This window comes from Lactuca saligna, chromosome 9 (genome assembly GCF_052625555.1).
Source record: "Lactuca saligna cultivar CGN05327 chromosome 9, ASM5262555v1, whole genome shotgun sequence".
Lineage (NCBI taxonomy): Eukaryota > Viridiplantae > Streptophyta > Magnoliopsida > Asterales > Asteraceae > Lactuca > Lactuca saligna.
In genome coordinates, this window is record NC_136425.1 from 176,629,988 (window position 1) to 176,701,455 (window position 71,468).

General features: G+C 34.6%; 5 protein-coding genes, 2 non-coding genes and 1 pseudogene across 10 annotated transcripts; 6 read left to right on the forward strand and 2 right to left on the reverse strand.

The window, feature by feature from the left end:
* The first annotated feature begins 2,888 nt into the window (after positions 1-2,888).
* POK2 (phragmoplast orienting kinesin 2) lies at positions 2,889-14,850 on the forward strand. 2 transcript variants are annotated; one of them, XM_078972852.1, is made up of 37 exons: positions 2,889-3,131; positions 3,219-3,909; positions 3,999-4,154; positions 4,245-4,328; positions 4,415-4,534; positions 4,628-4,741; positions 4,813-4,905; positions 4,997-5,157; positions 5,241-5,315; positions 5,394-5,481; positions 5,575-5,633; positions 5,737-5,800; positions 5,877-5,942; positions 6,057-6,197; positions 6,369-6,473; positions 6,549-6,784; positions 6,886-6,955; positions 7,030-7,077; positions 7,158-7,202; positions 7,290-7,451; positions 7,551-8,693; positions 8,789-9,106; positions 9,208-11,562; positions 11,644-11,751; positions 11,835-11,956; positions 12,036-12,123; positions 12,223-12,297; positions 12,387-12,635; positions 12,703-12,801; positions 12,920-12,997; positions 13,091-13,149; positions 13,255-13,366; positions 13,446-13,556; positions 13,644-13,811; positions 14,101-14,166; positions 14,304-14,423; positions 14,529-14,850. In XM_078972852.1, exons 2-37 carry the CDS (start codon positions 3,220-3,222, stop codon positions 14,649-14,651), a joined length of 7,971 nt encoding a protein of 2,656 aa, XP_078828978.1. In that variant the 5' UTR covers positions 2,889-3,131; position 3,219; the 3' UTR covers positions 14,652-14,850. The 2 variants fall into 2 exon arrangements, with proteins under 2 accessions (XP_078828978.1, XP_078828979.1); XM_078972853.1 differs by having other exon boundaries at positions 8,792-9,106.
* Positions 14,851-16,166: 1,316 nt separating this feature from the next.
* On the forward strand, positions 16,167-19,350 carry LOC145018388 (Putative N-acetyl-gamma-glutamyl-phosphate reductase). Of its 3 annotated transcripts, none has more exons than XM_078976283.1 (13): positions 16,167-16,321; positions 16,565-16,670; positions 16,739-16,864; positions 16,936-17,043; positions 17,125-17,211; positions 17,303-17,353; positions 17,440-17,511; positions 17,626-17,806; positions 18,114-18,194; positions 18,354-18,433; positions 18,555-18,644; positions 18,829-18,957; positions 19,034-19,350. In XM_078976283.1, the coding sequence occupies exons 2-13, from the start codon at positions 16,608-16,610 to the stop codon at positions 19,139-19,141; spliced, it is 1,176 nt and encodes a 391-aa protein (XP_078832409.1). In that variant the 5' UTR covers positions 16,167-16,321; positions 16,565-16,607; the 3' UTR covers positions 19,142-19,350. The 3 variants fall into 3 exon arrangements, with proteins under 3 accessions (XP_078832409.1, XP_078832408.1, XP_078832410.1); XM_078976282.1 differs by having other exon boundaries at positions 16,591-16,670; XM_078976284.1 differs by having other exon boundaries at positions 16,167-16,301; positions 16,591-16,670.
* Positions 19,351-19,779: 429 nt separating this feature from the next.
* On the forward strand, positions 19,780-19,851 carry TRNAW-CCA (transfer RNA tryptophan (anticodon CCA)). Its single transcript has one exon. It is a non-coding gene; the product is annotated as a tRNA-Trp (tRNA).
* Positions 19,852-26,971: 7,120 nt separating this feature from the next.
* Positions 26,972-27,043, forward strand: TRNAW-CCA (transfer RNA tryptophan (anticodon CCA)). Its single transcript has one exon. It is a non-coding gene; the product is annotated as a tRNA-Trp (tRNA).
* Positions 27,044-28,228: 1,185 nt separating this feature from the next.
* Positions 28,229-29,157, forward strand: LOC145014262 (uncharacterized; annotated as a pseudogene).
* Positions 29,158-31,071: 1,914 nt separating this feature from the next.
* Positions 31,072-36,080, reverse strand: CSTF77 (Tetratricopeptide repeat (TPR)-like superfamily protein). The gene is made up of 21 exons (XM_078975272.1): positions 35,691-36,080; positions 35,539-35,601; positions 35,226-35,335; positions 35,038-35,138; positions 34,886-34,947; positions 34,661-34,801; positions 34,460-34,588; positions 34,305-34,351; positions 34,174-34,237; positions 33,968-34,088; positions 33,813-33,871; positions 33,653-33,721; positions 33,417-33,557; positions 33,274-33,338; positions 33,087-33,183; positions 32,909-32,968; positions 32,668-32,823; positions 32,420-32,576; positions 32,118-32,279; positions 31,707-31,844; positions 31,072-31,499 (listed from the first exon to the last, which is right to left on the reverse strand). Exons 1-21 carry the CDS (start codon positions 35,742-35,744, stop codon positions 31,294-31,296), a joined length of 2,202 nt encoding a protein of 733 aa, XP_078831398.1. The 5' UTR covers positions 35,745-36,080; the 3' UTR covers positions 31,072-31,293.
* A 4,731-nt stretch (positions 36,081-40,811) lies between these two features.
* Positions 40,812-43,424, reverse strand: LOC145018735 (serine/threonine-protein kinase SRK2E-like). Its single transcript, XM_078976590.1, has 9 exons — positions 42,811-43,424; positions 42,646-42,720; positions 42,462-42,563; positions 42,321-42,374; positions 42,133-42,225; positions 41,945-42,037; positions 41,745-41,849; positions 41,552-41,650; positions 40,812-41,353 (listed from the first exon to the last, which is right to left on the reverse strand). Exons 1-9 carry the CDS (start codon positions 42,985-42,987, stop codon positions 41,063-41,065), a joined length of 1,089 nt encoding a protein of 362 aa, XP_078832716.1. The 5' UTR covers positions 42,988-43,424; the 3' UTR covers positions 40,812-41,062.
* Positions 43,425-67,313: 23,889 nt separating this feature from the next.
* Positions 67,314-69,980, forward strand: LOC145018303 (myb family transcription factor EFM-like). Its single transcript, XM_078976202.1, has 5 exons — positions 67,314-67,817; positions 68,078-68,316; positions 68,411-68,744; positions 69,167-69,243; positions 69,352-69,980. The coding sequence occupies exons 1-5, from the start codon at positions 67,598-67,600 to the stop codon at positions 69,616-69,618; spliced, it is 1,137 nt and encodes a 378-aa protein (XP_078832328.1). The 5' UTR covers positions 67,314-67,597; the 3' UTR covers positions 69,619-69,980.
* The last annotated feature ends 1,488 nt before the right edge of the window (positions 69,981-71,468 follow it).

Genomic DNA, 71,468 nt, shown 5'->3' on the forward strand with positions numbered 1-71,468 from the left:
ATTCATTGCTATATTACCCTTTCTTGTTCGATACCTAGGTTTATCTGAGTCAAGGACATTACCTTCAATATACGTTCCATCAATTGCTCCTAAACAACCCTATAAATAAAATACTAACTCGTTCTTAGTTCAAACCTTATATTAATTTGTAATATATAATAATAATATTATAATGATTACCTGGAACCATTTCCATCGGTTGTTTGTACAATCATTTGCATCAGGCATTGGGTTAACAAACAATATCTCTTGCAAATGCATCAAAGCATCCAAAACTCGATGAACATAACGACTTACTGTTTCCCCTGACGATAGAATCTAACTTGAATAAATATGTTTTTTTTGTGGTGTGCTAATATGTTTAAGAAAATAGCACCTCGCTCCTCATTGGTTGCTAAACCATCGTTTAATAATCCACCACGAGTTTGTATTAATTCACAAAAACGTGCCAACGCATATTTGTCCATACGTAACTCATTTATACAATTTTCATCACTTTCACGTGTGATACGTTGTATTTCTATTGACCTTTTCGAAATTGTGTCTAATCTACTTTCTAATGTACTTTTACTTAGATCTCTCATTTGAGCTTCTTTTTTTCCTCACATTTAATTAACCATAGTCCAATTGTAGCTAGACACATCAACAACTGAATATAACTTTCCAATAATTTCACAAATAGGAGCAAATGATTACGATCCATATCTACAAAGTTTATAAAAAAACAAGTAAAAAAACAGCATATGCTTGACTATAATGAGAAGCATACACTTACCGGGGGGGGGGGGGGGGTACAATCAATTAACAAGTATTAAAATCTTAGTGATAGCTACAAACACGCAACTACAAGCACTCATGGGCATTTTCGTCCATAATCGAGTATCTAAAACATGCATCTGACATAAACAATATAAACTTGATATGAACAAACTTCTAGAACAAAATGTTTCTAAATTCAACAACTATTAATAAAAAAACAAACAATTTCAAAATTATTGGGTAAAACTATATTAGGCTTACAGGCTATCAAGATGTATTAGGCTGAGCATTGATTGTGGTAAATCTACACGGATATACCGGTCATTTATCAAAAATAAGGCGAGGATGAAAAAAAAATGATGCCTACAACTGTATTCATGTAGGGGTATAATGATCAATGTAAATTCAAGGGGTATAATTGTCAATGTAAGGTAATTTTTATTTTAAATATTTGAAGAACAATGATGGAAATCATATTATCGCACTAGATTTTTTTTTATGCATTAATCATTTTGTAGTTTGGGAGATTAAAAATTATTTCTATGTGTTCAAGCAATATCATAAAGGTAATCGAGTAAAATAGATTATTGGAATGTGGCATTGAATCTTGGTGCTTTATACACAAATTGTTAGATGATCGGGAGCACGAATTTGGTGAAGATATGATTCATGGATATACATGGGTGTATTGGTCATTTATCAAAAGTAAGTTAAGTATTACAACCAAATGACACCTGCAATTGTGTTCATTCAAGGGGTATAATGGTCAATGGTCACTATAACAATAAATTAAAGTCTTTCCTATGGACGTTCATGTGACCTCCTAAGGCTTGAGCGTTTGTGAACCCTCTTTTGTAGTAGGTACACTCATAAGAACGATCCAAACCATCTTTGGCTCTATCAGGTGACAACGAGCAACCACTAGTTTCCTGATCGCTCGAAGTTTCTGAATTCTGGTGCTTCTCATAATCTATAACTTTTAAAAGGGATGTCAATTAACACTTTACTGGATTTAAGGGTATATCAAGATAAAAAAATTAGGGTTAGAAAGAATAGAGGCAAATTTGGATTTAGAAAGATCAGGCGCATGTAAGTATAACGACAAACATAAAATCTTGAAATCAGTTGATACAAGTATGTAAAACTAGATAAACAAAATACAATGCAACTGATAACTAATAACATATCGTTGCAAGTGAATAAAAAGAGAAATAAGCTTGAAATTTGAAATCAATCAGGTAAGTATAGAAAGAAACATGTAAGTAGAGAAAGAAACATCGCACATTTGAAATTGAATTCATTGCAGATGAGATATCGTGAAATTGATTAGACTCAGAATTACTTGGTTGATTATGCGGAGAAGATAATCGACTACCAGCGTATGTATAGTGAGAAAGACGAGATGATGCTACGAGAAAAATGGAGACGAGGCTGCAGAAACGTTCCTAATAAGGGTATTTCTGTCCAAGTCTCCAAGAAATAGAAAATAAAAACGTGTTCCACCTATTTGGGTGAGACTATTTTTTTATATGAATAGTCCCATTGGACTTGGTCAAAATTTTTTTTGTTCTGGCTTTACTTGCGCCAAACACCTTCTGAAAAATAATAGTTCTGTTCTCTTCCACTTTCTTCCCCCACCAAACAGGGTCTAAAGAACATTGTATCTGTAATGATATTTTTAATTTAAGATGATTAGAATTTGATGTTCAAGATGAATTGTATAATTTATATAAATAACATCAAAGCATTTATGTTAAACGTAAATAAATAAAAGTAAAAAACTAAAATAAAATAAAAAATAAAAAAGTGATATCAAAATATAAAAAAAACTGATATTTAAAAAACAAAATAAAAAGAGAATAATAAACTGAAATAAAAAAAATAATAAGAAAAACGAAAAAAAAGCACTTAGTTTGATTTGATTATTTTGTTAATCGGTGGGGGTAGATATGATTCGTATTTTCTCCAAGTTTAAATTCAAAATTTAGAGGTCCCCTTGGATGCATAGCCGTTAAGTAGCCCTCTACAAGCAATACCCTTTATTTTTTAATTCTCCCCTTTATTTGTTTCTTTTTACAATACAAACCCTATTCCATATTTAAATAATTAAAAGCGCGATACATGTTTTCTACCCCATTTCAAATTTCTCCACAAATTCAAACTCAACTCCATCATTAATGGATTCTTGATGTGCGTGGGAGAGAGTGAGGGTGAGAGTGAGAGGGAGATTGAGAGATTTTGAATCAGCATTCATCGTTTTTCACGTAGAGCTAAGAACATATGTCATACTACAGTTTGTGTTGATTGTTTTAAAGAACAATTTCAGGGGTTGGCCGTAGATTTGGAATAATATTTCTCACTTCATCTTTCAGGTATGCATTCTATTATTGTTCTCGATCGTTTTTGTATTTATAATATTCCAATTCTCTTTTCAAATTCTTATTTCCTTTGTTAACCAGAATGTTGAGAGATCTCAAGTTCTTGCGTCGGAATTCTGGTAAAAGTACTGATTTCGATGAACCTGAAAATATGCCTGTAAATGGCAAGCTTCATGAATCATCAGCATCTCAGATGGGTACCGACTCGTCCTCCAGGCCACCATTGAATGCAATTCGAGACCCTGTGCAAAACCCTGGTAAGCGTGATCAGGAATTAGGGTTTAAAAGCTCGAAACTGGATAGAACGCCCACTAAGGTCAATGCCAGTAAGCATTCAGAATCGGGGATGCCAATGAAAACTCCAGAAAAACAAGGAGGTCTAGCTAGGAATAGATATGGATGGGGTTCGGATTCAAGGATGGAGGGGAAAAGCGGGACTATGAATATGAACATGAATACAAACACTCCTAGGTCATGCAGAACAGTTGGAAGAGCTTTAAGTTCAGGTTATTCAGAGTGTAATTCTACCCAGAATACACAGTCTAATTCTACACAGAATACACCTACAAAGAGTGTGAATAAACCTCCAAATCCAGGACTGTCTCAGGGAGGTAGTTCAAGGCCTCCAATCAGTGGAGGTGTGCGCAGCAATGTAAGCTTTGCAGCGTTATCTAGAGGACTTCAGAACACCTACACTACTGTAAATACTGTGGAGGTACCACATATTGACCTCAAAGAAGATCCATCATTCTGGATGGATCATAATGTACAAGTAAGTTCACTTTTTGACATAACATCCATACTAATCCCACAATTATTCAACTTCAAAAGGTTTAGCTTATGGGGTTTGCTTTTTTTAAGGTTTTGATACGAATTCGTCCACTCAACAACATGGAGCTTAGTGCTCAAGGTTACAACAGATGTTTAAAACAAGAAAGTGCACAATGCCTGACCTGGGTAGGGCATCCAGAAACACGATTTACTTTTGACCATGTTGCTTGTGAAACAATTGACCAGGTACCAAAAAGGAACAATACCGAGTTCTGTTTGTACATGAACTTGATTCTTTTATTTGCAATGTGTTACAAGAAGTACGAATTTGTGCAGGAAACTCTTTTTAGGATGGTTGGTCTGCCAATGGTGGAGAATTGTTTGTCTGGATATAATAGTTGTATCTTTGCATATGGGCAGGTAACATTATTATATGCATTTCTGCATTTCATCATCTTTAAAATAGTATTATACACATGTTTTAGTTTTCTTGTTTACTTATGTAGACTGGAAGTGGAAAGACACACACAATGCTTGGTGAGATAAATGAACTTGAATTAAAACCAAGTCCACAACGGGGAATGACTCCACGAATGTTTGAGTTTTTATTTGCTAGAATCATTGCGGTAAATACAGCATAATATATGTATCTTCATTTTCTAGCTCACACTCTTTTAGTTCTTCACCCTGAAAAATGCAAATTTCATTCCAATGTACAGGAAGAAGAGAGTCGAATGGATGAAAGATTGACATACAATTGCAAGTGTTCTTTTCTAGAAATCTACAATGAGCAAATTACTGATCTTCTTGACCCTTCATCTACAAATTTGCAAGTAAGTTTAGTAGTTTAATAACCTTAGTACCTTACAAGTACTACAGTCATCTAACTTTCTCTAGTTTTCAGCTAAGGGAGGATGTCAAGAAGGGAGTGTATGTGGAAAATCTTACAGAATGTGAAGTTCACACTGTGGGTGATATCCTTAGGCTTCTGAGTCGGGTAATTTAGTAATAACTATTAACTATCTCATGGTAAAATGGCATTACTTATTTTACCTTTTTTCTCATCACTGTTATGCTTCTTGACATAGGGTTCTGCAAATAGGAGAGTTGCTGCAACAAATATGAATAGAGAAAGCAGTCGTTCCCACAGTGTTTTCACATGTGTGATTGAAAGTAGGTGGGAGAAGGACTCAACATCTAACCTTAGATTTGCAAGGCTGAATCTTGTTGATCTAGCTGGTTCAGAAAGGTGCTGCATTTGATTACAATCTTTTTTTTTTTTATAGTTTCTTGTTTTGTTACTCATCAAATCTTTTCCTTTTGTATTAATAGACAAAAAACTTCGGGTGCTGAAGGTGAACGATTAAAGGAAGCTGCAAATATAAACAAATCATTATCTACCCTAGGGTATGAACAGCTTTATTTGCTGTATTTTTTCTTGTTTTGTGTTCCCATATTTTTGTAACACGGAATCTATCTTTCTAGTCATGTGATAATGGTCCTAGTAGATGGTGCTAATGCAAGGACACGTCATGTTCCTTATAGAGATTCAAGATTGACATTCCTTCTACAGGTGAATACCTTAAACTTTTAATTTTTTGTTTGCTGTGAAATTCAGCATGATTTTTCATTTTCTTATGATTACAAGTTACAACATGTTATGCAGGACTCGTTGGGTGGTAATTCGAAAACAATGATAATTGCTAATGTTAGTCCCTCGATATGGTATGTTTATATATTTTTACTTTTATTTAATAATCTAACTTTCTTGTTTTCTTCCTGTTTTTTAATGATAAACCAACCATCTTATCTTGTCTTTCCATGTCAGTTCTGCTACTGAAACGTTAAACACTCTCAAGTTTGCTCAGCGTGCAAAACTTATTCAGAACAATGTAAGCAAGTTACATAATTTTGATCTTATTCAAAGCACCATTTTTGAAACTTTTCATCTTGTTTTCTTTTTCCAAGGCTGTTGTAAATGAAGATGCCTCCGGAGATATCATGGTGCTTCAACAGCAGATACAACTTCTAAAGGTAATTCTTTTCTTTTCTATTGTTATTTTTCAAACCCAATAAAATTGTTTCCATATTCTATAATAAGCATGTACCTAAATTTATGGTAAAGTAACCATCTTTTTATTTAATCAGGAGGAGCTTGCTATCCTTAAGAGGAACAATATATCCAGATCTTTAGCATTTGGTCCAAAAGTCATTGAAGAGGTTACACAAGAACAAGACAATGATTGCAATGGACATGATAACAAAATCCTGAAGGTTTCCTCTAAACAGGTATTTAGGGGGTTTATTGTTTTACCTACTATTTCAGTGTGCTAATTCACAAGAAATTATAATGATTAGCTGCTATTTGTACTTGTTTTTCAACTGGATACTACAAAGCCTTATTTTTAGATGATTTTACCATTTTGGGTCTCATTTACTTGTATTCATTCTGTTTCTCAGCTGAAATCTTTGGAGACTTCATTGACTGGAGCCTTGAGGAGAGAGCAAATGTCGGAAGCTTCTATTAAACAACTTGAAGCAGAAATAGAACAGTTAAATCGACTGGTAAATTGTTATCCAATTTGGTATATAATATGACATTACTGGCATATTGTATTTAAAACTGAAATTTACTTTTAGGTTCGTCAAAGAGAGGATGACAATAAGTGCACAAAGATGATGTTGAAGTTTAGAGAAGACAAGATTCATCGAATGAAGTCTCTTCTTGCTGGATCAATGCCTGCAGACTCTTATATGCTTGAAGAGAATAACATGCTCATTGAAGAAATTCAGATGCTTCGTGCAAAAGTTGATAGGAACCCTGAAGTAACACGCTTTGCTTTGGAAAACATTAGGCTTCTTGAGCAACTTAGAAGGTATATTTCATCAAAAAGGATTTTATTAAGAATTGTTTAGGGTTTTATAATGTGAAAAACACTTTGATCTAGTCTTAATACTTGTTATGTTCATTTTCTAGATTTCAAGACTTTTATGAGGAAGGGGAGAGAGAAATGTTGTTGAAGGAAGTATCTGAAATGAGGAATCAGGTACTCATGAAAACCTAACTGGAACTTGGTTTCTTGCTGTAGAAACTTTTATAACCAAAATCTTTTTTTAACAGTTGGTTCTCTTTCTTGATGAGAACAAACAACATGATCAGATCCAAAAGGTAAGATATGCAAGTTTTGATATTTAACCCTTCCTATTTTACCCATCATCTACTAAGTAACTTCTTGAAAATGGCAATAGGAAGCTGCACAGGACAATAAAGAAAACAATTCTGTTAGATTAGAGGTTTGCACTTGGTCTTGGTCTTTTACCTTTTCTCAGTAAAATACAAAAACGTATTATCAGTCTAAGTTTAAATGTTACATTTTTCAGTTGCAAAAGAGCCAAGAAGAATTGGAGATGTGCAGAAATAACCTAAATTCTTGCTTAGAGAGAAATGAAAAACTATGCAGGGAGATTGCAGACCTTAATGCTTTACTGGAAAACCAGAAATCTATAGCACATGACCATGGTGCTGCTACTGAGGTCATAAAGGTAAACTTATGGTTATTATAAGAAATAATAATTGTACAAAGATAAATTATTATAATATACATTCCCAGCAGTTTAGGTTCATTATGATGCTCTTTTCAGGACCCCATAATAGAAGCTGCTTCTGTAGGCGATCAGTCTTTACATACAATCCAAAAGAGGGAGGAAACTCATGTGAATTACATTGAAGAAGTTATGAATCTTCAACTGGAAGTAGACATTTTAAAGACACTTCTCAAGGAAGAGAGTTCATCCCGTGGGGAAATAGTAGAAAATTTGAAGTCAACTGAAGAGAAGTATATGTTGATAACAAAACAATATACAGACTTAAAGGAGGAGCTTGAGGAAGCAAAATCTGTCATTGAGGCTCTTGAGATTCAACAACTTGTATCTATCAATGAGGTGGAAGCTCTTAGAAACAGTAATGATCGGTATGCTCAAATACTTCATGAAAAAGAGCTTAAAAAAGATACGATTCTCAGTCAAGAATCACAAGACAGGTTGAACAAGATGAAAGATTCTCTTGAAAAAGCTAGGAGAACGAATAACTGGTACAAAACTGATAAGGCATTTCAGGCATCAAATGAAGAAGAAATGGATGAAGTGAGGAAGCAAGTCGAGGCTGAAACTGCTGAAGTTATAGTTTGTTTGCAGGAAGAAGTTTGCAGCCTTCAACAGCAATTAGATGACAGTATCATGAAAGAAAGAGAGATCAAATCGAAGTATGAAGAGAAAGAGAGACAATTGAGCAGCTTATCTGAAGAGTGGCAATTATTAAGTGATGAGATACATGATGTTCTTACTACAGGCCATGAGACACTTGAGGACATCTCACATGATCTTGATGATGTTACGATTTTTGACCAATTACAGATGATCACAAGAAGCATATTTGAAAAGGAGTCACGAATAAAGGAACTTAATGCGTGTTTAGAAGATGCAAAAAACAGAGGGAATGAAATGGAGGGATTGCTGAGGTCACTAAGAGGGGCGACTATGGTAATGACAGAAGCCCATCAAGAAGACTGCAGTAAAAAGGACAGAATAATCAGTCAATTGATCAAACAAAATAAACAAAGGGAGGAGCAGATAAAGAAGGCATCTGCATTTGCAACGGTTGCATTTGTGATCGTAAACAGGTTCTCTGAGATGAAAGATAGTTGTCTTGAAGCACTGACACAGAAAGAAGCTGAGCTTGAGGAATTGAAAAGACGTCACATTGTGGACATTTGTGAAGCAAAAAAGGTAACTTTTGAAAATGGATTATACACTTTTGTTAAATTTCAGGATTTGGTTTTTGTTTTTAAAGCATTGTAATTCATTGATTATTGTTGTTTCAGAAGAAAGACTTGCATATGAGTCGCAGGGATGATACGATTTCACTTTTGAAGAAAGAGCTAGAGACTGCCCTTGGGAGTCTTAATGGAGTGAAAAGTGAGATGTCCAGACTACACTCTGAGAAAGAATTGGCACGACTTTCTGAAAAACAGAATCACAAAAGTATTGAAACCCTAATGCATCAGGTTATGGCTTTACAATCTGTTGTTGATTATTTTGAAAATCAAATTGGAGGAGCAATGGGTTCTTTGGATCACAAGATACAAACTGTTGAAGAACTTTTACAAGAATCATGCAAATCATGCTCTTACAAAAGAAAGGTATGCTATGCATCTCCTCTATGATTGAACATAAAAAGTTTTCCTTTTAGGAAATTGTCGAAAGGGTATCTTATAATTGACATTTTTCTTTAACTACACAGCTTTACGAGCTTGAACTTATGGATGCGAAGGTAAATGCAGCAGAACATGCAGCAGAATCTTCTTGTGTTCTTGCTAAGTTTGAAGAGGCTCATTACACAATCAAAGAAGCAGATGTTATGATCAATGAGCTCGTGATTGCAAATGAAACCATGAAGCTTGACATTGAAGCTTTGAAGAAAAAGGAGGCTGCTTTAGTCAATGAGAGTGACACCCTTAAGGAAAATTATGAAGAAGATATTATGGGAATGAAGAAAGAAGTAAGGGAGCTCGAGGGTATGATTATGGAAATCCAGTCTTTGGTAGACAAGGATTTGATGCCAACAGTGTCTGATTTGTTTTCCATGAAGTCTCACCTTCATGATTCAAGTAAGTTAATTCATTCATGGCTTGAAGACATATGGTCTGAGATTATTATGAAAGATTGTGCTGTGTCAGTGCTACATGTGTGTCACATGGGAATACTCTTGCAAACAGTAACTGGACTGAATGCAGAAAACGGTTTGCTTCAACATGGTTTATGTGAATCGAATTCTCTAGTGTCACAACTAAAGGACCATAACTTGAAATCAAGAAAAGAGCTGGAAATGTGTAGAGTGGTTCAAGGGAAGTTACTTGCTGACATCAAAAATAGTTTTGATCATGTCACTAAGAGTACAGAAGAAACTGGAGTGCTTTCCATGAAGCTAGCCAGTTTTGAAAAGAGGATACTAAGCTTACAGCTTCAAGAGGAAGCAATGGTGGAAAGATCGAATTACATGGGATCTGAGCTTTCTGCTTTAGTGAAGGAAATGAATGCCATGGATAAAGATGAAGAGCTGAGAGATCTTGAAGAGAAGTTCATGGTGAATTTGTTTGTAAAAGAAATTGAATTGCTTATTGTGTCATCAGCACTAAAACAAATGGATTCACAAAATATGGATCTTGAGCATGAGAATAACAATATGTTTATGGTTCTTGAGAAGTTTAAAGAAAACATGATTATGATTAATGTGGATATGCAATTCAAAGATGCAATCTTGTTGGACAAAGAAGCCGAGCTGCTTATCGTGTCATCAGGGATAAGCCAAATGGATTCAAAAAGAAAGGATCTTGAGAATGAGAATAACAAGATGTTAATGGTTCTTGAGAAGTTTAAAGAAAACATGGTTATGGCTAATGTGGATATGCAATCAAAAGATTCCATTTTGTTGGAAAAAGAAGCTGAGGTTGCCTTTTTGAACAAAGATGTGAAGGAAAAAGAAAATGAGCTGCTTATCGTGTCATCAAGACTAGAACAATTGGATTCACAAAGAAAGGATCTTGAGAATGAGAATAACAGCATGTTAATGGTTCTTGAAAAGTTTAAAGAAAATTTGATCATTGCCATTGTGGATATGCAACTGAAAGATTCCATCCTGTTGGAGAATGAAACCGAGGTGGCCAATTTGCACAAAGATGTCAAGGGAAAAGAAGCTGAGTTGCTTATTGTGTCATCAGGACTAAAGCAAATGGATTCACATAAAAAGAATCTTGAGAACGAGAATAACAATATGTTTATGGCTCTTGAAAAGTTTAAAGAAAACATGATTTATGCCAATATGGATATACAACTGAAAGATTCCATCTTGTTGGAGAAAGAAGCTGAAGTTACGTTTTTGCAAAAAGATGTTAAGGCAAAAGAAACTGAGCTGCTTAATGTGTCATCAAAACTAAAGCAAATCGATTCACGAAGAAAGATTCTTGAAACTGAGAATACAAGCATGTTTTTGGTTCTTGAGAAGTTTGAAGAAAACATGATTATAACTAATGTGGATATGCAATTGAAAGATTCCATCTTGAACGAGGTGATTTCTGAAAATATGTATGTACACAGTGAGTTGGAAAGAAAGGATGAAGTCGTTGAAGGATTAGTATTTGATTTACAGTTGTTACAGGAATCCTCCTCCAAAACTCAAGATCAGAAAGATGAAATTGAAGAATTAGAAGCTTCTCTGGAGGCTTTAGCGGAAGAGCTTGATGAAAACATTGTAAAAGGTCAAGTTCTTGAAGGTCAAGTGAAGGAGAAAGTTGCCATGATCAATGCACTTGAAGCAGATGTTTCAAGAGAGCGTGAGTTGGTAAAATCACTATTTTCTGAAATCCAAACACTGAAAGATGCCTTAAAAGCACATGAGACGACCGGAATGGAATTGGCAAAGGTCAAGGAGGCTAATGAGAGAATGGAAATGGAATTGGTTGAATTGGGAACTAATCTTGTTGAAATGGAAACATTGGTTGAATCAAGAACTTGTGAGCTTCTTGAAGTAAGAAAGGAGTTAGAGATGGCACAAGCTCTTGCTGAAGAAAATGAGGCAATTGCTACTGAATCCAAACAGGTAGTTGAGTGTTACTGTTTTTTGTATTTACTTAATGAAATCTTGTTTCTACAACGTTTTTAATTCTTTTTTTGAATATAGATTGCTGAAACAAGTAGACTGTATGCTGAAGAGAAAGAAGAGGAGGTGAAATTATATGAGAAATCTGTTGAAGAGCTGGATTGTATGGTGACTGTCCTTGAAAACCAGGTTTGCTTTTTATTTATTTATTGGAAGTTAGCATTTTATTGTAAAAATTTAGATAAAACTTACTTTTTTGTTGTATATTTAAGGTTGACATGGTCAAAGGAGATGCAGAAAGGCAACGATTGCAAAGGGAAGAGCTAGAACTAGAGTTTCATGCTTTTAAACAACAAATCAACCAAGTCAAAACTAGTGATTCAGACATAAAAAGGTTTGATAACCATAACTCATCAAAGAAACGTTGAAATAATTGTGCATTTTTGTTGACACATGACTCTTTTTTTCTACAGAGCTTTGAATGAAAAAGAGAAAAGTCTTCAAGAGTCCCTTCAGCGGGTTGAACTTCTTGAAAAAGAGATTGCAAACAAGGATAAAGAGGTGCAAGTTCTTCTCTTTTTTATTCTATCTGATTAAACCCATATGTAAGTTATAACTAATTTAACCTGTATTTTTATTCTTTTTTAATTTTTTTCTCAGATTGGCCAACATAAAGCCCACATTTCCGAGCTTAATCTGCATGCTGAAGCTCAAGCTAGAGAGTACAAACAAACGGTAAACAATAGTTAGATTTTTCTTTTTTTTTTATTAAGTTCTTGATATATATGTATATATTTTTTTACAATGTTAACTTCAAAAAACAGTTTAAAGCATTGGAGGCAATGGCTGTTTCTGAGCAAGTCAAATCAGATGTTTCTGTTTCCCACATCTCAAATTCACCATCAAAGAAACTAGAAAAGAATGGATCAAGAACAAGAGGATCTGGTTCCCCTTTTAAATGCATAGGAATAGGATTAGCACAACAAATGAAGTCTGAGAGAGATGAAGAGCTTACTACTGCAAGAAAGCGAATTGAAGAGCTTGAAGCATTGGCTGCAAGTCGCCAAAAAGAGGCATAAATTTCTAATCTTTATCTTTTTCTGAAAGAGTATCATGTCTTACATGAATTTTTATTTTCAGATATTTGCATTGAATGCAAAGTTAGCTATGTCAGGGAGCATGACTCATGATGTGTTGCGTGATTTGTTGGGCATAAAGATGGATATGACAACTTATTCGGTAAAAAGCTATTATAAACTTAGTTTCTTTTAGTGATTTTAATGTATTTTTAGAAGTTTGTAGGTTGATTTTTTTTTTTTTTAATCTTTAATAATCAATGTGTTTGTTTTAATTGCAGTCGTTGATTGATGGCAACCAAATTGAGGAAATAACCGAAAATGCTCGAATTCATAATAATACTGAAGTACATTTTCAGGTAATGTAAACAATTTCATCTTGTGGGACCCAACAAAATGTTATTATATAATAATACTATATATATAAAAATGATGTATGTTTCTTTTTGCAGGAAGAGGAGGTTATTAAGTTAAAGGAGCAACTGAATGAGTTAGTTATGGAGCGAAAGGGGTAAACAAATAAACATCCAAGTTTTAATTTTAGACTTGAACTAGTGTTTGGTATGAAATTCTTATTATACTTATTATTATGTTTTTTAATAATATTATTTATTAGGTGGCTGGAGGAAATAGAAAGAAAACAATCTGAATTGATCACAGCACAAGTTGCATTAGAACAACTTCGTCAAAGAGATCGTTTACTCAAAACCGAAAATGAAATGTTCAAGGTTTAAAATCCTAAATAACCTTTTTGCACTTTATTATTTTTTTTAAATTATTTTGTTAACTTGCCTTTGTGTTTTATAGACGGAAATTGCTAATCACAAGATGAAAGTCCTTGAGCTTGAAGCTGAAGTCAAGAAATTATCAGGCCAGCAAAATATTCAACAAAGAATTCATCACCATATGAAAATAAAGGCAAGATATAATTTTAATAATAATAATCCAAATCATTATATTGGTTGGACAAAATGTTGTTAAAGATGATTATTTTTTATATAACAGGAGGAGAATAATAGTTTAAAAAATCATAATGATGAATTAATTCGTAAGCTGAGAAGATCAGATGAAATACTTTGTCGTGTTAAGGAAGAACTTGCTAATTTACGTGCAAAAAGTGGGAACGACTTTTCTGATGTGGAAACTGAGCTACAAATTCATGAAAAACTTAAGGTGATTTTTGCAATTCTGGTCCCTCAGTAAAGCTGATTTTTGCAAATTTGGTCACAAAATATAGTCATTTTACTTGCAACAGTGATAAAAAACCTCAAATAAGAACCAAAATTTGATAAGAACAAATCTGAAAAATCAGTTTTCTTCAAGGACCAAAAATGTAATTTACTCTAATATTTTGTTTATTCAAAGATTTTTTGTAAACATCCAGACAAAACTTAATGAAAAAAAAGGTTGACCATGCTATGAAAGATTTGACTTTATATTTTGTTATCTACTTTATTCACAGGGAACAGAAGAAGAGAGGGATCTATTAGCACAGAAGTTGGCAGCCTTGTGCACCAGCATTTTAAAGGTTTGTGTCAACTGTCGAGTTTTATTATTATTATTATTATTATATAAAAACATCCATGCTTTTTTGGAAGTCTTTTGTTCATGAGGGCACTTATGTCTTTTGCACTAAACACAATACAACTGGTTTGTGCAAAACAGGTAGCTGGCATAACAAGGCCGACATCTGATGTCAGCATTTCCATGGCGGAAGAAGCATTAGAACAGTTGCAGGGACGTGTGGCCACCCTCGAAAGAGAATTACAAGATCTACAACATAAGGTATTAAAGATATACACATATTTTTTCTATTAAATCGTTTATTCTATCTACATTAAGTCAAAAGAAAAGAAAATAGTCATATGTATTTGAATGTTTTCTTAACAGAATAGGATCAGTAACGAAAGAATACGGTTGGCTGAAATGATGCCACAAACGGTTGAGGAAAACAGACCTATCAACAGTAGAAGAACATTCAGAAGTCCGTTTCTTACTACTTTAGATCGGTGAAAAAGATGGTTTCATTACTTTAAAAGTTTTAACATTTCAAGATTTCTTGAAATTGTTGTTGTATAGTTTTTAAAACCATAAGCACAAATTTGTATAGTTATAGCACGTGTGTAAAACCAAAAGCACAATTTTTGTCAACTTACTACTGCTACACATTTTATATAAGTTATATGTTGATGCAATTTATATGAGATGCAAATTAATTACTAGTATTTTTTTTATTTTTATTTTGAACATAAAAAAATATGTAGAGAAAACCCATTATTAAAAATAACAGAAAAGAACCATTTTAAAAATATTGTAGAGGCAATCCAACTTTATGGTTTATAATTAATTGTTAGGGCAAATTGATTCCCCTTGCCACCTTTATCTTTTTCATTTAAGATCTGCGCCTTTTTTTTTTTTAAGAATACAATCTTGTATAAATTTATGAAGATGTCCACATTTCACTCATATCTAATGTGTTTTTTCTGAGAAATTTTATATTTCAGTTCCAACCAAAAACGTAAATCCACGAATCATCACTTCAACCTTTGTCTTCGGGGAAGAAGGGGAAGCATTAGACCACATGCACATGTCGAGCATGGAAGGTCCTATGCTTATTTGCAAAAATAATTATTAAAAAATCGATACTTAGGAAATAACGACACATTTCATGTAAATATGAGAATTTTATGACAATAATCCTAATATAGGAGCTACAATAGTTATAAAAACATATATTAAATACAATTAATAAGATTTTTGTTGATTTGTCACAAAGAATGAGTTCTAGGCCAAATATATTATGGGGTTCTATTTAGGAATTGTATATAGATAATATCTTTATGATTATAGTAATGATATTTATTAAAGAGAATCACAAAAAAAAAATCCTAAAATCATATATAAATTATCATTATTGTGTTTTTTTAATAAAAAAACATAAGTTTTTTTAATAAAAGAGATGTAGATGATATCTGTATTTTATGTTTTTAATAAATAATATAAGTTTTCTTCAAATAAATTTAATATACATAAAAAAGAATATCTTTAGAAAACTTTAATATTGTTAACGAAAAAATCATCCATGGTTTTTTTTTTTTTTTTTTTTTTTTTTTTTTTTTTTCAGTTAAACTGATACTAATCGAGTATTTTAGTTATTTTAGAAATGTTAACCGGTTTCGATGGTTAAATTGTAAAAATTAAATAAATAAATAAATAAATTAAAGGATAGTTTACGAAGATTTTTTTTTGCATATATATATATATATATATATATATATATATATATATATATATATATATATATATATATATATATATAACACTTAACTTTTTATTTTATTAAAGATTCTCTAACATTTTATAAAATTTTTACGACAAAAAAATGTTAAAACGGTCAAACTAAAAAAATAAAAATAGAGAAACTATAAAGTTTTAGAAAAAAAAAAAAAGTTCGAATCCGAAAAGATGTGTCTTTTTCTGTATTTAACCCAAGAAATAAACTTAATAAACCCTTTGGGGGTTCATAACAGTTAATTGGAATTAATTAATAAACCCTTCCTCCGCCTCCTTTTGGTCCACCATTCTATCGTGTCTCGCATACTCAACTGAAGTTGGAAGCTGCTCTTCGAAATCCGGCAAAAACAAGATCAATTTCAGTATCAGGTATACTGTAATTCCCAAAGGTATGTCCAAATACACATTACATTGTTCTTAATTACTCATTTTTTCCGATTGCTTCAACATTCTCATCAGATAGACGGAGTAGGAGGATGGGTATTCTCGGTTATGCTTTCTGTTTAGGATATAATAATCATTAACCAATTTTCTTTCCATAATCGACCCACATTTTAGTAAATCAGGCAAATTTAAAACGTTTGTGCATGATTCCGATAATCTGTTTGTTGTTATTAACTGTTCAGCTTCAGTTCATCTTTTTGTTGCCATATTGTAGTGCTATTTGAGTAGAAAATGAGTTCCATGGCTGCTCTGCGTTCAATTTTCATGGATGGAGGGTGCTTTTCAAGGTTCCAGGTTCGTATCAATACTGGTCAAACCCTTAGTGAAAGGAACTACAAATACTAATTTGAATTGAATTATAGGAAGAATCCAAATCGCTAAAAATCAGGAAAATGCCCACGAGGTTTTCAGTGGTATCAGCTGCTCAGAAATCAGATAAGTCTATTAAAGTTGGTATTCTTGGAGCTAGTGGTTACACTGGTGTAGAGGTAAATCATTCTTTTACACATCTTCTCATCATTTTTCATAATTTAACTAAAAAATCCACCCTTTTTTACAGCTTATAAGATTCCTTGCAAACCATCCTTACTTTGACATTTCTCTAATGACTGCTGATAGAAAAGCTGGTCAATCAATCGGATCAGTATTTCCACATCTAATCACACAGGTATTCAATTGTTCAAATTCATTTACCATGTAGTTCAAATAAGCTTCATTTATCTTGCATTGTTGCTTCTATATTTTGCAGGATTTACCTGATTTGGTTGCTGTAAAAGATGCAGACTTTTCAACTGTAGATGCTGTATTTTGTTGTTTGCCACATGGCACCACTCAGGTTGTCTTCAATTCTACAATACCCTTTTATCAATTCCATCATTGATCACCTTTTTTTTATTTATGATATTTTATAAATAATTATATTGCAGGAAATCATCAAAGGCCTTCCATCCAACTTAAAGATTGTTGATCTTTCTGCTGTACATTCTATAAACTTCTAGTTTTTTCTTAATTTTTTTCAGCATTTTGAGTATTCAACAAAACATGTAACAAGCAATCTTTGCAGGATTTTCGATTAAGAGATATTAATGACTATGGAGAATGGTATGGTCAGCCTCATAAAGCAACAGAATTGCAGGTCTAAGTTCTTCATTATATTTGTATACCTAAACTCTTAACTACTAAATCAATCAATTTCTTAAAAAAAGAAGTTTCCTTTTGTTATAGAGTCTTTTTGTTGATATGTTTGCAGAAAGAAGCTGTTTATGGTTTGAGTGAGATATATAGAAAGAAGATTCAAAATGCACGTCTTGTTGCAAATCCTGGATGTTATCCTACTACTGTTTTGCTCCCTCTTGTTCCTTTGATGAATTCTAGTCTTATTGCATTGGATAATATTGTTATTGTCTCAAATTCTGGAGTTAGTGGAGCAGGTTACTTATATGACTGTTTCTTTTTTACTTAATGAGCTTTATGGGTTAAGCACGTAATCATGACAACTATATATGGTTGTTTCTTTTTGACTTAAATCTAGACAGAATGACTTAATAGGTTAAACCAAAAACCTGGCTTAATGTATTGTGAAATCTTAATCTTTATTTCTATGACTTCATCTATTAAGTCGTTCTTTATGTATCAAGGGAAAAAGAATCACCCATATGTAGAAAAATATCTGAAAGGAATATTTCTCTATTAAGTTGTTTGTAGAGTATTTATGTAAATGTTTGGTGAGCCTTGCAGGACGTAGTGCAAAAGAGGCAAATTTATACACAGAAATATCAGAAGGAATATTCTCTTATGGCATCACAAGGCATCGTCATGGTAGGGCTATTTTCAATGATGGAGGGCATTCATGTCTTTTTGCATAATTATTGTCCCAATCACGTCAACCACAGTCCAATGCATGCAAAACACAGTACAACCTGTTCTATCCTGTCTTATCGTATTTTAATATGTTTTATACTTGTGGTTTAATTTTAGTGCCTGAAATTGAACAAGAGCTATCGAATGCTGCAAATTCAAATGTGACCATCAGCTTTACTCCTACTTTAATGCCAATGGTAATTATTACTCTCGCTTCTTCATTAAATTATATATAAAATTGGCTAATCTTATCTTATTTTTTTATTCTATTTAATCAAAATTGTTAAATCAAACACCTAATTTTCCATCAAATTCTAGAGCCGAGGCATGCAATCAACTATAAACATACAAATGGCTCCTGGAGTTTCAGTTGAAGATCTGAAACAACAGTTGTCGCGCTTCTATGAGGTAATTTTTTTTTATTTTTAATTTACACTGGTTATTCTTCCAACAACCTCTAAGCGGGCCCACAACACTGTCAGATGTAAATCAAATACACAATAGTCTGCTAGCAGTGTCCGCAAGGAGCCTCTGCAAAACTATTATACCGCTTAATTTTACTAAAAGTAATTTATTTTTTATTATTTTGTAGAATGAAGAATTTGTAGCTGTGTTGCCTGATAATCAAGCTCCACACACCAAATATGTTCAAGGTTCTAATGCCTGTCATATAAATGTCTTCCCTGATCGCATCCCTGGAAGAGCAATAATCATATCTGTGGTATGTGTTTATTATACTTTCATTTTTTTTTTTGATGTGGTGATTTTATATATAAAATAAATAAATTATGTTGCAGATTGATAATCTTGTAAAGGGAGCTTCTGGTCAAGCTTTACAGAATCTTAACTTGATGATGGGAATTCCAGAAAACACTGGCCTCAAATGCATGCCTTTATTTCCTTAATCTTCATTTTATGTGTAATCTGTATTATTACTTTTTTTTTTTTTTGGGTAGATTTATATTTATTTAGATTGGAATTTGAATCATTCAGGTAAATTTACAGATTCTTTTTTGTTATTTTGTTTGATGGAATCTTTGTATAACGTGTAATCTGTTTATGTTATTTCTTTAAACCTATCATTCAAGATTGAATCCAGAAAACTTTCAATTTATCAGTTTAACAATACTCATACTGACAAATTTTCTTGGCAGTGGTAACAGTTTCTACTATTTTTTTTTTCTTTTAATGGATGGATTTAAGTCATATTTTCTCTCAGATGAGTAAAATATAAAAACTTAGCTAAGAGTGTAACAAGTCAAAAACCCAATGTGTATTTAAATGCTTATAACATACTAAATCTTTTATTCGACACTTTAAGATTTTGTTATTCTAACAATATAGTTTTTGTAATCATTTATAATACATAATTATTCTATAAAAAATAAACCAAAAATGTTGGTATGCTTCAAAGTGAACGCTGAACAGACCAGTAAAACCAAATAGATGCTATCAATTTGTCTTGAAACAGTTTCAGTATAATCTCAAAAGTCGTTCTACAAATTCATGATAAATTAAATTAAAATACAAGAATAACACAAATGGATCTGTGGCGCAATGGTAGCGCGTCTGACTCCAGATCAGAAGGTTGCGTGTTCGATTCACGTCAGGTTCATATTTTTGTTTTTCTTATATGACGATGATATGAAGATCTGACATTTTTTGAAATTGAATGTTGAAAATGAAAATAAAAATAGATTTTTGTCGTGTAGTTTGTTCAATAATTTAATTCAAAATACGAATCGGTCCAAGTCGTCGGCACTTAAACTTTTCAATCACGGGCCGTTTTGATTACTTCACCGGTATTGGTGGTTTCGTAGAAAATTTCATTCGGAATAATCACATTTTCGTAATGATATATTTTTAATATATATCCCAGATGATATATATATTTTTAATATATATCCATGGACGAAATAAAATGATTTCACACATTATTTAAAATATATTTTTTTGTTAAAAGTTCATGAAATTATGAAAAATTTCATTTAAATAGGTAAAATTTGCGATAATAATTTTAAGTGAAAATTACAAATTTAATCAAATACATTATTTATATTTTTTAATTTTTTTTATGAAATCACAAAAGTTAGTAATTTACTATACATAACATAAAAATTAGAAGAATTTAGAAAGACAATTCTTTTTCTTAATCTCATGAACAAGATTTAAGAATCTATTTAGTTGATGGAAGAAGAAGAGGGGGGGGGGGGGGGGGGGGGGGGGGGATAGACTTGAGGATCAACCGATAGTGGGCGAGGAGGTTGCTTTTCCTTGAACGGTTCTTTTAAAAAACGAATCTATCTATTGATGAGTCATAAGAAGACAATCCATGATTCAAATGCTTAATAGTAAGAATGAATAATCAAATTGAATTCTTTGATTTACTAACAACCTGTGATTTCCGCTATCAAAATTTCTTTTTGTATTTTTTTTTGTTGCTGCGTACCAACTTATTCAATATAGAGTGGTATTTATATTTTTAAAGGGGATTTTGGTTGATTCATATTTTCAGAAAATGACATTGTCATCCATTAGTTAGTTACTATTGTTTTTATAGAATAATATTTTTGGGTAATTTCCCCCGATTTCCTGGGATATTACTTTTGTACCAAGAGAGTATTTTATTCGAGCATATATTATCGGGTACTTTTGTAGGCAGTAATGATATTGCTTGTATAGTTTTCCTCGTGTATTTTTTGAATCCATGGGTTGGATAATGCCTCTTTTGCCAACCCTAGTAGGTGTAGATGGGTTGATGTCATACCCCATTAAGCATCCTATACCAATTATTGAAGACGAGTTGCAATCGGGCTTCAATAATTGAGTTTAATTTGCTCGAATGGTAACAAAACATCATCTGGGATACACACGTCTGGTTTAAAGCGTATGATGTAGGTAGTTATGCATGTTGTCAATGTATCATATCATCGTCTCCCGCTCTTTCACTTCATATTTAATAACCGTCCCATCCCTCCTTCTTCCTCTTTCTTCCTTCGTTCCGTTTTCTTATAGTTTCTTGCAAATTGCTTCTTCTCCGATGAAAATGTATCGATTAGCCATGCCCATCATCCATTCTACTATTTCACCCACTCGTTTTGAAAAAATCATTGAGACATACCACTTGGTGGATGAAGATGGTGATGAGATCCCTTCCCTTTTATCTATTGTTGATAAGACCGTCGATGGGAAAGGAAGGGTTTTATGTCTATTTCTTCGAGGTTGGACTACATGTTTCTGATGGGTTTTGAGCATAACAAATAAAAGTCTATGTGTGCATGCAACCCTAATTTGAAGATCTATGTTTTCTCTAGTTGAACATACCACATTTGAACATCAATTAGGAAACCCTAATCCAACTAGTATATTTTCAAAATGATAATTAAATTTAAGAAAAACATACCTTAATTGTTATATAGCAATAACAATTCAAATCCTTAGTGTTGTTGAAGCTTAGAGAGCAAGCACCACAAGTGCCGTGCCTCTAATGATTCACACCCAACACTAGCGACCAAGGAGCTTGGAGAGAAAGAGAGAGAGAGAGCGAGAGAGAGAGAGAGAGAGGAGAGAGACAGAATTTCAGCCCTAGATACTATAAGAATGCTTGGACGAAAATATGAGGCTTAGGGGTCTTTATATAGTGTACCCAGAAACCCTAGATAAGTCACAAAACAATAAAATAACATTATCTTACTTTTAGTATTTATCTGGTTTCCTAATTATCCTCCAAGGATAATTCTGGATATTATAGATATTCTAGATCCTCTAGAACCATAGAAAAATGTCCACGACTCTAGGATGGTTCTAGAATGCCTCTTGTTCAACTATTAAACAATTATACTTCAACCCTTGTACTTTTAATTAATCCATTTATTCCCAAAATTAATTCCAATTAATTTATGATTAATTCTTAATTAAATATTACTATTTCTAATTAATATATTATTCTCATAATATATTTACAAATCATTTATTTCATTTCTAATTAATTTATTAACCAAGTAATAAATTAATAAACCAGTCTCTTTCTAAAAGCTATCTTATTTAATTGCTAATTTTGAGGGCAACCCAAAAGGATTGTGGTACTATCAATTCAAGTTTATACTAATTATAATCATGAGCTTAGACACCTAATTCAACAATCTCCCACTTGGATAATTCTAATAACTATAGTTTCTAGTATTACTTCCAAAATTGATTAGCAACTTGTAGCTCTCAAAAGTTGTTGTCTAACTCTGACCCAGTCAGTTATGTGTCATAAGATAAGCGATCAAATATTTCTCCGTTATACAAGATATCTTAAGGACGTGAAAGATGGATTATAATCAATCTCATTGTCCAAGCTTTGTTTCCCGATTGTCTAACTCCAATAATTTTCATTTTTAAATAGGGTAAAAACATTATTTCCGTAAAAACCAAGTCAAGAAAACCATAAGTATGCAAATACAATCATCCTAAAAGTTAGAGTATCATGAAAATGTGAAATCACAAAAGTTGTTGATGAATGTGAAGTACCTGAAACAAAATTAAATCCACAACAATAAGCGCAAAGCTCTTAATCCTTCAAGTTGTACACTCAGATTTTCCAAAAGGCTTTACGACACCCAATGCATCATAAAAATCATTGCTTTATAGACATGCATGTCCAATGCATGTCTTGAGCTCAAGTTAATTTAAAATGGTGAAAAGGAGGTTAAAAACTCCATTCAAGGAACCAACACTCTATAACTCTTCAGACTTGGGACAAGAGACCACAAAGGAACCTCAAGGATCCATATAGTTGCCAACTTTATGGAATCCATTCACTCAAACCACCCCAAACTTAGAGAAAAGAGAGTAAAGCCTATATCTTGCATGCTTGAACACTAAAGGTAGAGTATTGAGGATTTACAAGAGTCAAGAATACAATCAAGATGATGAGGATGAGATTTGCTTGCTGGATTAAGGACCAAAGACACAATTTTCTTCTTCAAAGCACCAAATGTAACATCCTAAAAACTCATAACCAATTTTTTTTGTTTTTATATTAAATAAACATCAACTAACGTGTTTATCAAAACCATAAGGAATTTATAGTCTTTATAGTCTATCCATAATCATCCAAAATACATCAGGGTCAAATAAGTGAAAAGTCATGGTGTCTGCAATGCGATTATCTCGAACTCTTCCCCTTCGATCAAGAAGTACCTAAAATATAAACTGGAAACCGTAAGCACAAAGCTTAATGAGTTCTCTAAAATACTGCATACCATATATATATGCCAACTCAAGGTTGTGTTGTGTCTATTTCACCCCCGAGACTATTTCAACTCATATGTCAACACAAGGCTGTACTGGGGCTATTTCACCCCTAGGTCTATTTCACCCCTAAGTATATTTCAACTCATATGTCAGCTCAATGTTGTACCCGGTCTATTTCACCCCACATACATATAACAAACATGCACACGTGCATACAACACATACCGAAGCAGTCGCAAACACTACAAGCACATGCAATCCCTAGTGTCCTACAGTATAGTGAGCAAACTCACTTCAGTCTGTTGTCAATTAAACAAATAAATGCTTGGGTTGCTGAACCGGAGAATCCATGTACTAACCAACCAAATAAAGCCCTAATTAATAATTGGGTCATAAACCATAAGCGGGACTCAAATCAACTAATCTCGAACCCCATAGTAAAAGACCCTTTTACCTTTCCCTCAATTAGGCCAAAAGCCAAGGCCCACACTCAATGGCACAAAAGCCCAAATAATGGCCCAATTCCTAAAGAACACCTAAAGCCTAACATGGACCCAAATCCAAGAAGGCCCAAGCCCTATTAGTGGCCCATAATCAGAACAAATTGTGTCCCAACACCCTAAAACCCAAAGGCAGCCCAAAATTCAAAAGTCCACCTGGTCACGAATGCTAAGTGTTCCCCTATACGCCAACATACTAGGTGGCTACACCAAGTCGAGGATCCAAACGTTTATGTGCAACGTACGCACTCGAATGCCCAACATATACTGCCTTCATCTATTTTCATCCATTAAGTCCTTAATGCTTAAGACTAAATGTCCAAATTTCAGATCCAAGCCTTGGGGAACGGCTTAATCCATAAAGTCATTAACTTGGAGACTTTGCATTGCTCAATGAAATAAAACCCTAGATTTAGCATCCTACTTTCACCAAATGGACATAAACTCACGCATGGGTGATCCTTAACCATAAAGATGTTAACTTTATGGACTAGGGATCCCATAAACATCAAGAGGAGCAACTCATAACTTCTTGAGTGGTAAAATTCCACTAGATCCCGTTCATGGGACCAAAAAGTGATCAAAACTCCATAACAACTAGATCTAAGCATAGAATGAGCAAGGTCCAAGCTTTATACCTCAATAAAGTTGGAAATGATGAATGGAATCTGGATCTACAAGCTCCTCCTTGATTAAGGCTCATTTTCCAAGCTTCATCTTCTTGAAGTTACTTCAAATACACAAAATAACACACACACAAATGTCAACTCTCTCTTGAAATGAGCTAGGGTTTCGAAATGGGACTCAAAAGGGCAATAAAGGCTAGGAAATGAGAGAACCTTAGGACATTAGGTTGCTTAAATAGGGTTCAAACCCTAATATTAGGGTTTGTCCCCTGATTGCGTATGCGCAACGTTTAAGAGGAATGCCCAACATATGCACCCTCCTCCTAAAAATTACAATAGTTCCCCTAAGGACCAAAATTGAAAACTAATTACACATCAAGGGTCCAAAATGAAAAATACCTTGAATCGGGTGTTAAAATTATCCCCTACTTGAATTAGACTTCTTTCTCGAAGTCCGCTACCGCAAATAACTCTAGGTAATGCCCCTTCATCTTGTCCTCATGCTCCCACATCTACTCTGAACCCTTTCGGTGCTGCCACTACACCTTCACAAGATCCACCACCTTGTTTCACAAGGTCTTCGTCCTCCTGTCAAGGATCACCATTGGTCTCTCTATATAATTCAGGTGGTCATCCACTTGAATGTCCTTCAATGGAACCACTGTGGAATCATCAACCAAACGTTTTCACAACTGAGAGACATGAAAAATGTTATGGATCTGATAGAGCTTCGATGACAGATCCAAACGATACACAACCCTACCCACCCGGGATAATACCTAAAATGACCAATATACACGGGGCCCAACTTGCTACGCTTCCTGAATCAAATGACACCTTTCTAAGGTGACACTTTCAGGAGCACCATGTACCCAACCTGGAACTCCAAGTCTGACCGACGTCTATCTGTGTAACTCTTTTGTCGGCTATGTGCCTATTTGTTGTTTGACGTACGTTGCGAACCTGATGAATCAAATCCTTTTGTGTATTCCTACATTGCCATACCTATCAAAAAAGAAAACCACAATCTTCTAGACTCATGTCGGGACTACATCCCAACTATGAAAATCACATGTCTACTCTCTCTTTCCTCTGAACGCGGAAAGCTGGAAGTACACAACCCATGTTAATGATAGTGGCATCCCAATCCGTCTACCAATCACTCAGCCTTGGCTTCAATACTCAAACCGATCATCACAATTGCTTCCTCTTTGAGTCTCGCGACTCAACTGACACTACCTTGAGCAAGGCCCTCCAAACCTCGAACCAATCATCACAATCGATTTCTCCTGTAGGGAAGCTCATACGGAGGCATACCAATCCTGGAATGATGGATGTTGTTATAGGAAAACTCCACCAAAGGAAGGTAGGAGTCTCAACTCCCACCAAAATCAATGATGAAAGCTCTCATCATATCCTCGAGAATCTAAATAGTCCTCTCACTTTGGCCATCTGTCTGCGAATGATATACAGTACTGAAATGCAGTCTGGTACCCAAATCCTCATGGAACCTCTTCCAAAACATGTAAGTAAACCGAGCATCTCAATTTGAGACTGTTGAAATAAGCACCCCGTGACGAGCCACAACCTCTCAAATACAGATGTCGATCAATTTCTCAACCGAGGAGCTCTCCCAAATAGTGAGGAAATGGGTACTTTTGGTCAAACGATCAATAATAACCTAAATAACGTCAAGTCCCTTGGCCGTCCTTGGTAACTTGGTGATAAAATTCATGGTGATCTGCTCCTATTTTCATACAGGTACCTTTACTGTGTGGTCTTTGATGCTCGGTCTTGACCTTCCGACAGGTTAAACTCAAAACCTACCACACCGAGTCAAGAACTCACGCCTATCAGTAACAAAAGCAATAATCTGATATCTGATATTCTCCTTCTTCCACTTCTCCCTTTTGTATCCATATAACTTTCAATTTATCATATTAACAATACTAATACTTAGACAAATTTTCATGGTAAAGATAACAATTTTTTTATTTTTTATTTTTTTTTATAAATGGATTTATTTGAGTCGTATTATCTAAAATGAGGTAAATTTATAAAGATAGCTTTGAGTGTAAGAAGTCAAATGGATTGTCAAGAACCCAAATGTGTATTTAAATACTTATAACCTACTATTGTTTTCTAATATTCAAAACTTTAAGATTTTGTTATTCTAACAATATAGTTTTTATAATCATGTAATACATCAATAACTATTAATTATTTTATTAAAAAAATGTAGGTATGTCCCAACGTGAAGAATGAACATAATACCATATAAATGGTACCCAATTTAACCTGAAACAGTCACAACATGGTTCACAACTCCAATTGATTTAACTTAAAATAATACGAGGATCCCATAATAGGATCTGTGGCGCAATGGTAGCGCGTCTGACTCCAGATCAGAAGGTTGCGTGTTCGATTCACGTCAGGTTCATTTTTTTTTTGATTTTTAATTCGGAGTAGTTCGGCCAATATTTTAGTTATATGTTTGATTTTGAAAGTAATTGGACCCATCTCATACTACTAAACAAACTCGTTAGTCACTTCCAATTGTTTTTAGAGCACTAAATTTACATTACCCTTTTCATTCTTATATATGAAGATGATAAGATTTGACATTTTTTGAATGTAAATATTGAAAACAAAAAGAATAACATTTTTCCTGTAGTCTTGGCAATATTCAGAACTTATTGAATAAATAACTTTTCCAAGGATATTATGTTCATATCCATGTATGTAATATAATGATTTCTAACATTAATTAAAATATTTCTTCTCATTAAAAATTCATTCAAATATGGAAATTTCATATATATTAATTTGCAAATATGGTTTTGTTAGTGTAAGTTAATGTTCATTAGGATTCTTTATGTCCAGACCAAAGAGAGAAAGCAGTATCGCATTACAATTTTTTCCAGCATATATACAAGAAGTAAAATCTTTTTGAAAATAAAGATCTCGCCTTCAATTATAGAAGAGTTTAATATTTATATTTTTCCTTTCAAGGAAATTTTGATATAACAGTTTTGGTCATTCATAAGTTGCCATTTTGACAGTTTTCATGATTTATAATTTTAAAGTGAAAATGTTGGTATTTTATAAGTTGCCCTATTTTAAAATTACAATTTTTTCTGTTACATAATAACCTTTTATAGATTTTGTTTTTGTTAATCGCCCAAGGAGTTTCTCACGGCAATACACGAGGTGAGTCAAATACTACTTTTCATATAAATAGGTAGAATTTGGGATAACAAATATAAATATAAAATCAGTAAAAATTCTGCTAAATAAAATTGATAACCTAATATAATATTATCCTATATATATATATATATACATTAATCTTCAGATTTGTAACAAAATTTCAGTTTGTACAAATAAATTTAAAAATCATGATGAATAAACGTTTCTTAATATTCAGAGCGTATCAATTACGAAATAGAGAAAAGTGCAAATAAATTTAAAAATCATGATGAATAAAGTCTCTCGCAAGTCACAGTTAAGTTTCTAATTGTTAACGTGTAGACTGAGTCAGGGTCCCACCATATGACCATAAGCCCCAAAATTCACCACCTTCCACCTCTATATAAACCTACATACAAGTGTACAATCTAAACCTATATTTCCACAAAATCAAATGGCTAACAAGATCTCCTTCTTCCTCTCATTCCTTGCAATCTTAGCAGCCCTGCAACTGTCCGCAGCCGTCGAGTACACCATCACCAACAAAGCAGCAGCCACCCCCGGCGGTGTTAAGTTCAATAACGAAATTGGGGCAGAATACACCACTAAAACTCTTAGCTCCGCCACAAGCTTCACATGGAGCATATTCCAACAAAACACAGATGCTGACAGAAAGAATGTTGCTCTTGTAAGCATGTTCATCGACGACATGGTACACTAATGGCAATGAGATCCATGTCAGCGCAAATTTCATCGAGGGGATTTCCGGTGATGACAAGACTGGGTTTGATGGAGTTCTTTATCACGAGATGGCACACGTATGGCAATGGTTTGGAAATGGTCAAGCTAAGGCAGAATTGATAGAGGGAATTGCGGACTACGTGAGGCTGAAGGCTGGGTATATACCAAGCCACTGGGTTCAGCCAGGACAAGGTGACCGATGGGACCAGGGCTACGATGTGACAGCTCGGTTCCTAGAGTATTGTAATGGTCTTAGAGATGGGTTTGTGGCTGAACTTAATAAGAAGATGAGGGATGGCTATAACGATGGTTATTTCGTGGACTTGCTAGGGAAGACGGTTGATCAACTGTGGGCTGAATACAAAGCTTAAGGGTGCAAGTGTGCAACTACAAGCATTTAGAGCATCATTATATATAAACTAATTATCAAACTTCTATCCTATATATGCGTTGTATTCTAACAACGATAATATGGTAAAACTATTCGATGCATACAAAATTTAAATAAAAATATAGGATATTATTCCTTACATATATGTTTACACGTTGTTATGTTGGTGATTTTAGTGTTACCATGTCATTTTATATAACTAGAACTAACATGTGAGCTAAGTGACTTCTTAATTTGTACTCTAATATATGTACGGGTTGGTATGGAGTGCACACATGTATAGATCGAATTAGAAACCGGTTCGATGATTAGTCGGGGGTCGGGGGGCAGCACCCCTGGGTCCGAGGTTTCCAAAGGGGCAGCACCCCTAGCGGGGTCCAAGGGGCAGAGCCTCTGGCTGGGGTCCCACTGCCAAGTCAGCGGACGGGGTCGAGGGGCAGCGCCCCAAAACCTCACCGAAATTTACATATGGGAACATAGTGGAAAATTAAATTTCTTGAGGGTGATTATGGTAAAACTAACGAAACTCCTTAGTTTTGGTAACCTTAAATCTTCATTAAATCCGGATTATCCTGACTTGCTTCCAAAGCAACTAATGACGGTTTAACCCTAATAAAACCCTAATCTCGTTTAATATATAAATGGTTCTTCAATCTCAGAAGAGGGTGACCAACTTTAGCTCTCATTTTCATCAGACTCTTACAAAATCTTTCTAGAAAATTGATTTACGATTTCTCATTTCTATGCCTAGAATCGTAAGTGTCCACTTGGATTATCTTATGCTGAATTTCTTGAAATCTAGGCATAAGGTAGAAATATCAGTTTGAAAAGTGTTCTCACGATCCAAGTTGATATCCAGATCTCTACCATAAACCCTATAGTTTTCTTACATGTTATGCATTTGAATTTAATATGATCATAAGATTATTCACTTACGAACGATGACTTATTCCATAAGTCATAAACGGTTTGCCTTTAAGTATATATTTGAAAACTTAATACAAAAGAGAGTCGTACCAGTTTTTTCACAACATGAAATGATCCCTTTTTTTTAGACTGCATCGAGATTAAAGTTTGTACATTCAAATCAACTTAATGTTTAAATCTAAATTGATTGTTTAAGGCCCAATTGCTTGTTGTACCCTGCGTGAGTGTGTGAGTGGTCATGTTTGTTTTTTTTATTTTAGTGAGGGATGGGTATACATAATAACACCCAAATAGAAAATGATTTTGCAAAAAGTTTTAATTGTTTTATGCAAAGTTACTTTTCTATGAAATTATGAAGAATATATGACCATTAATAACATAATTGTGTATAATCACCTTTACGAAACATGTGATCTATATGATAGTTTAATATACGTCATTAATCTCGTACTCTATTCATGGATTGGAATGGATGCTTTGATGATGTTGTAAATGTGGCTTTGGATGTACATGTGATTATGGGAGTCACAATTTGATTCGATTCAAGAAAAAGTTATAATTTCTTACATCGAAGATTTGGGTGAACCAGCCTGATTTGGATAGTAGCAAGGTTGTCAGGATCGAGATCCTACGTTGGATCGTTTTTTGGTTTGGAAGATCGGAATCGGGATCCTAAGATCCCACAAAATAAAACATAATTTTAATTTATAATTTTTAAACATGAAAAATATTTCAAACATTTAATTTTTCGTTCAAAAGTTATAAAAACTTCAAAATATTAGTCATAAGCCACAACAAAAAATGATTAACGGTAAATTAGTAAATGGTAAAAGCTATTAGGTGGTAAAAATAATTTTCATTTGCAAAAAAATAAACAAATAAATAATCAAGGGAATGTAGGATCGGATCGGATCTCGATCCTATGATTCTACCTATGATCTTACAATCCTACCCCAAATACAATCCATTTACGATCCGGATTGTTTTTCATACCTAGGATCGTAGGATCGATCCTACGATCAGGATTGCGATTTTGACAACCATATGATGAATTTTGATTCAAGTCAAAAGGCTAAAGTTCATGAAAATCGAGTTGAAATAAGTTGAACATGGATGCAATTTCCACCAAATAATACTTCAGCTTAAAAAACCTAGAAGAATTACTCACACAATGAGAAGCAAGAAGTAAAGTATCGATCAATAATAAGACAAAAAAAAAATGCTGAGTAAGAGATTTTTGAATTAGAAGAAGCTTTCTTTCTTTTCTTAATAGTAACAAGCAAGCAGGATCATATTATATGTTACAACTTGACTCACACTCTCTTACTCTCTTACCTACAACCATATACAACGTAAAAATAAAAATGGTAAACTCCCATTTATATATATAAAAAAAATCTATTCAATTACAGCATTATTATTATTATTATAGTTTAATTTCATCAACCAAAGCTTCCAGAATGTTCCCCTGAAAATCCACTACCATACGAAGCCGATCCAGTTTGTACACTACCAGTAGCATATGACACAGCGCTTCCACTTTGGGCCCCACCAACTCGTGATTTTCTCATTTGTCTTATCTTAAATGCATCTTTAGGCGCTTGTACTTGACTTTGAACCAACGTATTACTGTCATCCTCGTCTTGTCCTACACACATTAAAGAAAAAAAAAATAATAACAAATTACAAATTTGGTCCCTCGGTATAGCTGATTTTTGCAATTTTGTCCCATAACGTTACAAAAACAACAAATGAGGACCAAAATTTGCAAGAGAAAACTTTTTGGGATCAAAGTTGAAAAAATCAGAAATATTCAAGGACCGAAAATGATAAAAAAAAGGAAGAAGCTATATACTGTCAGCATCTTTTCTCTTTCCATGTTGTCTGTCTCTTGGTTTAAATTTGTTGACATCAATGGAGGCAGGCTGTTCCATAATTGGTAGATTGCTTTGTAAACATATTGATAGAACATAGTCAACATCAGGAACCGGACCTAAAGTCAAAACCAATATAAGCAATTTTAATAAATTATAGAATAAATTACACTTTTGGTCCCTGGATATAATTGATTCTTGCAATTTTGGTCCTTATTCAAGTTTTTTGTAACGTTAATGGCTATAATCAGAAGCCAAAAATAGTCATATTCCTTGGAACAAGGACCAAAATTGCAAGAGAACATTTGTGGGGACCAAAAACGTAACTTATTCTAAATTATAAATCCTTAAAAAAAGGATGAATAAGAAGTAACATTAGTTTTGGATTTTACCCTCGACAACAGGAGGCAAACTTGCTATAAATGCTGACAAGGCAGGGGGGAGGGGTTTTGGGATGACAAGAGGGACACTTGGCACCCCTCCAGTGGCTAACACACTAGAACTAAGCAATGTGGTAGATATAGAAGGAAGAACAGGAGTGCTTATACTTACACCTGTGGGAAGATTATAAAGATAATAAATAACACCCTACTTTATAACTTTTTTCCTTAATATAGATTTTGATTGTCCCTTGTTAAAAATGTAAAATATTTTTGTATTTTTAAATTTTTTATTCATAGAGTTAGTTGCATACCAGGCTTTTGTTTAGTAGGATCATATACCACCATTCTTGAAGTATCTGGATAAATAACTTTAGAAGATACATTCGATAAAATTTGTCCTCCTGGATTTTTATCTGCATTAACAAGACTTGATTTCTCAACTTTCTTGTTTCCATTACTTGAAAGCCACTGAAAAGAATCGAAAACTCTCACATATTTATAAACTTTATATCTAACAATTATATAAAGATTAAAAAAAAGAGAGAGAGAAAAATCGTACATCTTGGCGAGATAAATGATCGAGTTCTTTTGAAGAGCAAGGCCATAAATCCATAAAACTGTATCTTGATACAACATCTTGTAAAGAATTCTCTAAAGCTAATGATGCTCCATTTTCACCTGTTCTAGCAAGAGCTTCTTTCCTTCTTTGCTCCACCTTTTTATAAAACCAATAAAATAAAATAAATTTTACACTGGGACCCACATTTTCATTTTGTATGAATATTATAAAACTATATTACCTTCAACATGCTAACGAGATCTCCATATGTCTGCTCAAACTGAGAAAACCTCTTCCAAACCTAGAACAAAATCAATTAAATTTTATACATGTAGCTAGAAACTATAATAAAGAACTAGGAATTGAAAAAAAATATAATTAAACAATTCTATTTTATAGTATTTAATATATATATATACCTCGATAGACTCTTCAGGTGGAAGCGAACTCAATGCACGTTCAAATAAAGCCCTAATGTTTCTATCATCATTTAAGCGAGACAAAAAATCTGCATATCTACAAATATGGAAAAAAAAAAAAAAAAAGTAAGAAGATTTATAAATATTACACAAATGGCATAAAGATTTATAACTATTGCATACTTACTCAAGAATGTATCCAGGCTCATGCATGTATCTTTTCAACCCTGCTTCAAACACATTATGTGCAATCTGTAAATTAAGAGCAAGATAAACTTATCAACACAATTGAGATAAACCTAGAAACACACTAGCTTTAAACAAAATTACCTTTGCGTCCTTGTCCATACAAAATGCCATTGTTGCATAAGCAACATAAACATGGTAAGTACAATTTGGAGATTTTCTTGCATCCATAAAATGCTTGCGAGCTGCTTCAACACCTTCTGTTCTTCTCAAGAATCTAATAAACTGCATGGAAACATATAATTATACATACTTATAATCCATAAAAAAAATAATAAGTAAACAAAATCAATTTACTTTCTTAAAATATATGATCATACTTGTATATGTGATAATGCAGTTGCATTGGCATCATCTCCTAAAAGGCTTTCGTATACTTTTTTTGCAGCCTAAAAGTCAATGAAAGTCAATGAAGTTAGATACATGGATATGAACAAAGGAATACACAAGCTATCAGGAAACATTCCATTTTTAAAATACCTGAATTGCCCCTCGGGACTCCTCAAGCTCAGCATAAGCATACCTTAGCATTGCACAATCTAATAAAACAATGGATTTTGGATCATTTACAAAAAAAGAAGAAGATATAATATAGTTCTACATTTAAATAAAGAAGATAAATTAATTAAAATTACCAGGAAGAGCTTTTAAAGAACGTTGATATACTTTGATTGCAGAGTCTATTGATCCACTTTTTGCATGCCATGTGGCATAATCAAACCATATATCAGGGTAATGATATAGATACATGAGGCACTGCAAATTGATGCATATTATAACCTAATAATTGTAGTTTAAATGTTTAATGCTAATAATATTAAAAATAATTAACTTAATATACCTGCTCATAAGTAAATGAGATGCGTTTGTTAGCAGACACACTGTCTATCCTTTGAGGATTCTCCCTGATTACACATAAGTCATGTTAATATTATTAGCATACAAATTATATAAAACATTTTCTTTTCTTACTTTTCGAATGCTAAGAATCTTTTCCATGCTGTCCATTGCAATTCTTCCTGTATCAGATGAAGGAAATAGTCAGCTTTATACAATGATTCAAAATCATAAATCATTAATCAAATAAAGAATAAAGATAAAAAAAGAAAAAAGAGATATGAAATTGCCTTAAGAGAACCAGAAGGTGGAACAGCAACCAAATTCCAATCAATCTCATCAACATACTTCTTTCTCTCTCTATAAACAGCCCTTGCACTATTATATTTTGGTTGATACTCAGATACCAATCCTTTCGCCTATATAATATAATATCATAAGCCAAGATATATATATTTTTTATAATAAAAATTATATATCAAGAAAGTTACCAGAGCACGGCTAACTGAATTTTCAAAATTCTCATAGTCTCTCCAATGTTGTTCAACATGATGAGTAGGAGTCACAATAGCTTTTTGGTATACTTTTCTTACAGCAATCATTCTTTGTGATTCTTCTTGTGGATTTTGAGCCTACACCATAGACAATTAAGTGAGATAATGATGAAAAAATTAAAAAGTTTTTATTTTTTTGTGTAAACAAGAATAGTTACTAACCGGTAAAGATTTCAAGAAGTTAATATATTCAGTCCACACAGGCCCAGAAGCAATATCAGATCCTGATCATGAAGAAATAAACAAACATTAACAAAAAGAAAGAAAGAAAGACAATTAAGTAAACAATAGTAGAATGAAAGCATGAATCATACCAACATAACTCAACATAAAGTCAAAAGCTTTCCTAGTTTCCTCTTGACCCTCTAACCCCTTTTTCTCATTGGCTTTTCTGATGAAATTTATATAGCAACGCCTGCAAGATAGATTATTGAAAGTTTGTAACATAATCCATATTGGCAACATTGAATGGTGAAAGTAAAACTATAGAGAAAAGTCATACCAAAGAGGTATCTGCAAGCAATTCAATAGGCATCTGCTGAATATCTGTTTTGTTGCATCATCATTATTGACAGCTATATGTGCTTCTACATATTGCTTCCAATATTTTGCCTAAGAAGCAACACACAATCAAACAGTTGATCTTTTAATTCGAAACCCTAATATGAAAATTGAGGCGTTTGCATTACAATCTGAACACCCTTAAATTTCTGGATGTAATTGCGTATCACTTCTTACAAGATTTGACGTGGTTACTTGTTGTAAGTTAAAAATTCATATGATTGTTTTTAAGAAAAGAGTAATCATGAACTTACCGCTGTGGGAAACGTGGCCAATAGCTGCTCATAGATAGGCACTGCCTCCGATATTGGCAACCGCTGATAAATAACAAAGGGGAACTCATGAGATTAAAAACAAAAACAAGATAATGACTTTATAATTTCATGCAAATTTTCATGTGTCTTACCAATGCTTCGTTCGCAAGTGCTTCTGCAGATTCAACACTGTATTTGTCTTCCATAAACCCGGTTAAAAAGCCGCGATGAAGTAATTATGTGTATATAACTATATGTGCGTCTTGATAATCAAGAAAACTGTCCAATAGGTGGTGCTTGGAGAATTGGAATTGAATCACTAGGGTTTAGAGGAAGAGACACCCTGCACACTAATTTAATCAAGAATGTGATGGTTTTCAGTGATTGTAGAGCTTAAATTGAATCCATGAAGTTAAGAATCAATGTAGGTAAACGTTTGACACTTGAAAAGTATGTGGGCCGATAAAAGGAAGGTTGTGATGGTGCATCCGCCGTGTTGCGGCGGCGGAAAAGAGGAGCCCAGGTAGCGAGTTTTATCGTCTTTTGATTAAGGAAGTTCATGGTATTCTATTTTTTTTTTTTTTTTTTTTTTTTTTTTTTTTTTTTTTTTTCGTGTGTGTGGATAAATTAATTAATAAGTAAAAAGTTCAAGAAAAGACTTTAATTATAATTACATTAGTTTACGTGGAACCATATGTTATAAAATTAATTAAAATTTTATAATAAAAAATTATAATTATTATTCAATTATTTTAAATAAATTATTAATTAAAAAATATATTAAATTTTTAAAGTTATTATAACTTCAAATTTAACATATAATTAGAAAATATAAATTTAAATTTTGAAATAAGTTGTCTAACATATCTACATGACATATGATATAATATTGACATTTGATAAAAGGAGATTAAAATTCTTCATGGGCTATCCAACGACCTCACGTTGCACCAGTTTTGTAGTAATCATAGCTCGAGATGGCCTTGGGAATGGGGAGTTCGGTTCCCTAATACCCAACTCCAAGGTTTTCCTAATCTCGAAATAAATAAAGATGATGGGGTTTATTGGCGGGACTTGGAAGGAAAGAGTGTTGAGTTTTTCCATACTCAAGTGTGGAAGGATATCAGGATAGCTAGCCCGGTTGTTCCTTTGTGTAAGGTGGTTTGGTTATGTTTTGTAAGCCATGCTTTCATTCTTTGGCTAGCCATTCATGATAGATTGATGACACAGGAACGAATGCAAATATGGAAAAATGCGACGAACCTCAAGTGTATGTTTTGTAAGATGGTGCCTGACTTGATGACCCATTTATTCTTTGAATGTTAGTTTTTGCATGAGGTTGAAACAAATAATCGAGTACCAAATTCCTCGCCTTCAAAGCAATCACTTACAAACAGAAATTAAGAAACTTGCTTTGGCCGCCACGATCTATTTCATTTGGAGAGAAAGGAACTCTCGTCATCACAATGGAAGCACTGCTTCCCAAGCAAAACTGGTAAATCAAGTTCTCAACTCTCTGAAACTCGGTTTTGTGGTGTTCCTTTCAAATGATCAGCTCATATGGAAGAGGTGTACAAAATATGGAAAATTCCTAGGCCTATCAATTAGCAGCCAATCAATAAAATGGTTATGGTACTTAATTTGGTTGAGGGGTCGTGGTTTATTCCCGACGGTCTAATCTTATGGCTTGTGGGCTTTATGAGTATCAGTATTTTCCTTTGTAATTTTCTTAATTATGTCGTGGTTTGGGTTCCAACAACTGGATTAACTCTTTGCTAGTCGGTCTTTCCTTCTAGCTTGTATTATACCTGTTCTTTAATTTCTTTTTAATGCATTTGCTGGAGGCGTTGCCCTCTTTTCCAATATATATATATATATATATATATATATATATATATATATATATATATATATATATATATATATTAGAATAGAGATGTTTTCTTTCATACATATCAAGATGTCAAATATTTTTAGAATAATTATTAGAATACACCAATTAAATTCTAATGCAACAAATGTTGCTAATTTAAACCGTTGTTACAGAAAAATTATATGATAATCACATTCAAATTACGTTTTGAAGTCATTTATTGAAAAAAAAAAACGCTGTCAAAATCCAAGAATCGACTATAGTGAATGCTAATAAATTGTTACAAAATTAAATCATAAATTTAACACCAAAAATCTTAACTAAATACTAGATGTGTGCTCGTGCAAAGTAGCAGCGATAAATAATTTTTTATGGTGAATAGTTTTCTTACGTGAAAATAATTATTAGATTTTGTTATTAGTTATTTTGTAATAAGAAAATTACAACTTTTAATTAAAATATTTATGTTTAGAACTTTTATTTATATTGTATCTTAATACATTTGATGTAAATTAATTATTATCAGTATCTAGTTTAAGAAATGTAAATTAACTTATATTGATGGATTTAATATTTTAAAATTGTTATTTTGCTTCAAATTATTTTTTTTAATAATCTTCCTTAATTCAAGCCTTTAAAGTTTTGGCAAATATTAATGGTTTTGTTATGGATAATTGATTTGTACAAAAAAACATTGTAGCTTGTACCTCTTAAAATTCAAGATATAACTAATATGTTTTATATATAGTATAAGATATAAGATATAAGATAAGTATTTAGCATCACTCGGTTAAACAAAATTTATTACATAAATACATAAACGAAAATATTCTACATATCTTCTAGAATTATATATAATCATTTTATTAAAAGCTCAAATACAATGGTTTTTCACGAGATACATATGGATGTGTTTGGTAGCAAATGTTTAAGAGTTTCTAACTTGTTTTTTAACCAAAAAAGTCGATTTAAACAAAAGTTTCGTTTAAAAATGCAAACGTTTTGCTTCAAGGTAGGATCACTTACACGGATCACTAAAATCTTACTCACACACACCCATATATATATATATATATATATATATATATATATATATATATATATATATATATATATATATATATATATATATATATATATATATATATATATATATATATATATATATATATATATATATATATATATATATATATGGGTAAAGTGAATATACCTAACAACCTTATATAAGCTTAGGTACCTAACCACATTATACTACATCGTTTTGCATTATATTTCCATTGCAATTGTCTAAGGTTCTTAAACTTCAACCCTTAACTTGATTTACTTCCAAGATTTTCAAAGATTCATCATTATATTCCTCCTATACCATTTGATTTGTAACGGTAGTATATAAAGCCCACCAAGGGGTCTTCGATAGAAAGATGTCATTTGAAGGAAGATAATGGTAAAAATCCAAAGATTTTGGAAGCAATCAAGTTATGAGGTTGAATTTTAAGAACTCCGGGTGATTACAATGCAGATATGATACAAAATTACGTAGTATGATGTGGTTAGGTACCTAAGCTTATATAAGGTTGTTAGGTATATATATATATATATATATATATATATATATATATATATATATATATATATATATATATATATATATATATATATATATATATATATATATATATATAAGTATTCATTTGTCTTATTACTTCTTATTAAATGATGAGTATGATGTTTGAAGTATGATACATACTTAGATGAATATCACGGTATTTTTTTTATTTTGTGAACACCAAATAACATTCAATTCGATAAACGTATAATTCTACGGGTTATTTAAATAAAATGTTTGATGTTTTTGACTATGTTGTTGACTAGCATTCACCTTAGACTAAGACTTGCTCCTACTTTATGATCATGGCTTTCTCGGATCAACACGCAGTACATAATGTGTGTTTGTCCCATTTTGTGACAACTATTGCATGTTTTGATTATGGGACCCTTCCCTTGGGATGGAACACACTTAACCTTTCGTAGGCATCCATATCAATGTTTATCCATCAACATTAATGGTTATTTAACTTTGATCACTTCATATAGGTATTCCCATTCACCCGGAGCTAAGACATGGATGAGGAATGAGGTATATCTTTTCCTAATCAATTATGATATGCTAGTGTTAAGGAATGAAATTTATCATATCCTCCTTATAAGTATCTCGTTTTCATTGTTTGTTAGAGAGTTTTTTTGATTATTTTATAAAGAATCCATTTTTGGAGTTATCTTTGTTCTTTATGTTCTTGTTGGTTGTACTTTGTCATTCAATCTGATCGTCTGTGCATCATTTGGCATCATAGTGTTGAACATATGAAAATTAGACATTCTATATGCCTTGCATATCTGGCAAAACACCATTTCCACTATTTGATTTTTTTTTTTTTTTTTTTTTTTGATCTTTGATCGCAAATTCATGAGCAAATATCAACATCAAAGTCTATGATAAGCATTTGGAAACAAACTGGTATGATGGCTAAATTCCCCATCTATTTAATACATTTGTTTAGCCTCAATTAAAACCAAACTCATGAATCTACATTCTATTTTTCTTGCTATGAGAACCATATGTAAGATTTGGTTGTTTACATTCATGGTAACCACTAGGAACATATTTCTCATGTATTTGCCTTCGGAATGAGCACCATGAATCACTGTCAACAGACGCAAATAGTTTTTAAATGTTCAAATCTACAAATTATTTGACCATATATCAAAACACTTGCTTAAAATCAAACTGTAAATAAATATTTGAAAAATAATCATATCACGAAACAGATGGCAGCTAAAAGTAAACATAATTAGCTAAAAAGGAAGAGGAGAAAACTTGTTTGATTTGAAAGCCGCATGACGAGTGATGTAATCTTGAACAACGTCATCTTAAGTAGACACTTTTGTCTAAAAACCATATGACCATTCATGAAATTATCTTTTTTAAATTTATTGATATAAAATTGTATCAACTTTTTGTTATAAATGATAAAGAAATAAATCGTTATATTCCAAAAAAAAAAAAGTTGACAGAAATGTAAGATGTTACTTTGGGTTATTTTACATGTATAAATAAACTTTGTTAAACACTAAAACATAACTTATCAGCTTATTACATATACATTATCGACACCAGATACGCAAATAACAATTTTACAAAAAGACATAATGCGTTTTAAATAAGTAATCCCAAACACCCAATATATCAAAACACTGTATCAACTTAAGACTAACTATTTGACTTCAATTCGAAAAAGAAAAAAAACTTGAGTTCCATAACATACTACTAAAAGTGAAAGGATCCCATACATGAATTAATTCCATAACATGGTGTTTCTTTTAGACTTAATGCAGAAAATCAAGAAACAAGACTTTCCCCATTAAGATGTAACTTTTTACAAACAAAGCACGTGTAAATCTGTCATACAACAATTTACAATCTTTTTATGAGTACATATATGCCGATTAACTGGGCAAAAACATACAATACAACAATCATATGTTTCACAACAATACGTTGACCAAACACGATAAAACCCCGTCTTTCGTGGTATATGATGATGATGATGATGATGATAAATTACAAGGATTATGAAAGTATCTATAACCTTACATGGCGTATACAATCTCCCCACTGCTGTCAATATCAAGATCCGGATCACTTTCAAGATCCTCGTCCATGTCATCATCGATGTCCAGGCTGCCAGTCAGATACTGGTTGAGGTTGTGGGCCCCAGCTGGGGGAATTGTAGCTTCCGCTATTATCTGCATAATTTCATCAACACTTTGTGTGGGTTGCTCCGGCCCTCCAAATTGATCTATTGCATTATCATTCATAAGGTCTCCCGGAAGGTTCCTCATAAACCATTCATGGTTTCTAATCTCATCCATCGTTATTCTCTGTTCCACATCACCAACAAATAAACAAATCAGGCGCATTTGTTATGTTGCACAAGACAAAACATACATTGTCAATGTGACATAAACTGCACCTTTTTTGTCCCACACAAAAAGGTGACTACTAAAAAAGGTGTGATTGTGACTTGTGACTTATGTTAATTAGATTAAAAAAAAAAAAAAAAATTGAACTTAGAAAACCTTAGAAGGTTCAGCTACAAAGATTCTGGAGATCAAATGGCGGCATCCGGTGGAAATATGAACATAGGCTGGAATCGAGTACTGAACGTTAAGAATTCGCTGCAAAAAAAATTCTATCACTCGAGTCAAGTATTTGTATTTGCAAATGGGAAGCTGTTAAAAAACTACTGTGTAATTAGTAATTAGTAATTACCTGTATTGTCTTGCGAAAATTCTTAGGTTCTTCAGGGTCTTCAAAAGGGTAAGCTCCCACAAGCATTACATATAATGTTACACCACATGACCACACATCTGCCATCTGTGCAAAAAGACGCAAACGCCCTTCTTATTATATGCCCTAAATCATGTGATACGTAAAAGAAGAAAATTGTTGCTTTTTACAGTATCGCTAACCTTGCCATCATATTCTTTCTTTAGTAAGACTTCAGGAGCAATATATGCAGGTGTTCCAACCGTTGATTTCGGTTGTGAATGCAGAACAGATGACTGATTAAATCAAGAACCACATAATATTAATTTTCAAAACATTAATGGATTAAAAATAATAATAATAATAATAATAATAATAATACATTTTATACCTTGGAATATCCGAAATCACAGATTTTGAGCCTGGGAGCTTGGCTGCCATCTAAAAGTGTGTTTTCCAGTTTCAAGTCGCGATGACATACTTGCTACATAATATACAAACATATAGTATTACATTATTTTCTGATATTATATTTACAAAATATATGAAAATAGTAATAGTTATAATTTTATAAAATACCATATTATGACAATAACCCACTCCTGAAACGAGCTGCTGGAAAAAGAATCGCGCCTGCAACACAGTTATCACTAATTCTTTAAAACGAATATGAATACAGATGTTAGTATAAATAAATGCATCATATACAGAGTTACAAACCTCATCTTCTGGAAACCTCCCAGCATTACATATGCGCTCAAACAATTCTCCACCAGATGCATATTCCATTACAATAGCAAGATGAGTTGGTGTCAAAATGACCTGGAAATCAATAGAAAATCATTACTAAAAAGCCCTTTTTGATTCCTGATATAAGTATTATTCTAAAGTTTGAAGAAAGAACCTCTTTGAATCTAACAATGTTGGGGTGCCTGAGTGATCTGTGGTTGATAATTTCCCTTTGCACATTTTCGTCTATCTGTTGGAATCGTGGTAAAGGGTATCAACGAGTTTGAAAAATAGTGAAGAAATTAAAAATGGAGTAAAAGAACTCGATTTGAAGACTGACCTTCTCACCTCTCTCGATATACTTGACTGCAACAAGCTCGTTAGTCAGTTTATCCCTCATCAACCTCGCGACGCCAAAATTACCTGAACCAATGTCTCGTACAAGCTCATATCGATCACTATCATGCATAATCGGCATATCCATACCTGGACCCATCGTAAGTGCCGATCGATCCATCTTATTCTTCCACAGCAATCAAAACCCTAAAAACCCAAATCAAAAGTCCTCCAGCCACGTGGTAATCATTCACAGAAATAACTAGTCGATTTTCATCTGATCAGGAGGAGATCATCACAATCAAACAGTTGAACGTCGAACAACGTGGCAAGATACCGATCACATGGATTGGGGAGGGGATTGTGAGTTGATTTTGGTTGGTGAAGTGAGATAGAGACTGAATACCAAAAGTGGGTTGAAATCTGAAACCTCGTGAATCTTTACTTCGCTCAACCACAAACGCTTAGGGTTTTAATTTCTTAATCTTTTTTTTTTTTTGGTGGTGATGAGGGATGGCGACGACGATGAACGGGAAATACGGACTTTTTCCCGGGAAGTAGTGAAATGACGTATTTACCCTTTAACGTTGGGTATGGGGAATATGGATGGATAAGGTTCACAAAACACAAGGGACCTTTATTTATTTATTGGGATTTGTGATACGTCCCCCCTTTTTCTTTTCTTTCTTTTTTTTTTTTTTTTAGCTAGGATAGTCTACAACTACTACACACAATAAAAATTAGTAACTTATTATTATTTTTTTTTGATAAAATATTAAATAGTTATATATTTATAAGGTTTTTCATAAAATAATCTAAATTTTAATGAATATTTTGAAATAACTTAGTTTTATATGGTGACCATCCAATTAGTTGTTTGTAGATTTTTATTTGAGATAATGATTTATAAGAGTAATAAGACAATCTTGAAGGTTGTCAAAGTCAAGTCTACTATGAACCAAAATTCCACTGTACCGTTGAGGGCAAACATACCCAAAGACCAATGGAACATAAACACACTGCACAGGAGAGTCGGTGACACATTCCTTACTTTTAACTGTCGCCTCTTGAATCATTTGGAGAATTCATTGCTCTTAATTGTCGCCTCTAGGACACCCTGACACCAAAAAAATACGTTGCTGTAGTGATGCTGGTGGTGGGGCCCATTGCAGCCATTGTGGTGGCATTTTCAACAATCACAACTTTTTTGGTGGTCAAACTCAAAAACTCAGGTTGGACTTGGTGGGAGGATGGCTCCACTCCTGGTTTCTTAACCAAGAGTCAAGTACTCAACATAGGTTTGAACTTAGTAAGGATCACAAAAAAAAAAATTAAAGCTTAAAAATTAATCACATATAAACAACCCCGTGAAAGATTCAAATCTTAAAATATAAGACTCATGATTAGTATGCACTTGTGTTTTATAACTTTTATATTTTCTTCCTTCCCAATTCCCCTCATCCATATAAAAGCTTCTGTTTTATGCTTGGATTAAATTATGCACCTTAAATTCGTTTATTTTTATAATAATGAGGTTTTTTTTATTTATTTATTGTGAAATGTAGATGTGGAGCAATAGTATATTGGAGCAAGAATAGATGGAGATGTGGTAATTCTAGATTTTGTGAAGAAAATGATGGATGACTTAAAGAATCAAAAATGCTTACATAAACGGTATGCATGTTATGTTGAGAAACTTGTAAAAAAAATTTTATTTGTTATGATGACACTATTATTTGTGAATTTGTGTTGGTAGGTATGCCTTCCAGATTGTTCTACAGACGAGGGAAATCCTTATGGCATTACATTCTCTTGTTGAGTCCTCTTCCAGTAGGAACGGGTCTAAGGCACCAAGGTCGGCCTGTTCATGTATGTTAGCAATGTCGCGGTTAGCCCGATGTAGTTATATGTTTCTGGACTTTGGTCCAATGTCGGGGTAAGCCCGAGGAATGTTTGTATGCTTGATGTCTTTGTGATTCTTGTTTGTGTTTGTTTATGTGTTCCGAGCTTCAGACTGATGTCAGGGCAAGCCCGAGGAAGGTTTAGCTTATATGTTATGCGTTACATTGAAAGTACAAGTGACTAATGTTGATTTCCCCCGAAAAACCCGATGTTTTCCGATAAGTAGTATGAACGTTTTGTATTATTATATCACCACAACGACTAAATATGATTTCCCTTGATTACATAGGTGATATTGAATTTTATGTAAGTCGTTACAATCATGCATGATAATGACTAGTTCGTCTGTCTTGGCATTCTAGCGAACGCCGTAATTGATCTTAAGATTTTATCACCCTAAACTGGCCGAGTCTAACTGTAGCAAACAACTGAGGTGTGAGAGAGTCACCCCCGTATAGATCTATACACAAACTCTCGCTCTCCCTCCAAGAGACTTTTATTATAAATACAGACTACGACCGACACTTAATGGTGTCGTCTGTTATTACTCACTTAATCCAAATGAATTTGATTACTCTTGATTAACGACCTAATTTTTGGTTTACTTAAATAGAAGATAAGTCTAACAGATGAGGAGTAGAGGACCACGAGGTCCCACTAATCGCATATGTTATCTAAGGCTGTCGAGTATACGAAAGGCGCGTTGGCCTATTTCGCAATATGATATATTTGGATCTTACTAGCAATGCTAGTGGGCCACTAAGGCCCAACAACATGTAGTTGCCATTGAGGGTCCCTTAAGAATGAAATTGGGTCTAAGGAAGCCCAATAAACATATATTATTATTGTTAGGCCCAAAATTCATGTTAATGGTCACGAAGGTCCAATAAGCATGATTAGAGTCTTTCAAGCCCAACATTTTGAATATTTACTTGTTTTAAGTATGGTATAATTGTCGGAAGGTTTGATTTATCAATTGTTAAATCGCAAAGGCGCGAAGTTTGTCGATTGTTTTATAACGATATTTAAATTAATGAAAATACATGCACATTTTTCCATTCTAAATTCCTAGTTAGGATTTTGGTATTTTTGACCCAATATCTTAAAAATAAAGTAATTGATTCAAAAATATTGGTATGACATTTTCAGCCCTTTCTTTAATAAAAATGACAATTTTTGTCCCTTTTTATAAAAAAATGACATTTTAGGTCCTTAAACTATCTTTCTTAACATTCTGGCCCAAAGACTTATTTAAATAGTGTTTTCAGCCCAAAGTTTTATTTTTTGGCAGTTTCAGCCCCTTTAGTAGAAAGATTTTCATTTATAGTCCAAACTTTTTGCAACTTTTACAAATTTGATCCAAAATCCAAAAACTTTGCATATTTAATCATTTTTGGCAAAAAGGGTCATTTTAACCCCTGAAATAGATTTATTTACCTTTTTACCCACTGTTTTGAGAAATTTACCATTTCATCCCCTTAAAACCCATTTTTTTGCAAATTTGGGCCTATGGGCTGCAAAGCCCAAAGTTTGGCCCAATAGGCTACAATTTACACTTTTAGTCCTTTGAAGAGCATAATATTCATAAAAACTTCTATTTTAACTGTTTTGACCCTTTTGGTCCTTATAAAAACCGTGAATGACAACCTTTATCCCAACTTTTGTTTATTTGACAAAAATAGCCCAAAAATGAGTTTTATGTTGTAACATGCTTATTATAACCTTAGATGATAATTTTTCTTGCCTTGTTAAGTGTAATATATCCTAGATCACGTATCTTTCCTCCTTGAGCTATAGATCTCGAGATTTCTTTCATTTTTGGCACATATTTACCACATAAACACATGAAATCACACATAACATACACATACACATAGATCTACACATTTTACTTGTATTCTCCTACATGAAACTTGTGAAAACCGAAAATAGAAGGGGTATGAACTCACCTTGGGTTTGTGGGTTCGGTTTTGAAGAAAGAAATGGAAGAGTTTGATGTTATTTTCGGCCCTAACAAGCTTTCTTGAGTGGATCGCGAACTTAGGATGTTTATAGGATGATCACGAGTTTGCATAAGCTAAGAATAGAATTTTGATAAAACAAAGAAACTAGATCATGGATCCAAGCATAAACTTACCAAGAATGATGATTTCTTATGGAAGAACCCTCTTAAAATGCCCTAAGTCTCTAAATTTTGATGGAGGAATGAAGGTATTCTTGAGAGAGTTTGGAAAGATTAGGGAATGAATTATGTGTGTGTGTGTTGATGCTCTCGGTCGAGAGTAGAAGAAGAGAGGGAAGAGAGATAAAATAAGTTGATGTAACGCCCGTAGATCCAGGCTAATCAATTTAGAGACGATAAGCGTCAAAAATGACTTTTTTATGGAAGATTATTTAGAAGGAGTAATATTAACTAAGTTTTAGTATATGTTACAAGGATTCCATGAATATAAAGAACACCGAAATGCGAGTTATAATGAAGAAGTTATGACGCGTCGAAGTTTCACGACAGAACCAACACGACACTAAATGACGTACAAAGTGAATTTACGTTAGAGCAATATTTAGCCTTAGAAATCTAAACAAAAGTCGTAGAATACATTAAACCGAACGTGTGCATAAAAAACGCCCAAATTTGACTTCGTATGAAGAAGTTATGATTTTTCCAAAGTTTCGACTTAGCAGTATGCAGCCCGAATCCTCGATTTGAGATCGATTGATTTTTAGCCGAAACAATCTAAATGAGAATCAAAGATCTCATCAATAGTAGTGAAACGATAAAAAGATAGGCGGAAACGGACGTCAGATGAAGGAAGTTATGAATTTATAACGGAGTTTTCCTGTCTTGGCCTACTAAAATAATATAAAAGTAATATATTTATAATATATTAAAATAAAGTCAAACTTTTCCAACGGAGTCTAAAAGAGAGTTGTAGAGCATATTCTCAACTATGCGTCGATACAAAGAATGTCGAAAACGAAGTTCGTATTCGAAAATTATGAATTTCTGAAGTTCGGGGCACGAAACCCCAAAACTGTCAGCCACCACGACGTGGTAAAAGTGTCGCGACGTGGCAGGATCTCTGGAGTCTGTCAGACCCACTTGCAATGACGCATGCAGTGACGACCCAGCCACCACGACGTGGTAAACCGTACCACGACGTGGCAAGAGCAAATTTTGCCCTATAAATAGATTTGAAGGGCCAGCCGAGTTTGGGGTTGCTCCAACTCCTCTCTCTCACTCCCGATACCCTCCATACTCATCCGGAAGTACCCTCGAAGCCCCGGTTTCATCCCGAGACCCGAATCAAGTCCCAAAGCTCGAAGATCTCGAGAAGTGAGATTCTCGAGCCGAAGCTCTGGCCGCGAGAAGCCCGGTTTTTGTGAAGATCTTCCAGATCTACCGAAGAATACTACTTCTACAAGCCATAGTGTTGTTCGATCATCTTCTGATCAATTGAGTGTGTGGTCACTTTCTTCTAACACATAAATATTAAGTATTTTCTATGAAATACGTGCCATGTGCATAATATAATGTTGTTTATATGTGTGAGTGTATAGTCCCTTTCATAACACGATTTTAATACAAGTATTGTTTGAATGTATTAAGTATATGTTTTATGTGAGTGTGTGGTCACTTTCTTCTAACACATGGATATGAAGTATTTGTTATGAAATACGTGCTATGTGTTTATATATTGTTTGTTTATTTGAGATGAGTTTGGAATTGATGTTTTATATAGTTTTTAAATGAGTTAAACTGTTTATGTATTTTATATCTACAAATATGTTGGGTAGAACATGGGTAGATGAGATAGTTGGTGAGTGATAAAAGGATGAGTTGGATAATGAGATAAGAGGTGATATAGATCTTGAGATGAGGGTGAAAAGTGGAAAAATGAGTGAAACCTTTACCCAAACGATGGCCCCCGTCATTCAGCAGAGTATGGATGACAACCACAAACTATTCTAAACAGTCAGTGGAACACTAGCAGGTTCGCAACTTGTAGGTGTTTGTGAACGATGTGTTCACCGGTGTACTCTAAAAACCCATTGACATGTATTGCGAGAGGGATATCGAGAATGATACTGTTAATAAACAAGATAAACTTGTTATTAGATCGGGGATTATGGATCAGATCAGGATTTAGGTATAGTAAGTTGTCCCTAGTCCGAGAGTATGGATTGAGCACGGTTTTAGATCCGGGAGTATGGATCAAACCAAGAGGTTAGTTTTAGATCCTGTAATATGAATTAGGTGAAGAGATTAGTTTTAGATCCGTTAGTAGGGATAAGGTAAAGAGGAAAATTTTAGATACGAGAGTTAGATCGTGTCATTGTGGGGATCGATGGGGTAGGATAAAAGTTGTTTTTATATGGTGAAATTATCTAAGTTTGTGAGTTCTATATGTATATATATATATATATATATATATATATATATATATATATATATATATATATATATATATGATATAACATTGTGGGTTGAAAACCCTATATGCTCACCAGGCTCCCAAGCCTGACCCACTCAATTTTTCTTGTATCACAGGTATCAATACGAAGACATATTTCACTGAGAGATTAAAGGAAATGTAAATCACTAGTGTAAATAAATGTATGTTCTGTTTATGCTTATGTATATGTATCAGAACATGACATCCCAAGATTTTTTTATATAATGAAAATACATTTCTTTACGAAATGCTTTGATAAATTCTTATCATATTTTTTTTGGAAAAAAATCCCGCAACCGTTTTCTTTATATGAATACTCTGATTTATAAAACAAAGCATAAACAAATCGGTCTTTTCTGGTCGTGAAATTGAGGATGTCACAGTTGGTATCAGAGCATTAGTTTAAGTGAACTAGGAATTTGTAGGAAATTTCTAGACTTAAACTTAGAATGCTAAGTAATGATTGTGAGGAGTGTGTCTAAAATATGTTAGCTAGTACACCTAAATTGACACAAGCACTAGTTTATTTTAGGAATGATGCCTAAAATGATTTTATGTGCTAAATGTTATATGCTGCCATATATGATATTATTTGTTCGGATCTATGGACTGTTGCCGACCGGATAAGGAAACCTTATGTGTTTAGGATTCTAAGCATATGCTTACGATATTAGAACTAGCATGTAAATCTTTCGGGGTGATAAGGAGATTTATACCTCTATCGTAATTAAAGCTTTCTTATCTTAAATTCTCGCTTGGTACACCGAATGTCTGCTTGGGTGCACAAAGGGTCATGGTGAAGACTCGTAGAGAAATTGAATAAATGGAGGAAAATGAAGAAGGCTTATGATAGTGGATGAAACCTATCCTAAGATATCGTAAGAGTGGTATCTTGCCTTTAGAGTATGTCTTATGAAATAAAAGTATGTTTGGAGGAGTACAATACGTCTGAAGTACACTTTTGATTGCCAGGATGATGGAACGATTGATGAAAATTTTGAAGTTGTCTCATCGTCTGGTATTTCCATCACCAATCGAGTTGAAGTAGAGTTGATGATTGAAGATTAAGCAATGAAGAAGTCCTAGTAGAGTCTAGGGAAATTGTTTATGATCATTTGGATACATTCGTATGTGTTAAATTGTTTTGTGGTTTTAAGACTTGGGGACTGCAAGACAATACTTGGGACGAGTATGAGTATGTGTGAAAGGTAGTAGATGCATATACTACTGGAAGCACATGACTCATACTACCGGAAGCACATGACTCACACTTGGATCGGGGAAAGTCACAAGGTTATCAAGAAGCTAGTAATTAATTCTATTTTATTCTGGTATGTCATTACCATTGTTTCGGTAATGACTAGTAAGATGGTTGTTATTCCGAACCTAGTGGTCATGTCCAATTGGGGTCCGACTACAGTGAGTATGTTACGGGGTTCAGAGAACCAAGTTCGATGTAACATCTGACGTAAGTCAGAAGATTGAAGTCAATGCGATCATTGGTATCACGCTCGTTGTTAAAAGAAGTTTGCAGATAGAAATGCTACATGCTGAAATGTGATTATATCACATTAGAATATGAAGGAAAGTATATTCCATTCTGGAATTTGAATCTAAGAGACTTGAGTCTAAGCATTGCATCATACGATGAGAGGTCATTAGAACACGACCCATCGGTCTATTACAATAGATAAAGGAAAGTACTTATCCTAAGAAGAAGAAGGAGTCATCAATAAGGACTTATTTGATAACTCGAAGGTTATGATTGAAAGTCCAACATAGTACGAAAAGCAGATACATGATTGAGCATCGTATGCGGTCGAGAAGACCTAGAGTTAAATACTCTTTCGAGGAAACATAGAAGTTACGGCTATTACCTACGATGAAGACATAATGTATGGAATCATTATACAAGCCCTATTTCGTTGATGATTCTGGGACGTAATCATCCTAAAGGGGAGATAATTGTAACGCCCGTAGATCCGAGCTAGTCAATTTAGAGACAATAAGCATCAAAAAATGACTTTTTGATGGAAGATTATTTATAAGGAGTAATCTTAACTAAGTTTTAGTATATGTTACAAGGATTCCATGCATATAAAGAACACTGAAATTCGAGTTATAACGAAGAAGTTATGACGCGTCAGAGTTTCACGACAGAACCAACACGACGCTGAATGACGTAAAAAGTGAATTTACGTTAGAGCAATATTTAGCCTTAGCAATCTAAACAAAAGTTGTAGAATACGTTAAACCAAAAGCGTGCATAAAAAGAACGCCCAAATTTGACTTCGTATGAGGAAGTTATGATTTTTCCAAAGTTTTGACTTAGCAGTATGCAACCTGAATCCTCGATTTGAGATCGAGTGATTTTTAGCCGAAACAATCTAAATGAGAATCGAAGATCTCATCAGTAGTAGTGAAACGATAAAAAGATAGGCGGAAACGGACGTCATATGAAGAAGTTATGAATTTATAACGGAGTTTTCCTGTCCCGACCTACTAAAAATAATATAATTGTAATATATTTATAATATATTAAAAATAAAGTCAAAATTATCCAACGGAGTCTAGAAGAGAGTTGTAGAGCATATTCTCACCTATGCGTCAATACAAAGAACGTCGAAAACGAAGTTCGTATTCGAAAATTATGAATTTCTGAAGTTCGGGGCACGAAACCCCAAAACTGTCAGCCACCACGACGTGGTAAAAGTGCCACGATGTGGCAGGATCTTTGGAGTCTGTCAGACCCACTTGCAATGACGCATGCAGTGACTACCCAGCCACCACGACGTGGTAAACCGTACCACGACGTGGCAAGAGCAAATTTTGCCCTGTAAATAGATTTAAAGGGCCAGCCGAGTTTGGGGTTGCTCCAACTCCTCTCTCTCACTCCCGATACCCTCCATAGTCATCCCGAAGTACCCCCGAATCCCTGATTTCATCCCGAGACCCGAATCAAGTCCCAAATCCCGAAGATCCCGAGAAGTGAGATTCTCGATGTAACATCCGGATTCCTGTGTACATTTTTATTCATTTATATTTTTGGAGTTTATGAGGGGACTCGGCGAGTTGGCGCCAAGACTCGCCGAGTAGGGACGCAGATGTTCATTTTATTTCATGATCGGACTCGACGAGTCCATTCGTGGACTCGGTGAGTCCACGTTGTTTAATGAAACCCTAATTTCTCGAGTTTGGGGCCTATTTAAAGGGTCTGATGGCCGTCATTTGTGCTCACCAGCCCCCAGAGCGAAACCCTAGTGAACTTGAGAGTTTGGAGTGAGAGAAGGAGCCATTATCAACCTTGGAGGTGTTGTCTAGCAAGGGAAAGGAAGCTTTAGCCAAGAGGAAGCAAGAGGGTTAACTTCCTGAAGATCTGAGGTCCAGAACATCACGTTTGAGGTACTATTTTCGAACCATTTTCTGTTGAGGTGATGTTCATGTTGATTTAGGGCTTATTGAGCCCTTTTGTGTCTAGATCTAGTGCTCCCATGGTCCCCTAAACGAGTTAGGTTATGGATTTAGACCCATGGAGGTCAAGAGTGCCTCTTTGTCCAAGCTTTTTATGAGTCTATGGAGGTTTTGGTTTGGGATAATTGTGTGTGAGGTTAAAACACCATTTATGAGTCAATAGGTGTGATATGAGCGCCAAGACATAAACTTTACGTGATAAATAAGCTTGGAAAGACTGGATCTATGAGCTAGTGGAACAGATCTGACCTTAGAAGGTCATTTGGGGTTATGCATGGAATGCACTCGCCGAGTCCATTGGCAGACTCGGCGAGTTGAAGCGAGTTATTTCGTGTTTTTGAACCAGGGGTTGGGTAACCGAGTTGGGTGAGTGACTCGGTGAGTCGGAAGGGGTTCAGAGGAATCAGGTCCTCGTAGGGACTCGGCGAGTCCACGCCAGACTCGACGAGTTGGGTTGAATGTTGACCATTGACCAGAGTTGACCGATGTTGACTTGATAAAGTTAGTCAATCCTAGTTGGGAAAGTGTTAATTAGAGATATATTTGAGTATAGGAGGACTATAGCTCGGGAGATCGAGAACTAGTGATTTCAGGGATTTACGAGTTACCAAGATACGCAAGGTGAGTCTTCTCACTATACTTTACCTTGAGTTGGTAAATAGAGTTATGTGATACAATGTTTTATATATATTGTTTGTTGCACTGCATTCTTCTATGTGATTTATGTTGTGCATGCTTGCAGAGTTAGAACCTGAGGGTTCATAGAGTTTTGGGTGCATGGACCCACAGAGTTATAGCCTCGAGTGGCTAATATGTGTTATATGTCGTATTTTGGGGAACTCACTAAGCTTTGTGCTTACAGTGTTTTGTGTTATGTGTTTCAGGTACTAGTGAGGATCGCGGGAAGGCGCCGATTTGATCAGTACACAGACGGTATTTTTATGATATGATATTTTGGGATTTTTATATGTTATAAATTGAGTTTCAAACAATGATGTTTTATGATTTACAAATGAATTATGTTTTTATAAATGCAAAAAATTGTTTTGGAAATTTACGGTGTTACAAGTTGGTATCAGAGCCTTGGTTTGAGGGATTCGGGTACACCTTCGGGAGTATTTGAACTCATACTGAGGATTTGGAAAATATTTTCAAAAGAGAACCAAGTTTTCTAAAAGAAGTAAAAGATTTTTAGAGAAACACAGAGCAGAGACGTGTGTACGATCAGTCATTACTCGAACGGTGATTTCCCAAAATACCCTTATGTTATATGTTTATGAGATTGATATGATGTATTCTCTTGCTAGAGAGGGCTAGGTATTCCTATTAGGAATAGGGTGGCCTGATTTGTGATGCCTTAGCCTAGGGGAAGGTGAGCTGCTATGAGATGCTTGAGAGTGAGTAGGTAGCAGTGAGGAGCTATAAGAGATCTATAGAGAGTGGATTATGCATAATAGAGTACTTGGGACTTGGGATCCTAAAAGGAGAACTTGGGGTGTACACTGATACGGTGCGGACAGTAGTATTGGGCCCGTACTACTGAAAACACTTGGGCGGTGTACAATTCAAGTAAGAATCTTCGGGGTGCCAGAGATCAAGGAGGGATGCGTTATCGAGTGCGAGTATGCTCGAAGTAATTTCTAATATATCGTATGTTGTATTTTAGAGGTAGATCATGGTGAGGACACGGCTTATGCCAGGGAGCAGCGAGGCTAGTGATAAGGAGATCCGCCAGATCATCCATGAGGAGGTGGCTGCGGCCATCAGGGCAGAGATACCAGAGATGTTTGGGTCTATTAAGACCACGCTGATTGAGACTTTTGACGAGCGTTATGCCGCTCTTTCTGAGGCTGCTGTCGCAGCGGCCACTGCAGTCGTCGCTGCTGCTAGGCTGCAAGGGGGTGACTCGTTGTTGTTTAGGGAGTTCAGCAACACGAAGCCTCCAGAGTTCAATGGGACGCAGGATCTGATTGCAGCAATGAGATAGGTATCTGACATTGAGGGATGTTTCTATACTTGCACGTATCCGGAGCACTTGAGGGTTCGGTTTGCACTGAACCAGCTTCGCTTAGGGGCGAAGGACTGGTGGAAGTTCACGACAGCACACTATTCTCCAGCAGATCTTGCTGCGGTGAACTGGGAGAGGTTCACCACCATGTTTCGTGATGAATACGTTCCCTCAGTGGAACGAGATCGGTTGGCACAAGAGTTTTTGACCCTCAAGCAGGGTACGGAGTCTGTTACGGCTATTACCAGGATGTTTCATGAGAGGGCAATGTTCTGCTCTGAGCACGTGTCTACTAAGCAGGCACGAATGAGCCGTTACTTGAGTATTTTGAGGAGAGACATTCGGGAGTTCGTGGCGAACTCCTCATACCGGACATTTTCCGAGCTTCAGGCAAATGCTTGAAAGAGGGAGAACGAGCTAGAGACTCAGGCGAGGGAGGAGGCAAAGTCTCAGGGGAGGGATCGACGATCGACACAGTCTCAGCCGGCAGCCAAGAGGGCCAAGCCCGTTGATCCCAGAGCAGGGAGCCAGAAAGGCCGCACTTGTGGGAAGTGCGGCAAGGGTCATGATGGAGTTTGTAGAGCGGGATCTTGCTATAAGTGTGGCAAGGAGGGGCATATGGCTAAGGATTGCCCAAAGGGGTTTGCAGTATGTTTTCACTGCAACCAGACTGGACACCGGAAGGCAGAGTGTCCACTGTTGCGAGGGACTACCCAGGGAGCATTACAGGGATCTGCCCCTGCTGCTATCAGAGCTACTGAGAGCCGGCCAGTGAAGGCCGAGGTACCGAAGGCGCGAGTGAGAGCCTTCCATTTGACCGCGGAGGAGGTCCGCGCAGCGCCCGATGTCGTGGATGGTATGTACTCTTTCATGTAATTATTTAATGTTTAAAATCTTATGCTTATATTATGATATGCGTAGGTACTTTTCTTGTGAATTCTGTACCTGCTTTGGTGTTATTTGACTCGGGTGCGAGTCGATCTTTTATATCATTGGCTTTCAGTTGGCACATCAGCATTAGTCGAGAAGCGTTGAGTCGACCTCTGAGAGTTTCCATCGACGACGAGAGAGCAGTATATGCCACAGAGGTGATTCGAGGATGTGTACTTGAGATTTGTGGTGTAGATTTTCCTATTGATTTGGTCCCAATTGTAATGCGGGACGTCTGTGTCATCATAGGCATGTATTGGTTGAGCAGATTTGGAGCAGTTATTGACTGCGAGCGACAGCTGGTGACTATACGAGACCTAAGTGGGGGAGTTCTTACTGTGTGCGGTGAGGGTACTCGTCCCGATTCAACGTTTTGTTCGACTGCTAGAGCGAGGCAAAGTTTACAGCATGACTGTAGTGGTTTTGTAGTGTATGTGTTGGATACGAGGGTTGGTGCAGGGAGACCGAGTGTGGTTGAGGAGGTCCCGATAGTGTGTGAATTCCCGGATGTTTTCCCTAAGGAGTTACCGGGTGTGCCTCCCGAGAGGCAGGTGGAGTTTTGCATTGATTTGATTCCGGGGGCAGAACCTATCGCCAAGGCGCCCTATCGCCTTGCACCTCCAGAGATGCAGGAGTTATCCTTGCAGCTTTAGGAGCTACTGGGGAAGGGGTTTATACGGCCGAGCAGCTCGCCGTGGGGAGCACCGATCCTGTTTGTGAAGAAAAAGGATGGTTCGCACCGAATGTGCATAGATTATCGAGAGCTGAATAAGTTAACGGTCAAGAACCGTTATCCTTTGCCGAGGATCGATGATTTGTTCGATCAGCTGCAGGGAGCATCTTGGTTTTCCAAGATTGACCTGAGATCTGGATATCATCAGATGAGGGTGCGCGAGGAGGATATTCAGAAGACTGCGTTCAGGACTCGTTATGGGTATTACGAGTTCGTGGTGATGCCATTCGGGCTAGCCCTGTCGAAAATACCCGATACCCGAATTACCCGCCCGATTTTTTCGGGTATCGGGTAAATCGGGTATCAGGTAAATTTTTCCGGGTAATCGGGTTACCCGATTTTTTTTCGGGTCGGGTAAAGGGTACATTTTTTGGGTTTCGGGTATACCCGAATTACCCAAATTATTAAATTTTTTTTTGTAGAGTTTGTACTATATAGTAGGTATTTGATCATGCTTAAACTAATATCATTATTATAAAACATAAATATATTTATTATGACGATACGACACTAACAATATTAAAAGTAATTTTTATATATCATCACGTTCTTTAAAACTTAATTGTTTTCTATATTATAGTTTTTATTACAACTAACAAACTCATTATTTTGACGAAACTTTAGAACACGACAAAACTTATGACTACATTTATCTTAAACATTTTAAACTTTTAAATTAAGATCTTAAGGTATTTGTTTTTTTAACATCTTATTAGATTAGATTAAGTCGTTAAAAAATACTTGATATCTCATGTATTATTGAGTAGAAAATTTCAATGTTCAAAGCTTGAGTAACTTCGTTTATGTCTCATTTGTTTATATAAACAAGACTAATAAAGCACGACGTATTTATTTCATTAAATTTATTTTTAGGTGAAATTCAAAAAAAAATCATATATTTCGGGTAATACCCGAATTACCCAAACCTGACCTGATACCCGAATTACCCAAACCCGAATTACCCGAATTTAGTTTGGGTAGGGTAACGGGTAATTTTTCTAACATGAAAAACCCGAATTACCCGAAACCCGAAAAAATTACCCGTTCAACACCCCTAATTCGGGCTCACCAATGCGCCTGCAACATTCATGGATCTCATGAACTGGGTATACAGACCGATGTTGAATCTTTCAGTGATTGTGTTCATTGATGACATTTTGGTGTATTCAAAGTCCTAGGAGCAGCATGAGGAGCGTTTGCGGGAGATCCTCAGCGTGCTGAGATCGGAGAGGCTTTACGTTAAATTCTCCAAGTGTAATTTTTGGTTACGAGAGGTGCAGTTTCTTGGTCACGTTGTTAACCAAGAGGGGATTTTGGTCGATCCAGCCAAGATCGAGGCGGTAATGAGTTGGGAGGTGCCGAAATCTCCTTCTGAGATCAGGAGTTTTCTAGGGTTGGCCGGCTATTATCGGAGGTTCATCAGGGATTTCTCCAAGATTGTTGTTCCTCTCACCAGATTGACCCGGAAGGGTGTGGTGTTCAGCTGGGGCCCAGAGCAGCAAGCCTCATTAGAGACTCTTCGCCAGAGATTATGCGAAGCCCCGGTGTTGACTCTTCCAGAGGGGTTGGAGGACTTCGTGGTGTATTGTGACGCATCGATATCTGGGTTGGGCGCGGTGTTGATGCAGAGGGGGCATGTGATCGCATACGCATCGAGGCAACTGAAGCCCCATGAGGCAAGATATCCCACCCATGATCTAGAGTTGGGGGATGTGGTGTTCGCCCTCAAGATTTGGCGCCATTACCTGTATGGGGTTCGGTGTACGATATACACGGATCACAAGAGTTTGAAGTATTTGATGGATCAACAGAATCTGAACATGCGTCATAGGAGATGGTTGGACGTGGTAAAGGATTATAATTTTGAGATCCTGTACCACCCGGGCAAGGCTAATGTGGTGGCCGACACCCTAAGTCGTAGAGCAGAGAGCACCCCGATTCGGGATATTTGTATGAGATTGACAGTGATGACTCTGGTATTGGACACCATCAGAGGGGCTCAGGCTGAGGCAGTGAGACCTGAGAACTGCAAGAGAGAGCGAGTTATCGGGCAGGTGATGGAGTTCGTGACCGATAACAGAGGGCTTATGAGATTCCAGGGTCGGATTTGGGTACCGTTTGTTGGAGGAATGCGTACCATCTTGATGGAGGAGGCACATAAATCGAGATTCTCGATCCATCCCAAAGCCACTAAGATGTTTCTAGATCTTAAAAAGGAGTATTGGTGGCCTTGTATGAAGATAGATGTAGCATGGTTCATTGAGAGGTGCTTAACCTGTCGCAAGGTTAAGGCTGAGCACCAGCGTCCGCATGGCAAGTTGCAGCCATTGGAGGTTCCCGAGTGGAAGTGGGAACATATCACCATGGATTTTATCACCAAGTTGCTGAGGACTACTAGGGGTGTCGATGCAATTTGGGTGATTGTGGCCAGGTTGACGAAGAGCGCTCACTTTCCTTGCCATCTGTGAGAGCTCTTCTGCTGAGAGGTTGGTAGAATTGTACGTGAGAGAGGTGGTATCGCGACATGGGGTGCCAATCTCGATTGTCTCAGATCGAGATGTGTGTTTCACTTCCAGATTTTGGAAGAAATTCCATGAGGAGTTGGGTACGAGGTTGCATTTTACCACCTGCAGACTGACGGACAGAGTGAGCGGACGATTCAGACACTCGAGGACATGCTTCGAGCATGTGTGCTAGATTTCGGTGGAAGCTGGGACACGTATTTTCCCTTAGAGGAGTTTTCCTACAACAACAACCGTCATTCAAGCATTGGTATGCCGCCCTTTGAGCTGTTGTATGGGAGGATGTGTTGGACCCCCATTTGCTGGGGAGAAGTAGGGTAGTGTGTGATGAGAAGTACAGAGATTGTACTGCAGACGACAGAGCAGATACAGCGGGTCAGACAAAGATTGTTGACCGCTCAGAGCCGCCAGAAGAGTTATGCGGATAGACGACGATCCGAGCTTGAGTTCCAGGTCGGTGACTATGTTCTCCTGAAGGTATCTCCTTGGAAATGAGTGATTCGATTTAGGAAGAGGGGCAAGCTAGGGCCCCGGTATATCGGGCCGTTCAAAGTAATCGCGAGGGTGGGCAGGGTAGCGTATCGCTTGGAGCTATCTGCGGAGTTGGAGCGGATTCATAATACCTTCCACGTGTCTCATTTGAGGAAGTGTATAGCCGATGAGTCGGCGGTAGTGCCGCTAGAGGACATCCAGGTGGATGCGAGCCTGAACTACGCAGAGAGACCAATTGCGATTTTGGATCGGAAAATCAAGGTTCTGAGGAACAAGGAGGTGCCCCTGGTATAGGTCCAGTAGCAGCATCGGAAAGGGTCGGAGCTTACTTGGGAACCGGAGCGTGAGATGCGTGTGCAGTATCCGAAGTTGTTTTCAGAGTGAGATTTCGAGGGCGAAGTCTGATTCTAGTGGGGGAGAATTGTAACATCCGGATTCCCAGGTATATTTTTATTCATTTATATTTTTGGGGTTTATGAGGGGACTCGGCGAGTTGGCGCCAAGACTCGCCGAGTAGGGACGCGGATGTTCATTTTATTTCATGACCGGACTCGGCGAGTCCATTCGTGGACTCAGCAAGTCCACGCTGTTTAATGAAACCCTAATTTCTCAGGTTTGGGGCCTATTTAAAGGGCCTTATGTTCGTCATTTGTGCTCACCAGCCCCCAGAGTGAAACCCTAGTGAACTTGAGCGTTTGGAGTGAGAGAAGGAGCCATTATCAACCTTGGAGGTGTTGTCTAGCAAGGGAAAGGAAGCTTTAGCCAAGAGGAAGCAAGAGGGTTAACTTCCTGAAGATCTGAGGTCCAGAACATCACGTTTGAGGTACTATTTTCGAACCATTTTCTGTTGAGGTGATGTTCATGTTGATTTAGGGCTTATTGAGCCCTTTTGTGTCTAGATCTAGTGCTCCCATGGTCCCCTAAGCGAGTTAGGTTCTGGATTTAGACCCATGGAGGTCCATAGTGCCTCTTTGTCTAAGCTTTTAATGAGTCTATGGATGTTTTGGTTTGGGATCATTGTGTGTGAGGTTAAAACACCATTTATGAGTCAATAGGTGTGATATAAGCGCCAAGACATAAACTTTACGTGATAAATAAGCTTGGAAAGACTGGATCTATGAGCTAGTGGAACAGATCTGACCTCAGAAGCTCGTTTGGGGTTATGCATGGAATGCACTCGCTGAGTCCATTGGCAGTATCGGTTAGTTGAAGCGAGTTATTTCGTGTTTTTGAACCAGGGGTTGGGTAACCGAGTTGGGTGAGTAACTCGGTGAGTCGAAAGGGGTTGAGAGGAATCTGGTCCTCGTAGGGACTCGGCGAGTCCACACCAGACTCGGCGAGTTGGGTTGACTGTTGACCGTTGGCCAGAGTTGATCGATGTTGACTTGATAAAGTTAGTCAATCCTAGTTGGGAAAGTGTTAATTAGAGATATATTTATGTATAGGAGGACTATAGCTCGGGAGATTGAGCACTAGTGATTTCAGGGATTTACGAGTTACCGAGATACGCAAGGTGAATATTCTCACTATACTTTACCTTGAGTTGGTAAATAGAGTTATGTGATACAGTGTTTTATATATATTGTTTGTTGCACTGCATTCTTCTATGTGATTTATGCTGTGCATGCTTGCAGAGTTAGAACCTGAGGGTTCATAGAGTTTTGGGTGCACGAACCCACAGAGTTATAGCCTCGAGTGGCTAATATGTGTTATATGTGGTATTTTGGGGAACTCACTAAGCTTTGTGCTTATAGTGTTTTGTGTTATGTGTTTCAGGTACTAGTGAGGATCGCGGGAAGGCACCGGCTTGATCAATGCACACACGGGATTTTTATGATATGAGATCTTGGGATTTTTATATGTTATAAATTGAGTTTCAAACAATGATGTTTTTATGATTTATAAATGAATTGTGTTTTTATAAATGCGAAAAATGGTTTTGGAAATTTACGGTGTTACACTCGAGCCGAAGCTCTGCCCGCGAGAAGCTCGGTTTTTGTGAAGATCTTCCAGATCTACCAAAGAATACTACTTCTACAAGATGTAGTGTTGTCCGATCATCTTCTGATTAAGTGAGTGTGTGGTCACTTTCTTCTAACACATAATTATTAAGTATTTGCTATGAAATACATGCCATGTGTATAATATAATGTTCTTTATATGTGTGAGTGTATAGTCCATTTCATAACACGATTTTAATACAAGTATTGTTTGAATGTATTAAGTATATGTTTTGTGTGAGTGTGTGGTCACTTTCTTCTAACACGTAGATATGAAGTATTTGTTATGAAATACGTGCTATGTGTTTATATATTGTTTGTTTATTTGAGATGAGTTTGGAATGGATGTTTTATATAGTTTTTAAATGAGTTAAACTGTATATATATTTTATATCGACAAATATGTTGGATAGAACATGGGTATATGAGATAGTTGGTGTGTGATAAAAGGATGAGTTGGATAATGAGATGAGAGGTAATATAGATCTTGAGATGAGGGTGACAAGTGGGAAAATGAGTGAAACCTTTACCCAAACGATGGCCCCCGTCATTCAGCAGAGTAGGGATGATAACCATAGACTATTCTAGATAGTCAGTGGAACACTAGCAAGCTCGCAACTTGTAGGTGTTTGTTAACCATGTGTTCACCGGTGTACTCTAAAAACCCATTGTCATGTATTACGAGAGGGATCGATGGGGTAGGATAAGAGTTATGTTTTATATGGTGAAATTATCTAAGTTTGTGAGTTCTCTCTCTCTCTCTCTATATGTATATATATATATATATATATATATACATACATATATATATATATATACACACACACACTACCTTATAAAAGAAATATTACTATTTCTATAAATAGAATCAATATAATAATAATATTTTTTTTAAGACGTTCAAGTCTTTAATCTTAAAGTACAACCAGTTATTAATATAATAATATTATAATATATATCTTACAAATGATAATGCTAGGGATACAAGTATTAAAAACATATTTAAATTAGTATTTCCTTATTTTTAGGGATTGAATTAGTATTTTCATCAATTTTGACCTAACTTGTACTCCTAAAATATCTTTTCTCTGGTATCTTGTGCCTTCGAAATCTGAAACACTTCTTTTTGACAAATCGTTTGAAATTTAAATGCTCGTTCAAATTGGAGTTCCTTAATTTTTTGCATAAAATATAGTTGACTGTAGACTAATTCAAATCTTTATCTCATTTTCCTCCATGGAATCCACCACCACAATATTTTTTGGTTTTGACATTGCACTTTTTATTTTTGTGAAACCGATCGATAATGGTGCAAGTGTTCTTAGAAATATAACATGTCTCCGAATTGAACTAATTGCTTGAAAGAAACTATTCGCCGCCGCCGCTTTGCGCCGGCAAATGGCTGGTGTGTGTGTGTGTATATATATATATATATATATATATATATATATATATGATATAACATTGTGGGTTGAAAACCCTATATGCTCACCGGGCTCCCAAACCTGACCCACTCAGTTTTCCTTATATCACAGGTATCAATACGAAGACATATTTCACTGAGAGATTGAAGGAGATATAAATCACTAGTGTAAATAAATGTATGTTCTGTTTATGCTTATGTGTCTGTATCGGAACATGACATCCCTAGATTTTGTTATATAATGAAAATAGATTTCTTTACGAAATGCTTTGATAAATTCTTATCATATTTTGTTTTGGGAACAAATTCTGCAACCGTTTTCTTTAAACGAATACTCTGATTTATAAAACAAAGCATAAACAAATCGGTCCTTTTCTGACCGTGAAATTGGGGATGTCATAGTTGACATGCATGGAAGTATGGGATTTGTGCATGGGTTTCCAATGGAAAAATATGAGCTGTCTTGCCCTCACAATTCTTCATTTCTTCCTTTTTTATTTATCTACTTTTTACTTTTTTTAACTAATAGGGCCGAGATAGAGAGAAGGAAGAGAATGGCTTGGGCCTTTTGTGCTTGAGTCCATAATATGAGGCCCAATTTGATGATTTTCGGCCCATTGGGCCTTTAGTGTAGTTTACGACCCAATATACATCAAAGAATGAGTTTTATGGCCCATTACGGCTAATTAGATTTGTTATGGCCCAATAAGGCCCATTAAAGATAAACTAGTCCATTTTAGGCTTATAAGGCTCAAAATGTTAAGTTTCATGCAAATGGGTCCAATTAGGGCCCATTTAAGAGTTCTTAGCCCAAAATAGTCAAATTGGAAGCTTATTGGTCCATTAGGCCCAATAAGGAAATCCTAGTCCAAAATGGACTTAAACCGAGATTTTTAGGGTTTCCAACCTTTTGTTGACTATTTGAATGTTTGTATAGAGTGTTTGATGGAATTTTGTTGTCATTGAATAAGCACCATACATGCTTTCAACTTTTAGTTACAATGTTATCCTTGTTAAGTGTTTACAAAGCATCAGAATTCCTAGTTGTGACAAAATATATATGTGTGGTATTTTGGGGAACTCACTAAGCGTAGTGCTTACAGTGTTGTGTAAAATGTGTTTCAAGTAACTTTCAAGATCGCGGGAAGGCGCTGACATGATTGTACACACCGGCTGGAGATTATGTTTTGAGGATTCTGGATATTGTTAAACATTTTGTTGTCTTTTGTTTTGAGCAAGTTATAAATGTTATTTTGAGAAATGTGAAATTGTGTTTTCGGAGGTTTTAAAAATGAAAATTTTATTTGAAAATTTAGAGTGTTACAGCTTACTTGAGTTCGGCTAATTGCATGCGTCACACTCTTTTTCTTTGTAAAAATCTTTTTAGAAAACTCATTTTTTTAGGAGGTTATCATTTCCTCAGTTTGTGTCTTGACACACCCGAGAGTGTGCCTGAATCCCTCAAACCAAAACTCTGATAGCAACTTGTAACGTCCTATAAATAGAGATACAATTTTTAATTTTTGTATATCATCATAAAACATACAACATGCACCTCAAATCATCATAACACAATGTATCAAAAACATCATAGCAATAATCATTGATGCGAAAATTAAAAGAGGATGCATCGCGATCATGCTGAGCTCTTCCCTTTTCGAATTGGAAGTACCTAAAAATATCAAACCACAAAACTGTAAGTACAAAGTTTAGTGAGTTTCTCCAAAATACCACATATCATACAAATTAATGGGGCCAACCCTTGGGTATATTTCAACCCATTACATATTATTGGGCCCAGCCTAGGGTATATTTAAACCCAATACATATTATTAGGCCTAGCCATGAGATATATTTCAACCCAATACACATCTATAGGCCTAGCCTTGGGGTATATCCAATCCAAACATACATGAAAGAGTCATAAAGACAGTCAACATCCTACATAACATAATCCAGTGAGCAGACATTGATGCCTTCAATCTATGAGTATAGTGAAGAGTCTCACATGTTTCGTGGAATCAACTAAAATACAACTCATTGCTACACGAACGATGCTACAATCCACCTATTAAATCAAATAGGGTCCCACCTTAGTCTAACTTCTAAATTGGACCAAACGTCAAACCAGTTCAAGGTCAAGGTTAACACTCAATCCTCCATCAGTTGACCATCATGTTGTGACCAACTCATGATCACGTCGTGAGAAACAGATCTCACCCGACCCCAATTCATTCACTATTCAATTCCACTCGGCTTCAGAAACGATATGTGGAAAAAAATAATTCTAAAAATCTCAGAAAATGATACATGTCAAATACAATAAGAAGTTGACATTTATCAAAATTGATCTTTATTTGTTATGGTCGATGGTGGAGTGTCGATAACCATTCTTTTGGAAGATTGAGAAGCACCCTAAGTCTCTAACACAAGATCGATTTAGATACAATTTTTTTTAATATGAAATATAAAAGAAATATGAAAATTTAAAATATAGAAAGACAAGATTTTTTTTTTCATGATTCAACAAAACAAATTTATCTATAAAGAGCTATATAGCTCTTATGTTTAAAATAAATTTTTATAGAAATAAATCAAAAAAACTTATAATAAGTGTGATCGAGTTTTTCTTAACAATAAAAATACTCGCTACTTACATGACATTTATTAATAAATTTACGAGTTTGGATATCACCTAAACCATATACAATCACAAATATTTCTGACTAGACCTATGACTATAACCGATCCGAAATATCTTTTCCCATCAACAAGTTATCCGCTATTTTTGCTGAAATGCCTTAAATGAAAAATGTTTATTTTTTGTACCATGTTAGACATATAACATAAGTTATATTAAACATATACCTCATATAGCACATTCCTTTTTGAAATTGTGTCACAAACTTTAATGTCTCGTTTTTGTTAGAAAATGATACCTAATATGTAGGTGTGAAAAGGTCAATAAACAGAAATTCGAATATTACAAAGACTAGCATCATGCTTATCGTTTCACGTCATATCAATATTAGTATGAACTACTTATTATATATTTTTTTAATATAAACTTTGGGATCAAAAGTTTATATTTGTTATCATTATTACAAGATAGTGTTATTAATTCGCATCATAAGTTTTCATTATTGTATATTCCAGTTTATATGTATGGGTTTTCAGTATAAAATTATCACAATTGAAATTAATCATCCTATATATTTAATATTTTCCAAAATTTAACTAAAATCCAAACTGATTAATCGTATAAATAGAGATATTTTTCATTTGTGAAACACGTGTCGGAATCTGGAGTGTGGATATAGCTCAACCATATATTCCTTTACCTAGAAGATTCTTCTACTGTAGCATTCTCATTATTTATTCATCCAACTTATTGAAAGGACAACTTTACCCCTTCCTAGTGTTCTTTTGTATTACCCCCATGTGCTTGCAAAATCATTTTCACCCAAATATACAAGAAAACATAGTTGTTTTATGGTAAGATGGTTATTATAGATTTATTTTTAATTAAAATAATGTCAGTATTAAAGTTATTCGTTAATGTTTTGGGCTTAACATTAGAGCATTTACAAGGTTTAATTTATAACAAAAGTTAGTAGTTTGATTACACCTAAAAAATATAAACGCGTAATTTAACTTCTACCGAATATGATAATCAAATTCACTTCATGATGTATCAATGTGTTTAAATCCTTAGCTGTCTTTTTGGTGGATAATTTATTGTTGAGCATATTTAATATTTTGAACTACTTCTTACTATTCAACAAATTATTTCATCGTCTACATATAATACTATTCATCCATTCATTTATGTAATAATGTACTTGGAACATGAATATCATAAATTAGTATGACCAACATTGCATAATGTGTCTCACACAAATTATTCTTTGATTATTAAAAACTTGAATTGAATGGTTGCGTTTAGTACTCAAATCAATATTTACGATAATATTATTTGGTGGCTTTAACCATTAGATCACTTAATTAAGAAAATGCAAAACCCTTGAAAACCACATTGTTAAAATTCCAAGACTTTGTTTAATATACACATTAATCTCTTTGGTGTACAAAAATTTAGAATTATTAACAATTTATTCAGTATTGTTTCACGTTTTAGGTTGGATAATTAGAGATATTTTAGACTACATACAAAACAAATGACACTGAATTTAAAGATGGATAAACTTGTTCAATGTTTTTATAGGTCAATGATCTAATCAAAAACTTTTTGCGAGTTTTGGTAGTTGCATTATAATTATCCCTTGAAGATATGTCAAGCTTAAAGCATAAGGGCTAAAATTGTATATTTCATAGCTTAAGAAACTAAAAGTTATAATATATTTACAATATATATACACCCGAATCTAAGTTGCTGAACTTTATGGTATACTTAAATTTTCTTATCGGATATTAATTTGTTATTCTTTAGAATGAGTCAAAAGCAAGATACCATATGGACTAAACCTGTAAATTGGCGAAAGTCAAGGGACATGTATGTAATTTTCTCACAAAGATTATATACGCGACGGGCCGAGTGAGCGACAGATGTGCATACACATAAACACTGTCAAAATCCGGCCTTGTGAAAAAAACGAATCTGAGTTCTTCCATTTCTCCACCTCTCGATGATTAATCTAACCCACAACCCTCTAGATTCCTTTTGTTCCCTTTTTTAATCTTTCCCTACGAATTTTCACCATTTCCACACAGAATAATAGCTACAGAACAAGTATATATAGATCACCACTCTCCTCTGCTTTTATCTGGGTTTCATCCTTGATCATCAAAATCATAAACAACAGCAAATCAAATCGGAAAAGGAAAAAGTTTTGATGGAGATATTGAATCCAGCCCCCGAGTTAAGCTTGGATTTCAAACCCACTTTTATCCCAAAGACAATCAGTCAATTTTTGGGAGAAGTGGCGAGAATCGGTAGCGTATGTGAGAAGATATTAAAAGTTGATGATTTTGTTAGCAGATTAGAAACCGAGATTAGGAAAATCGACGCGTTTAAACGCGAACTTCCTCTCTGCATGCTTCTTATGAATGATGGTTCGTTCCTCTGTTTTCTTTCTATATAGCTCTGTTTTTACTTCTCTTAATAATTTGGTAGATGTTTGTTTACTTTTTTGTTGATTCAATCGCATTTGGAGTTGGGTTTTGATTATGCTCACATTTTCAGATTGGTTTTCTAATTATTTGTAGAACTAAAACAATTTGATTCTGACTCTGAAGATGTGTTAACTTGAATGCTAGATGATTTCATTTGTTTGCTACTCGTTAACCATAGTTTAATCCTTTGTTCTTTTCAGCAATTGTTACTTTAAAAGAGGAATTGACTTTGTTCAAGAAATCAACAAACCCACCAACACTTGAAGAATTTATACCACTTAACAATACCTGTGATGAAGATCCAAAACCTGAAACCGACAATGGTGACAAGAAGAATTGGTTGAGCTCTACACTGCTCTGGAACACAAATGATAACAATCCAGACACAAAACAAAACAATATTCCAAAACAAAATCCAGTCCAACAAGTAATCCAAAAGGTAAAAATTGAAAATAGTTATGATATATTTTTGATTAAATCTATATAGAATATGAACTATTCACTTATGATTTTATATTTCAATTTGCTTATAGAGAGTTGATGAAGAACAAGATGGAATAACTGAAACTCCATATAATGGGAATTCTAGGAGAGAGTTCATCCCATTTAAGGGATACTTAACAAGGAATGAAGATAAGGAGGAATTACCAATTCCGGGGCTTTCCCTTATTACCCCTGGAATCAAGAATCCAATGAGGGGAAATGGTTTTGTAACAAAAACTAATGCTATTCAATCAAATGTAAAGATTGGTACCTCTCAACCTCAGCCATCACAACAACAAACATCTAGGAAACAAAGAAGATGTTGGTCCACCGAGTTGCATAGACGCTTTTTAAATGCTCTTCAACTACTTGGAGGCTCAAAAGGTTAGTTCTTGAAAAGTAAATCTTTTTGTTTTTCATGCTAAAATGTTATATTTTAACTAAAATGGTAAAATGAATTTTGGATCATAGTTACAACTTGTGAATTGGTATTTAGTTGTTTAAAGATTGGATTATATCTTGCTCTATAGGATATACATAATTGTTGGCTCATGAAAACCATAAAATTTACATTTAACCTTTTAAATTTCAATTACCAAAAATACTGTCACTGTCAGCCACCTAGCAGACTGTTGGGCGCTACAATGGTTGTAACTTGTAATACTTTTGTAGAAACATTTAACTTTTGAACACTATGCACTATTCAGTCAATATCTTTTAAGATATTTGATCATCATAAGAGAAAATAAATATGATTAATCAAGATAATAGTTAATTAATATTTTCTTTTTCCGATTTTCCTACAGTTGCTACCCCCAAGCAAATTCGTGAACTTATGCGAGTAGATGGTCTCACCAATGATGAAGTCAAGAGTCATTTGCAAGTGAGTTATCTATCTAATTTCTATAATTCTATAAATTTCTGCAATATATATAATTTTTTTTATGAAATGCTAAATGTGTTTCTTTTTTTGTTTTATTATCAATTTTAGAAATATCGGCTTCATACACGAAGAATCCCATCCTCAAATTCATCTGCTGTTCCTTTGTGGACACAAGATCAGTATGTTGAATCCTCAAAGTACAAAGATTGTCATCAATCAGGTTCTCCTGATGGACCCCTGAACTGCACCACCGCCGGAACTTCCACCACTGGCGGCACTTCTGGCGGTGACAGCATGGATGATGTTGAAGATGAGAAATCTGAGAATAATTGCTGGAAAAGTCATCTTCATATCTCTGGAAAAGATAGTGTATAATTTGTTTACATATCTTTATAGATAAATAGTATATCGCGGCAATTAATTAATGTTAAAAGAGCTTATAAAAGTTTAAAAAGACAAAAAAAAAAAAAATATATACAGAGAGTGAAATTTTGCAGGTTAGGTTTTTTTTTTTTTTTTTTTTTTTTTTTTTTTTTTTACTGTTTTCTTGATTTTGGTTGATGCCACTTTATTGGATTCTTGGCTTCATATGAGATACCATTTGTATTTTGAGATGAAGAACATGATGATGATTCAACAATGCCATGTTTGAGCATATTATTCCCATGTGAAATTTTGAATCTTTTGGGTCCCACAAAAGGGCATTTTGGTAATTTAACAATGAGAATGTGTGTGTGCGTGTGTGGTGCAATTATAACATCGGTGTGTGTAGTTGGTATTAGTAACATGCAGAAATTCTGCAAGAGTGAGTATGGAGCAAGAGGCCTTTGGCTTTTGAGAAATGTGAAAAGCATCTCTTGAGGCCTCTTTGTAATTAGGAAAAGCCATCTTTCATTTCACATTTTGCTATTATTTCTATTTTTATTTTATTTTGGTCAAAGATATATACTTCTAAGAAAAAGATATACTAAATTAATGTGGAACACATGATGCTTTTTTTTAATTATATAAAGTAAAAATGTCATGTTTTAATAATGGTAAAATATGTTTTTTAATAAGTTTGAAGTTGTATTGCATAAAGATGTATATATGCTATTTTATTTACACTTCAAAATGAAATGGGCTATGAAAGATATGATTTTATTTAGTCAATACATGTCATACTTTTTGATTGTCGAATCAAATAACCATCATTATTGAAGGGCTAAATAGTCAAATGCCTTTTTTTGATCATAAAAGTAGGACTTTACGTTTGTTTCAAGATTGAAAAGGAAACAAGTATAGAACAAATTTATATTTATTCTATGAACAAATTTAAAAATTCTATAAAAATGTTTAAAGTTATAGAATGTAAATATTATGCGGGGATATAAAATTATAAATATGTATTTTACATTTTTGTATATAATATATAACGAGATGGATATATAATGTGTAACCGTTTAAAAAAACAAAATAACTGATTATCATATTAGATTCTTTTTAATAATTCCAATAATATGCAAACCATCCAATTGAACGTCCTTTTTAGAGATACCTTGTTAAGTACCATTCAAAAAAATGTTTGGCTTATCTGAATATCCTAGACGTGATTGACAAAACTAGTTGGTAGCGGGTAGCGGATAATTGGTAGTGATTTGTTAAAACAAAGTGAAATAATTTTTACATTTGAAACATTTTGTTTAAACTAAATGTTAAGTGCTTTTAGTGCCAAAGAAGATTTTTTTGTTACATACGAAACATTTTGTCAAACATTATAAGCAAAAGTTTCTAAACACTCCGTATCAAAGACACCATTCGTTTAAAAGAGGTTTTTTTTTTAATAGATAAACATAACCTCAAAAGCATTAGTCTAAGATTTAAGATTTTTTATTTACAAAAGCCCGTTAAAAACTTAAAATAGTCAAACGTATATGTTAGTCTCAGTTTTATATATATATATATATATATATATATATATATATATATATATATATATATATATATATATAGAGAGAGAGAGAGAGAGAGAGAGAGAGAGAGAGAAAGGTAGGTTCAAATGTTTCTCACATCTATTGTGTTTTAGAATGCACCAATAGAATTTTAGTATTAATTATATGTATATTAAATGTTATTCATAGTTATAACTCATTTTTATAGAAACCAATTAAATTCGTCATTAATGTCAACAATAATATTCTTTTAGAATTAATTCATATTTAGAAGAATAAAAGTGAATTTTAGCA

Coding starts and splice junctions, on each gene's coding strand:
- POK2 (XM_078972852.1), top strand. CDS start 3,220: ATGTTGAGAGATCTCAAGTTCTTGCGTCGGAATTCTGGTAAAAGTACT. Junction 4,329..4,414: donor GTATCTTTGCATATGGGCAG/GTAACATTATTA, acceptor TTACTTATGTAG/ACTGGAAGTGGAAAGACACA. Junction 5,482..5,574: donor GATTGACATTCCTTCTACAG/GTGAATACCTTA, acceptor CATGTTATGCAG/GACTCGTTGGGTGGTAATTC.
- LOC145018388 (XM_078976283.1), top strand. CDS start 16,608: ATGAGTTCCATGGCTGCTCTGCGTTCAATTTTCATGGATGGAGGGTGC. Junction 16,671..16,738: donor GGTGCTTTTCAAGGTTCCAG/GTTCGTATCAAT, acceptor ATTGAATTATAG/GAAGAATCCAAATCGCTAAA. Junction 17,354..17,439: donor AGATTGTTGATCTTTCTGCT/GTACATTCTATA, acceptor CAATCTTTGCAG/GATTTTCGATTAAGAGATAT.
- CSTF77 (XM_078975272.1), bottom strand. CDS start 35,744: ATGGAAGACAAATACAGTGTTGAATCTGCAGAAGCACTTGCGAACGAA. Junction 33,339..33,416: donor GTATGGACAAGGACGCAAAG/GTAATTTTGTTT, acceptor CTTAATTTACAG/ATTGCACATAATGTGTTTGA. Junction 32,280..32,419: donor TCCTACTAAACAAAAGCCTG/GTATGCAACTAA, acceptor ATCTTCCCACAG/GTGTAAGTATAAGCACTCCT.
- LOC145018735 (XM_078976590.1), bottom strand. CDS start 42,987: ATGGATCGATCGGCACTTACGATGGGTCCAGGTATGGATATGCCGATT. Junction 42,375..42,461: donor GGAGGTTTCCAGAAGATGAG/GTTTGTAACTCT, acceptor ACTGTGTTGCAG/GCGCGATTCTTTTTCCAGCA. Junction 41,850..41,944: donor AGAAAGAATATGATGGCAAG/GTTAGCGATACT, acceptor CTTTTTGCACAG/ATGGCAGATGTGTGGTCATG.
- LOC145018303 (XM_078976202.1), top strand. CDS start 67,598: ATGGAGATATTGAATCCAGCCCCCGAGTTAAGCTTGGATTTCAAACCC. Junction 67,818..68,077: donor CATGCTTCTTATGAATGATG/GTTCGTTCCTCT, acceptor TGTTCTTTTCAG/CAATTGTTACTTTAAAAGAG. Junction 68,317..68,410: donor TCCAACAAGTAATCCAAAAG/GTAAAAATTGAA, acceptor ATTTGCTTATAG/AGAGTTGATGAAGAACAAGA.